This window comes from Saccoglossus kowalevskii, chromosome 22, assembly GCF_978046115.1.
Source record: "Saccoglossus kowalevskii chromosome 22, keSacKowa6.1, whole genome shotgun sequence".
In the NCBI taxonomy this organism is placed as follows: Eukaryota; Metazoa; Hemichordata; class Enteropneusta; family Harrimaniidae; genus Saccoglossus; species Saccoglossus kowalevskii.
The window spans coordinates 24,405,198-24,466,899 of record NC_140662.1 but is presented as its reverse complement, the minus strand read 5'-3'; the positions used below and the strand labels follow the sequence as shown (position 1 = coordinate 24,466,899).

At 37.2% G+C, this 61,702-nt stretch overlaps 2 protein-coding genes and 2 pseudogenes across 3 annotated transcripts; 1 reads left to right on the top strand and 3 right to left on the bottom strand.

The window, feature by feature from the left end:
- Positions 1–16,258: 16,258 nt before the first annotated feature.
- On the top strand, positions 16,259–18,485 carry LOC144351286 (uncharacterized; annotated as a pseudogene).
- Positions 18,486–18,771: 286 nt separating this feature from the next.
- LOC144351285 (uncharacterized) lies at positions 18,772–22,693 on the bottom strand (annotated as a pseudogene).
- Positions 22,694–27,829: 5,136 nt separating this feature from the next.
- On the bottom strand, positions 27,830–37,010 carry LOC146729204 (uncharacterized). The gene is made up of 2 exons (XM_085495962.1): positions 36,702–37,010; positions 27,830–29,146 (listed from the first exon to the last, which is right to left on the bottom strand). The coding sequence occupies exons 1-2, from the start codon at positions 36,918–36,920 to the stop codon at positions 28,541–28,543; spliced, it is 825 nt and encodes a 274-aa protein (XP_085352088.1). The 5' UTR covers positions 36,921–37,010; the 3' UTR covers positions 27,830–28,540.
- Positions 37,011–46,549: 9,539 nt separating this feature from the next.
- On the bottom strand, positions 46,550–59,820 carry LOC102800814 (uncharacterized). Of its 2 annotated transcripts, XM_085495642.1 has the most exons (12): positions 59,296–59,820; positions 57,478–57,597; positions 56,319–56,478; positions 55,863–56,076; positions 55,705–55,777; positions 54,756–54,803; positions 54,029–54,192; positions 53,596–53,707; positions 52,469–53,415; positions 52,125–52,226; positions 51,699–51,844; positions 46,550–48,386 (listed from the first exon to the last, which is right to left on the bottom strand). In XM_085495642.1, the coding sequence occupies exons 1-9, from the start codon at positions 59,755–59,757 to the stop codon at positions 53,254–53,256; spliced, it is 1,515 nt and encodes a 504-aa protein (XP_085351768.1). In that variant the 5' UTR covers positions 59,758–59,820; the 3' UTR covers positions 46,550–48,386; positions 51,699–51,844; positions 52,125–52,226; positions 52,469–53,253. The 2 variants fall into 2 exon arrangements, with proteins under 2 accessions (XP_085351768.1, XP_085351769.1); XM_085495643.1 differs by lacking the exon at positions 54,756–54,803.
- Positions 59,821–61,702: the final 1,882 nt, after the last annotated feature.

Here is a 61,702-nt window from a genome sequence, read left to right as displayed (position 1 = left end):
TATTCAGGTCACATGACAATAGTTCATGCCACTTGTGTGCATGCATTCAGGTCACATTACAACAGTTCATGTCACTTGAGTGCATGCATTCAGGTCACATTACAACAGTTCATGTCACTTGAGTGCATGCATTCAGGTCACATTACAACAGTTCATGTCACTTGAGTTCATGTATTCAGGTCACATTACAACAGTTCATGTCACTTGAGTTCTTGTATTCAGGTCACATTACAACAGTTCATGTCACTTGAGTTCATGTATTCAGGTCACATTACAACAGTTCATGTCACTTGAGTTCATGTATTCAGGTCACATTACAATAGTTCATGTCACTTGAGTGCATGCATTCGGGTCACATTACAACAGTTCATGTCACTTGAGTTCATGTATTTAGGTCACATTACAATAGTTCATGTCACTTGAGTTCATGCATTCAGGTCAAATTACAACAGTTCATGTCACTTGAGTGCATGCATTCAGGTCAAATTACAACAGTTCATGTCACTTGAGTTCTTGTATTCAGGTCACATTACAACAGTTCATGTCACTTGAGTGCATGCATTCAGGTAACATTACAACAGTTCATGTCACTTGAGTTCATGTATTTAGGTCACATTACAATAGTTCATGTCACTTGTGTGCATGCATTCAGGTCACATTACAATAGTTCATGTCACTTGTGTGCATGCATTCAGGTCACATTACAACAGTTCATGTCACTTGAGTTCATGTATTCAGGTCACATTACAACAGTTCATGTCACTTGAGTTCATTTATTCAGGTCACATGACAATAGTTCATGCCACTTGTGTGCATGCATTCAGGTCACATTACAACAGTTCATGTCACTTGAGTGCATGCATTCAGGTCACATTACAACAGTTCATGTCACTTGAGTGCATGCATTCAGGTCACATTACAACAGTTCATGTCACTTGAGTTCATGTATTCAGGTCACATTACAACAGTTCATGTCACTTGAGTTCTTGTATTCAGGTCACATTACAACAGTTCATGTCACTTGAGTTCTTGTATTCAGGTCACATTACAACAGTTCATGTCACTTGAGTTCATGTATTCAGGTCACATTACAACAGTTCATGTCACTTGAGTTCATGTATTCAGGTCACATTACAATAGTTCATGTCACTTGTGTGCATGCATTCAGATCACATTACAACAGTTCATGTCACTTGAGTGCATGCATTCAGGTCACATTACAACAGTTCATGTCACTTGAGTTCATGCATTCAGGTCACATTACAACAGTTCATGTCACTTGAGTTCATGCATTCAGGTCACATTACAACAGTTCATGTCACTTGAGTTCATGCATTCAGGTCACATTACAACAGTTCATGTCACTTGAGTGCATGCATTCAGGTCACATTACAACAGTTCATGTCACTTGAGTTCATGTATTCAGGTCACATTACAACAGTTCATGTCACTTGAGTGCATGCATTCAGGTCAAATTACAACAGTTCATGTCACTTGAGTGCATGCATTCGGGTCACATTACAACAGTTCATGTCACTTGAGTTCTTGTATTCAGATCACATTACAACAGTTCATGTCACTTGAGTGCATGCATTCAGGTAACATTACAACAGTTCATGTCACTTGAGTTCATGTATTTAGGTCACATTACAATAGTTCATGTCACTTGTGTGCATGCATTCAGGTCACATTACAATAGTTCATGTCACTTGTGTGCATGCATTCAGGTCACATTACAACAGTTCATGTCACTTGAGTTCATTTATTCAGGTCACATTACAACAGTTCATGTCACTTGAGTTCATTTATTCAGGTCACATGACAACAGTTCATGTCACTTGAGTTCATGTATTCAGGTCACATTACAACAGTTCATGTCACTTGAGTGCATGCATTCAGGTCAAATTACAACAGTTCATGTCACTTGAGTGCATGCATTCGGGTCACATTACAACAGTTCATGTCACTTGAGTTCTTGTATTTAGGTCACATTACAACAGTTCATGTCACTTGAGTTCATGTATTCAGGTCACATTACAACAGTTCATGTCACTTGAGTTCATTTATTCAGGTCACATGACAATAGTTCATGCCACTTGTGTGCATGCATTCAGGTCACATTACAACAGTTCATGTCACTTGAGTGCATGCATTCTGGTCACATTACAACAGTTCATGTCACTTGAGTGCATGCATTCAGGTCACATTACAACAGTTCATGTCACTTGAGTTCATGTATTCAGGTCACATTACAACAGTTCATGTCACTTGAGTTCTTGTATTCAGGTCACATTACAACAGTTCATGTCACTTGAGTTCATGTATTCAGGTCACATTACAACAGTTCATGTCACTTGAGTTCATGTATTCAGGTCACATTACAATAGTTCATGTCACTTGTGTGCATGCATTCAGATCACATTACAACAGTTCATGTCACTTGAGTGCATGCATTCAGGTCACATTACAACAGTTCATGTCACTTGAGTTCATGCATTCAGGTCACATTACAACAGTTCATGTCACTTGAGTTCATGCATTCAGGTCACATTACAACAGTTCATGTCACTTGAGTTCATGCATTCAGGTCACATTACAACAGTTCATGTCACTTGAGTGCATGCATTCAGGTCACATTACAACAGTTCATGTCACTTGAGTTCATGTATTCAGGTCACATTACAACAGTTCATGTCACTTGAGTGCATGCATTCAGGTCAAATTACAACAATTCATGTCACTTGAGTGCATGCATTCGGGTCACATTACAACAGTTCATGTCACTTGAGTTCTTGTATTCAGGTCACATTACAACAGTTCATGTCACTTGAGTGCATGCATTCAGGTAACATTACAACAGTTCATGTCACTTGAGTTCATGTATTTAGGTCACATTACAATAGTTCATGTCACTTGTGTGCATGCATTCAGGTCACATTACAATAGTTCATGTCACTTGTGTGCATGCATTCAGGTCACATTACAACAGTTCATGTCACTTGAGTTCATGTATTCAGGTCACATTACAACAGTTCATGTCACTTGAGTTCATTTATTCAGGTCACATGACAATAGTTCATGCCACTTGTGTGCATGCATTCAGGTCACATTACAACAGTTCATGTCACTTGAGTGCATGCATTCAGGTCACATTACAACAGTTCATGTCACTTGAGTGCATGCATTCAGGTCACATTACAACAGTTCATGTCACTTGAGTTCATGTATTCAGGTCACATTACAACAGTTCATGTCACTTGAGTTCTTGTATTCAGGTCACATTACAACAGTTCATGTCACTTGAGTTCTTGTATTCAGGTCACATTACAACAGTTCATGTCACTTGAGTTCATGTATTCAGGTCACATTACAACAGTTCATGTCACTTGAGTTCATGTATTCAGGTCACATTACAATAGTTCATGTCACTTGTGTGCATGCATTCAGATCACATTACAACAGTTCATGTCACTTGAGTGCATGCATTCAGGTCACATTACAACAGTTCATGTCACTTGAGTTCATGTATTCAGGTCACATTACAACAGTTCATGTCACTTGAGTTCTTGTATTCAGGTCACATTACAACAGTTCATGTCACTTGAGTTCATGTATTCAGGTCACATTACAACGGTTCATGTCACTTGAGTTCATGTATTCAGGTCACATTACAACAGTTCATGTCACTTGAGTGCATGTATTCAGGTCACATTACAACAGTTCATGTCACTTGAGTTCATGTATTCAGGTCACATTACAACAGTTCATGTCACTTGAGTTCATGTATTCAGGTCACATTACAATAGTTCATGTCACTTGTGTGCATGCATTCAGGTCACATTACAACAGTTCATGTCACTTGAGTTCATGTATTCAGGTCACATTACAACAGTTCATGTCACTTGTGTGCATGCATTCAGGTCACATTACAACAGTTCATGTCACTTGTGTGCATGCATTCAGGTCACATTACAACAGTTCGTGTCACTTGAGTTCATGTATTCAGGTCACATTACAACAGTTCATGTCACTTGAGTTCATGTATTCAGGTCACATTACAACAGTTCATGTCACTTGAGTGCAAGCATTCAGGTCACATTACAACAGTTCATGTCACTTGTGTGCATGCATTCAGGTCACATTACAACAGTTCGTGTCACTTGAGTTCATGTATTCAGGTCACATTACAACAGTTCATGTCACTTGAGTTCATGTATTCAGGTCACATTACAACAGTTCATGTCACTTGAGTGCAAGCATTCAGGTCACATTACAACAGTTCATGTCACTTGAGTGCATGCATTCAGGTCACATTACAACAGTTCATGTCACTTGAGTTCATGTATTCAGGTCACATTACAACAGTTCATGTCACTTGAGTTCATGCATTCAGGTCACATTACAACAGTTCATGTCACTTGAGTTCATGTATTCAGGTCACATTACAATAGTTCATGTCACTTGTGTGCATGCATTCAGGTCACATTACAACAGTTCATGTCACTTGAGTTCATGTATTCAGGTCACATTACAACAGTTCATGTCACTTGTGTGCATGCATTCAGGTCACATTACAACAGTTCATGTCACTTGTGTGCATGCATTCAGGTCACATTACAACAGTTCGTGTCACTTGAGTTCATGTATTCAGGTCACATTACACATGAGTGCATGCATTCGGGTCACATTACAACAGTTCATGTCACTTGAGTTCTTGTATTCAGGTCACATTACAACAGTTCATGTCACTTGAGTGCATGCATTCAGGTAACATTACAACAGTTCATGTCACTTGAGTTCATGTATTTAGGTCACATTACAATAGTTCATGTCACTTGTGTGCATGCATTCAGGTCACATTACAATAGTTCATGTCACTTGTGTGCATGCATTCAGGTCACATTACAACAGTTCATGTCACTTGAGTTCATGTATTCAGGTCACATTACAACAGTTCATGTCACTTGAGTTCATTTATTCAGGTCACATGACAATAGTTCATGCCACTTGTGTGCATGCATTCAGGTCACATTACAACAGTTCATGTCACTTGAGTGCATGCATTCAGGTCACATTACAACAGTTCATGTCACTTGAGTGCATGCATTCAGGTCACATTACAACAGTTCATGTCACTTGAGTTCATGTATTCAGGTCACATTACAACAGTTCATGTCACTTGAGTTCTTGTATTCAGGTCACATTACAACAGTTCATGTCACTTGAGTTCTTGTATTCAGGTCACATTACAACAGTTCATGTCACTTGAGTTCATGTATTCAGGTCACATTACAACAGTTCATGTCACTTGAGTTCATGTATTCAGGTCACATTACAATAGTTCATGTCACTTGTGTGCATGCATTCAGATCACATTACAACAGTTCATGTCACTTGAGTGCATGCATTCAGGTCACATTACAACAGTTCATGTCACTTGAGTTCATGTATTCAGGTCACATTACAACAGTTCATGTCACTTGAGTTCTTGTATTCAGGTCACATTACAACAGTTCATGTCACTTGAGTTCATGTATTCAGGTCACATTACAACGGTTCATGTCACTTGAGTTCATGTATTCAGGTCACATTACAACAGTTCATGTCACTTGAGTGCATGTATTCAGGTCACATTACAACAGTTCATGTCACTTGAGTTCATGTATTCAGGTCACATTACAACAGTTCATGTCACTTGAGTTCATGTATTCAGGTCACATTACAATAGTTCATGTCACTTGTGTGCATGCATTCAGGTCACATTACAACAGTTCATGTCACTTGAGTTCATGTATTCAGGTCACATTACAACAGTTCATGTCACTTGTGTGCATGCATTCAGGTCACATTACAACAGTTCATGTCACTTGTGTGCATGCATTCAGGTCACATTACAACAGTTCGTGTCACTTGAGTTCATGTATTCAGGTCACATTACAACAGTTCATGTCACTTGAGTTCATGTATTCAGGTCACATTACAACAGTTCATGTCACTTGAGTGCAAGCATTCAGGTCACATTACAACAGTTCATGTCACTTGTGTGCATGCATTCAGGTCACATTACAACAGTTCGTGTCACTTGAGTTCATGTATTCAGGTCACATTACAACAGTTCATGTCACTTGAGTTCATGTATTCAGGTCACATTACAACAGTTCATGTCACTTGAGTGCAAGCATTCAGGTCACATTACAACAGTTCATGTCACTTGAGTGCATGCATTCAGGTCACATTACAACAGTTCATGTCACTTGAGTTCATGTATTCAGGTCACATTACAACAGTTCATGTCACTTGAGTTCATGCATTCAGGTCACATTACAACAGTTCATGTCACTTGAGTTCATGTATTCAGGTCACATTACAATAGTTCATGTCACTTGTGTGCATGCATTCAGGTCACATTACAACAGTTCATGTCACTTGAGTTCATGTATTCAGGTCACATTACAACAGTTCATGTCACTTGTGTGCATGCATTCAGGTCACATTACAACAGTTCATGTCACTTGTGTGCATGCATTCAGGTCACATTACAACAGTTCGTGTCACTTGAGTTCATGTATTCAGGTCACATTACAACAGTTCATGTCACTTCAATAGCAGATTGAAGAGAGCTGGAGCAGCACACATAGACACCAAGCTATACAAATGATGACACTTTGGAGCAATTTCTGGATCACATTATGAAGATTGTCATTTTTACTCTTAGAACACATCAGCAGAGTAGACAATTGTTTGAAATACTGAAACCAATGTGGGAGAGTTGATTATTTAAAGTGAATTTATTTCCACGAAATGTCATTGACTATGCATAGTGCTGATTGTCTGTCATTGGTAAATTTAAACTTATTTTTTAAACCTGCCACACCTGATGGTCTGTCATACATGACATTTCTATAGTACAAAATGATGTTCATGTACATCCAAATTTTTTGTGTGAAGAATTAGTCCACCATCCATTGGTCACCTTTGAATATCACCATATCAACTTTGTTGCAAACTGAACACTTGTATTTATATTCACATTACTATACAGTCCAGGTGATATTGTGGCATATTTACACAAGTCAAAATAAATCTTGATGTGCTGCAAGGGCAAAAGTGAGAGTATAAGTATGAATAAGAATGTTCAATGTATGATAAATATATAAATTGTAATTGCACTTATTTGTAAGATGTAACAAATTTGTTGTCAGCTTGTAATTCATACTGAGAGATTCCAAAAGACAAATCATGTGATGTTACATTACTGAAAATGTTGATTTTATTCATTAATGATCAAATATATATATCTGTATGTTAAATAAAATAAACTTCTACAAGAACTTTGACTACTTGAAGAAATTTGACCACAATATCTGAAATACTATGTGATGTCTCATTATTTTGAAACACAAGTATTCACTGGGTTCTAATTTTTGCTGTTTCTTTGAGGGAACAATATATTCCATTGTTTACACATTTAATGTGTTAATGCATAATTTAGCAGTTGTTGTATCTAAATCAGATACATAAGCAAAAAAAATGGTTTTATCAAAAATAGTTGTGCAATGAAGTATTATTTTGAATAATATACTGCTGATTGCTGCATGATAATAGGAGACTCCCTGCTTGTGATGAGGTATATCATATATTTCTAACTTTTCTGACATGAACAGAGATGAGAAACATAGGTGAATTTATAGCTGGAATAATATGACTAATTTATTTCCACTATCTATAGTACTAATCATTAATTTACAATAAAATTTGGTACATACATTGTAGATGTCATCGGACAATGCGCCTGATAAGTTTGGGGTTAGTAACCATGCAAATTAATTATGTAATTTGCATAGTTATTGATATTTTGGCTTTTTCACTGACATTTCAAGTACTAATCATTACATTTCAATGACACTTGGTACATAGATGCCCTATGTTTTCAGTTTATATACATCCATAATAATTACCTAATTTGCATAATAATTAGCCAAATTTAAGCATTTTCACTTGTTTCTCATGTACTATTCAATAGATTTCAATGCAACTTGGTACATACATAGATGTCCTGAGATATTTCGCAGACCTGATTAGTTTTTGGTTGAAATGTTGTGCGTGTTAATGACCTAATCTACATATTAATTAGCCAATATTAAGCATTTTTACAGATACTAATGAAACATGGTACAAGTTTTTTGGGATAATGCACTTCCCTGATTATTTTTAGTTGAGATCAATGTGATATGACTAATGTTTCAGATGACTGTATATGGTCATGTGACCGCAATAATATGCATAACTGTAATATCTTAAGTACTGTTTCAGATAGAGACATGCAATTAGGATAATTTTTTTGTCTGACAATATATATGACAAAAATATTAAGTCATAATATATGGTCATTATTTCATTAAATATTGATAATTGTTAAACCAGAGTTACTTGGAACCGGACCATTGCTTACAGTTATATTTTTAAATAGCGTATTTGCTCATGTGCAAACTGTAATTATATAGTGAATACAGTATTCCTTATTTGTACTTCATGCCTATAATATCTTCAGCACACAGGAGTTCTAAGTTTTCTTTGGTCAAAATTATTGCCAAAGCAGAGCCAGTTATTTGCTGACATTTCAACTATTTTCTAAAGCGCCGATGCTGAAAAGCAGGGTATTAAACTACGAAAACTTGATAGTGCAGGCTCAATTGGTAATTTTGAATAAAAGTACAAAACACATGCAAACAATATGCTAATTATTTGTGATGTTTGTAAATAAATGTCTAAAAAAACCTTCATACATGAGAAAATGTTGATAACATTTTAAAGAATGTTTTTTTTCTGAATTGAGGTTACTGGATGCTGCATTTGAATACCCCTATCTAAATTATATAAACAAAATTATATAAACTGCTATGAATTTGATTTAGTAATAACTTTTGAATTAATGTGAGCATACCATATAAGTTTAATGCATCCCCTGCTTGTATATCTAGAGGCTTACAACAGGCGATGGGGGGCACACGTAAGCCAACAGTGGATTTATTAAAATATGTATTTTGACCATAGAAACACCTCTGTCACTTACTAAGAGCATATTATTAACACAATGTTCAGGTTATTTATACCAAATCGGGGAAATATTACCGATATTTATACCTATCTTGACCAGACATAAGTCCAATACTTATACCTAAAATTAAAAAAAAACGAGACCCATTTCAGGGGCATGTCCCCAATGCAAGTTCTATGTATTGTCTCCCCCCCCCCCGGGGGGGGGGGGTATGTTACCACTTTCTCACTAATCACTCGATTAATATAATTACTTGGCTAATCGAATGAAAACTTGGTTTGATTCCTGCATATTGCCAGTAACAATCTTTTAAAATTTAGAAGAAATACCTTGAACGAATATCATGTGTTCTTGACTTACCTGAAGAGTTTAATATTACCCCCACATATTGGCCGCACAATACATTAGTAGGATGTCACAAGTTTAATAAGAATTATATATGCACAACTCCCGGCTGTGCCTCATTTTTGTTATCAGTAAAATCAGACATGTGCAAAATTTCTTTGACAACTTATCTGTATTTCAAATTTGTATTCTACGCTTCTAAACAAAGAGAAAATATACTTAACCAGTTGTGGCTGATGATTATTTGAATGATTCTCTATAGGCCTGAGGGCATCGTACTGAATAAATTCGTATATCATATATGCCCAACATGACGTAATGTAGAACAATGATGACAATATTGTGATGTTTACAAGACCATGTCTGTGAGTGCTATTTTACACTAAACGTCACAACTGTGGATATTATGAACAATGGTCAAGTGATAAATAATACGATTTGATTGAAAACAAGAATAAACAATTACGGACAATAGTGTATCTCTTATTTCCAGCCATAATCACCAATATGAGATATATATTTGGTTTCACCTTGACTGTTGTACAAGGTTTCTAAAATTAAAAAAAACATGCCCTGGTATCCTCCCCGTATACAAGATATAAGTACATTCTTCATAGTCACTTATTAATAACTTATTTAACAGCCATTTACATTGTTGCTGAGTCGGCGCGAAAGTTGCTTACATATCGCGGAAGTTGCTAAGTCTGCGCGGAAAGTTGCTGAGTCGGCGCGGAAATTGCTGAGTCGGCGCGAAAGTTGCTTACATATCGCGGAAGTTGCTGAGTCGGCGCGGAAGTTGGTTACATATCGACGATTGTCGCCATGGGCCACCGTAACTAAGGCTACTTTGCCATCATGAGCAATGTTTTATCGGAGGCGGCCCGGGACTATGGATTGAATATTACATGTATAGCGGGGTCAGCTAATGTAGGTCAGGTAATCGAATGTTGAGGTAATCGCAATTCAAGCGAACCGAATGTTGAGGTAATCGCAAGTCAAGCGAACCGAATGTCAATACCTTTGGACGTGAAAATAACCGAATCTTATGACAATTGAATGTCAAGATAATGGTTAAATAACGACACAATTGTAATAGAATGAAACAATGACAAAATAATATTGTAACAATTACACAATAATGAAATAATTAAGAAATAAAGTTGGAATAATGAAACAATGGCAATACGATGCTGCAGCAATAACACACTAATGGAATAAGCACAAAATAATGTTTAAATAAAGACCAAATAACCGAATAATGACCAAATAATAACCAAACAAGTTTCCAAATAAAGATCAAACAACTAAACAATGTTCAAATAATGACACCAAGCTAATTTTGGCGGTATTCTCACCCCATATAGTACATGTATAAACCACGGATGTTGTTTATGGAATGTTTGGTCTCTAGTTACAACAGATTTAGGAGTGCCTTTCAAACTTTTATTTAGTGATAGAGGTACATTTGACTAGTGTCATCAAATATACAGCCATTGTAACTGGGAAGATGGTTTCCAACGTGAACTATTATTTCGATAGTTAGAACACTTGGTGCATCTTTTTTTCTCTGTGACAATAAAAGATCAATCAACAGAACGAATGGTAGATGTGTAGACTGTACCATCTATTGATCTTGCATTAAAAGCATCCTCAATAAATGCAGAAATTTGTTTTTCCCCAGAAAAGTAAATCGATTTTACAATCTCTCCTCCTCTACTCTGTAGGAGCTCCAAAAACGACTTATCTGTATTTCCCATGCACACATTACATTGACTTATCAGATAATTATCAAGTTGTTCAGATTACTCATATCTGTTAATATTGGTGGAATGCCTGCAAACATACTGTTACTGTTGATAATATTCTTCCCATGAATTTTCACACGCCAGCATAGGATATAAATAATTCAATTGAAAGCAATGAACGGAAAATATTACCCCCCCCCCCTAATTTAACATTGAGTCCTTTTTTGTTGCCACTAAAACAAATTGAATATAACACAATTTCTGCAAAAGGAAACTATTCCCCGATAGAAGGAACTATAAATAAAAGATAAATACTAAAGGAGGGCAGCATTCAACACGATACACCATGTATAAAAAGGTTACAAACGTAATTGGTCAAACCGAAACACAGTCCTGAAATCAAATTTTATGTTTTCAATCCCTGACGAAAAACATTCCTAAAAATAGCCGAATTTATGATAGATATTGAAAGTAAAACACCAACATATAAACTAATTGTTACAAGAATTTTATTTTTGTACTATTTATGAAAATCCTTTTGTTTTGGAAACGATAAACTTTCATTTTGCAGGCAATAAGTAAATGGCGCCATTTTTATTATCTTCACGAGAAACAAGTCGGCTGCAAATTAAAACAAATACATGTAAATGATTTATGGTAACAGTACGGATTAAATACAAAGCCTGAATCATCGATAATTAAACTTCAATATTTGTTTCTATATATAAATGAACAGATTATCAACATTAGGCACTCTTAGATAAAACGCAATTTTCTAATGAAAAAAATACAAAAACATAAACAGTTCCAGATACACTCACCTTGTTTTGGTTTCTGCTAGTACTCTTTTAGTTTAGATGCTTTTAACAAAGTATATATCATTGATAATGTTTGTTTTGTCATGTAATGAAACCGCTACTACGGCTACTAGAAAGTGGACGAGATGCCAGCGACGTCACTGACACTTGGGGAAAGCGAAACCTGCATCGTCAGCTGACATGACGTCACCAATTCGTCAGCAGCCAATGAGACGAGCCCATCAAATCAGATAATTATGACAATTACAGTGATCGCGTTGCGTTTCCCAGGCGTTCGTTATGGGACTGTGCCTCAAAATACAAAAACCAATCAATATCACGTGGTAAGATCGAGGAAAATATAACGAAAACAATTGATCATTAATAGAAAATTATGTTTTCACATAATTAAATACAACGTAATTAGGTTGTACACAAATTAACACTAGATTAAATTGTGACATGTGCCAAGAAAGTAGCGACCGGTTAAAACAAATAACCCCGTATAAACTCCCCTGCACCGTATAGATAATGAAAAAAATAGCCAATAACGAAGCTCAATTACAGGATAATCCTACCACCTCCGGCAAATTAACGGTTACTATAAGTATCCCGGGAAAAAGAGATAGAAATCGATGTGTACTGTTCTCCAATTTGTACGCCTCAACGTGTTTTGTTTCAATACGAATTTATTAACTAAAAGTTGTAGGACTATTCTATGACGAAGAACACGTCAGCTTACACCAAGGGCGTTAGGCAAAAGTGTTGGGTCAGTGATACATTCTGCTTTGAAAGATTTAAAAAATAATAAATATACACACAAACCAGACACTGCGCCATTATATCTATATTTAATTTCCTTACCGATTTGATACGTATTAGATAAATTGAGAAAGTCGTACGTTATCAATAGCGGCGTACATGATATTTGTAAACAATATTTAACAGCGCGTCTATCGATGAATTGCGCGCGCTTCCACTTCACGATTGCGTGCGCGTCTGCGTTCCGACGTTTTCTAAAGCGCGCGGCCATGTCTTGTACGCGCTAGACGTACGTTTTCTAAATCTCAGAATCTGAGAAAGGCGCAAAACCACTACATCGGACTACATGTACGAGTTCGATCAAAACACGTCACCACGGTAATGATCATAGTACTGTTTCATGAAGTTGTGAAAAAAAGACGTCTGATAGCCTGCACTTTGGCACATGGAGTGACCGACAACGCTTACATTCGCATCTGAGTTTAAGAACAACATATGAAGTATAGTAATAACAACTTCTATTCTGTTTCTATCGTATAAGTGTTATATATCTAACCTTGCTGTCGTCCCATCTTCCCGAATCGATCGCAGCAATTTCCATCGTATATCCGACATTGGTGACGTCGTATCCACAAGCACCTTTGCCTGCAGCAGCCACGTCGGCCCAGCTATAAAACGTGGCGTCACCGTGTACAATTTCTTCTGAAGTGTTACAGGCAGCTTGCGCGAAAGCAAATACCAATACAAATACCAGAAAACGCAGAAAAACATCCATGGCTATATCGATGTTCAATTGTCTGTACCTAAAAGTAGATGAAAAGTTGTGATGAGTTACGTAGCAGAGTTGTGTCGAATGACGTCACTCCCGATTTGCTAGATAAACCAAACCCCGACCCATGCTCGTCGTTCCGTGAATACTTTCATTTGTTCCTGTAGTACACACTCTAGTAAACAACAATAACACAGTACTTTGTTTGAAATTTGTCGGCTCTCCTTTGGTTATCAACGTAAATTCTGCAATACGGAACGTCGTCTGCTGCTATTCTCGAGACGGAGCTAAGTCACAGAACGTTCTAGGTTGCTAAGACGCGCGCTATGAGGGCTTCGCGAGCTGCTGTGGAACGCCGGTCGAAGCTAGGGCGGTAGGCAAAAGTGCCTGGGTAATACAATACTAGAAATACTACATGAATATTTTTCTTCTTGGATAAAATAAGTTTAGTAACAATCTAGAAATGAATAAACAGTACTACGAGCATTGCGTGGTGACATGTTTTGACTCTAACTCAAGTATTGATTCTGCGTCTTACACACACGTACATACGTCTAGCGCTTTTTGAAAACGTTCGAATGTAGGACGCTTTCACCCCAGCTTTTCGTATCCATTGACGCTGCACACTTGCTTCTATGCTATCGATAAAGAGCCATTGCTCGAAACGTCTAGCTATTTTTAATAGTTATTTAGGACTACGATTACCAAATATTATCTTCAATATATCACGCTGCAGTTCGGCGTCTTCTACACCGATCTGACGCATATCGCGCAAGGTGTGCTGGGAGTTTGTTCGAAATTTCGAACGTTTCGAAGTCAATCGTCGATTGCCACGTATTTTACGGATATATTAAATCGTTTCAGATACCTGTTTACTAAATAATGATAAATCAAACTTAGAAAACTTGTAAGAACAAACTGGGCCCAAATTGCAATAAGTTTACGCTACTAGAGTCTGGTTCGAATGGAGTTCTACGCGTGATTTTATTGCGCTCAAGTACGTTCTATTTTCGAACTAGTTGAAACCGGAAATAACGCAACTACTTTCGAACTTCAAACACAAATTTGATTATCGTTATTATGTGTTAGTTTCTGTTGTTTCAAAGATTGAATTATGTATGACAATAATATTTCACTCTATAAACAATGTTTCACTAAAATATGTGATTCAAAGGCAACCCAAATTGTAAAAAGCAATATCAAGTTCCGCGTATAAACACTGTTGTAAAGAGGCGGCGGAGCGGAATTTTAGCCAAAATCGGCTAGTAAGGCGTCATATGACACAGGTTTGTGCTGGGACAGCGCTTCCGGTGACGACACAACGTTTCGTATCCTCGGGACAGAGCTACGTCAGCAGACGTTCCACGTTGCTAAGACGCGCACCACACTATCCTCGGGGGGGGGGGCGGACATCCAGGCATTTTCACCGCCTGGCAACTGGAGGCGGTGAAAACAATGGCCCAAAACTCGCAGAAAACGGTATTTTGGGATGATTGTTGAGACTCCTCTGAACAGTGTAACAAGATTAGCCCTACGTGTGTAACATATATAAATTTGATTGTTCGGGATTAATTCAAAGTTGAGTTTGTGTTGTTTTCTCGAATTTTCACCGGCTCGACTGGCGTTCCACAGCAGCGCGCACAAAGCCCATAGAAATGCATGTACAGTGGTGCGCGTCGTAGCAACGTGGAACGTCTTGTGACGTAGCTCCGCCCCCGAGGATACCACGTATTCTAAGGGCTCTGTGCGCGCTGCTGAGGAACGCCGAGCGAAGAGCCGGTGAAATTTGAGAAAACAACAGGAACACAACTTTGAAGTCCCTGGTTTGAAGTAATCCTGAACAACCAAGTTTATATGCGTTACACACGCAGGGGTAATCTTGTTACACTGTTCAGGGGAGTCTCAACAACCATCCCAAAGTACCGTTTACTGAGAGTTTTCGGGCTTTGTTTTCACCCTGCCATGCGTTGAAAATGCCCGGATGTACCCCCCCCCCGAGAATAGGCATTCTACTTCCCAGAGTTCCTTGCGGTTAGATCACCAAAAGAGATATATTTGTAGAAATGGAACTCTGCCTGGGAGATTGGGTCCGATGTGACTGAAAATTTGAACGAGGGCCGTATCGATACAGTGTGGCTCTTTTCCACCACGAATTCACTTAGATCACGGCTGAAAAAACGCAAGAATTTTCATTGCAAAAATGTATTTATAACACCAAGATCAGATATAAAGTATCTATTGAGTTACAGAAAACATCTTGTTCACTGAAAATGACAATATTTCGTCGCCATTTTCTTTTTCACAATGATACAAGAAATGCTATCTGGAATAATAAGTGTCATTGGAGACATTAAAGTTGCATTCCTACTTTGTAAATATTTAAAATAATATATGTGGATTACTATGAGAGATATTTGAAGTTACAAAAGTGCGCGAATAACAAGAAAACGACCCTGAAACTTTATTTTAGGCGGCCCACCTAAATTATTAGCCGAAGACCAACGAAAATACATCGGCACGCTTTCCGCGCGGTCCATTCTAAATCTGACCAATGGGGTGAAGGCAGTTCATCTCAAAACCCCGACTGCCGCTAATAAATATTCAGACAATTTGCGTTCACCACTTTAATAAGTGCACTATCAGGTGAATAATACTGCACAAAATATATTGGTAAATGTTTTATACCGTCTGGCAAATCAAATACGCTGTGTGAATAGTATTTAGAGTAGAAAACGGCGTACAATGTCGAACTAGAAATAGTGTTCTAACTTTCGATTGTGGAATGGTGGTCACCGAAAATGATCGGAACGGTTCGGCAGTGACCGAGAAAGTTCGATTATTCGCATTTTTGGTCAGATTTCTCGTTATAAGTGCACTTTCGTTCCTTCAAATATCACTTATAGGAATTCATATATAGCATTTAACATTTTTTGCAAAGTGGGAATGCAACTTTAAGATGCGCATGCGACAACGGATACGTCATTACTTTGTGCATGACCTCCGCGTAAACCAATGATGTCATCCGTTGCCAGGTCGTACGGCGGTCGTTTTGAACGTGGTAAAAGTGAGTGACTCGTAGTTGATTTCCGAGAGCTCTTCTCGTTGTCAGTTTGATTCATTTTTAATGACATTGATATAACCAGAGGTACATTACTTGGGGTTTGCAACGCGCATAGCACTGTATGGTGAACTCATGTCAAGATCCCATTCAAATCTCATCTCGTAGATAGCGAGACTGACGCTACGACCTTCTGACATGACAAGGGCGGCTTGTAATAAAACAATAAAATATGTATTACCACATTCATAGTAAAAAAATGTAATACATCAAAAATGTACAGAAAATATAGTTATCGTAATCCGTCATATCGTAAGCAGCTATTTTGATTTGAAGTGTACACAAATGGCCAGCTCGTTGTTATGTAAACAAAGCAGACGAAGCCGGGCATTTATGACCACTTTCTCGAAAGGCGACGTGTACTAACCAGTTAGTTTAAATGAAACTAAATAAATTGTGCTTGAACATTTCAGAATGGCCACTCCCATGAAGCGACACGTGTTCTGAAAGAGGTTGCGGCGAACAGGCCTGAGACCACTGCAGTATGGATGGGGATCACGTGAGCTCTTTCAAATGCTTGGGAGCTGAGTACCGGAGTGACTGCTAGAGCTTTCCGTGAACATTGTGAGCTCTTGATTGCCAAATTCAAGACTGAGTATAGGGCATTATGTGTGGGGGTGCGTGTGTGTGTGTTGGTGTAGACGTAGAAGTAGAGCCAGTAGTCCAGACATACACAAACGAAGTGGAGCCCTTTGTACAAGTGGAGGGGCTCCACAATGTTTCATAATTTATATTAATATTTAATCGAATTTAAGTCAGGTTTCCGAAGCTTAGGTTTAGTATCGGGGAAGGTATGGTTCATTTTATATTAATATTAATATAATTGTACCATACCTTACCCCGATACTAAACCTAAGCTTCGCAAATATTTCTATGTTCAGTCACGGGATATTCAACTCTAGTTTAATTAAACTTAATTAAAGTGCAATTCTCCATTGTATTGCATTGTAATTGAGTTTAATTAAACTCCAATTAAAACGCAACCCTATATAGGAACGCGTTTTAATCGAGTTCATATCGCAACTATATTAAAAGTTAATTCAACTATATTAAAAGTTAATCCAATGGTGGCTAAACAATTCATGGGACACCTGTATGGGTGTGTGTGTGTGTGTGTTTTAATCTTATATAGCCAAATAATAAAGAAACACGCACAATCAATCTGATTCTCAACTCTCAACCATATAACAATGATTTTTTTTCAAAGAAAACAACTAAACAAAATCACACCTGCACCCAAGAGTTTTTATAGCTTTAAAAATAATCTGACTTAAGCCAGATTTGTTTTATATGTTGAAAAAGGACATTAGTTATTGAGTTTTTTTCCATTTTTTGTTTGTTTTGCCTTTCCATTACATTGTATTAATTACTTCAGATCTGGCACAGAAGAACAGTATGACGTGATATACCAGCTGCTGGAAGAAATCAGCAGCTATAATGAGTCAGTGAATGCAGCAGTTGAAAAATTGAAAAAATCAAAAACTGAAGAGGAGCAGAGGCAAAATTCTTTATTTGTATTGTTTGAATTATTATTATCGTATTTTGAATACTTCAGTTAAATTCAGAAAATAAATTAACTAAGATAAAGTAAATAATATTTAAAAATGAATAAATTAACTTAAATATAGTTAATATTTTGTAAACAGGTATTACTGTTTTTACTTGTTTTTTATATATTATTATCATTATTTTTACAGGAATTGAAGTAGTCCCTAAATGATCAATGGCATCAAGAAATGAAATGGTAAATTATATAACTGAGAAACATAAAGCAGAGTTAGAATTCAAAAGAGAAGCATTAGAGGTGGAGCAACGAAAAGTAGCATTGCAGGAAAGACAAATGGAGCTACAAATGAGAATGTTTGAACAGTTAATTTCGAAAAAAATATGACATAACAAATGATTTAACATATTCATTGTTTAATGATAAATAAATAAATATTAAATATAATTACAGTATACAAAACAAATGAATGATGTTCTGTCTATTACATTTTCTATACCATCAATATAGCTACTCTAAACACAAAATATGTACAGAAAATATAGATTGTTATATAAAATATACATAAATATGAAAAAAAAATCAATGTTTGTGTATAGGAGGAAATATTATAAGTTAATTTCAAATAACCACATGCAATTCAATACAATGTGTCTCTACCTACTTAATCTACTCACTGCATATTAGACAGATAAGTCTCCAAACTGGGTGGGTCAACATCAAAGTATGACGTAGTCTGACTTCCATACAAACATGTATGACACCAACAAGAAAATATTTTCCAACTGGCTGCAATGAAATCTTTTGTTTTGTTTTTTAAATCAAGAAAAGCAAATAAAGAAATAGTTTTACCAAAACTCCGCTCAACACAAGTACGAACATTAAATGAGCTCCCCTGAATGGTGCCATCATTTGATGTCTTAGTGGGTAGGCAGGGTCACCATAAACACACATGACCTCTCTGTCTGCTGCCTGAATTTGCTGCAGTCTTGGCAATAGCTGACTTTCTGCAGTGGCGGATCCAGAGGGGGGCCAAGGGGGCCATGGCCCCCTCCAAACGCATGAAAATGCATCTGGATTACGCATAGCATCGTCCGAATCGCACGGTCCCGTGTATTCGACCTATAGGCCTGGACCCCCCCCCCCCCAATACATTTTGCTGGATCCGCCCCTGACTTTCTGTCAACATGAATGCATCATGCCTACATCCCTCTATGGGTCCAAACATGTGTGTAACCAAACCATTTGGGGTGACAAGAGACTGGAATGAAAACATCAATAATTTTGTTAATAACTTGAATATATAGATCAACACAGAACAACATTTGCATTGCAATTTGGCTTGCAACTATTGTTATTCACCCAAATGATAAGCTTCACAGACACTCCTCACCTGAAATTTCAAACAATGGGTTCTTTTGTGTCCAGAGTGTACAAGTCTTTGATTTTCACCTGGTCTTGTTATTGGTCTAGCAATGCTATCAATCATTCCCCAGCAGTTATGGAGGCTGCACCCTTTCTAGCTATTGCTTCTGAAAACACGACTGGTTGCAACCACACGAGGTCTAACAATTCAAGAAAGTGATGAAAGTTCTCAAACAAAATCTCAACAATCTATAAAAAAATTAAAATATGCATATGTAGTAGCTATCTAGATACTTAAGATCGGTATTATATGAGCCACCCATCTGTGAATATACTATGGTTAGGGAATACCCCTTTCCGTTCCCGTCCGCCGAGGGACTCGAAATCATTGTGTGACACACCCTCCCATTGAGACACGGTCATTAAGAAACAAAGAAATTGGTAACACTTCCTCCTCAACATGAGCAAAAATTTGGTGCATGGTAATACACTGATACCGTGTGTAAGCAAATGTAAATATATTTACCTTGTTAAAAATTATACTACGTTCTGGCTCATCCCTTTTAAACATTTCGACAAGGTCGCACAAATGGTTTAGATACGACATCCTTCTGAGAAGGATCAACAACCCTTCCATTGCACTAGCTTTGGTACCGTTGTACCCATATATCATGCGTGGCATCCTCAGCCCGCGAACCCGCCGAATGAACAAGAGCCGAAAATGAAATAAAAATAAAATATTATTTCAGCGTAATTCCTCACGCCCGCCGACTTGTAAGTGCAAAAACTTGCTAAAAAAATAGTTTTATCTTCATTTTTTTTCCGCCCGCCGCATAACAACCCCAAGTTGCATTTTCGTGGGAGTATCATGATCAAAGTACCGAAGTCTCGCACTGATGAGAAACAAGCAAGGTTATACATGGAATAACATTTTATTTCATTTCTTCTCTATGATCAATGATCTCACTTACAATTCTTTGAGAATCACACAAATCTAATGGAAAAAAAGAATTAATTTTATATTTTTTCCGCCCTCCTCAAAAAAAAATTGCCTTATAAAAACTCGAGAAACAAGAAATAAAAAAGTCTGGCCTTAAACATAACAAAAATACATAAATATACATATGTATTTAAAATCTACCTAAAAATACATACTTACCTAAACAATTCAATACACTGCATATCAGTAAAATCATTCAGTGTGACGGCAACATTATCGAGGCCCGCCCTACATTAAACGTGCCCAATAAAATTAACTCTAGGTCTGCCATATAGTCCTCGTCATCTACAAGTGCAAGTGCATCCATTACGTCGTCAAATTCTTGTCTGAAAAACATAAACGTACGTTTCTAACTGCCCTAAAGGTGACAAGCAATAAATGAACATATCAAAAACTAGTACATGCATTGTCGAACGTCCTGTTTTCGTGACAAATAAATCACGAAATGTTACCGTCGCCTGTCAGCCATGTTTACTGTTGATAAAGTCCAGGGGAAAACAGATTCCGGACGTGAAATGACATAATAAATTTTATTGGATAGTTAAATTATGATTGCCCAATGAGAGACGCGTTTACATGGTTCTGTTTCAGTTACGTTCCCGTTGTGGGCGGTTTTTTTTACACCCGAGAACGTAACGCAAACGAAATTAGAACATCATGTTACGTTCCCGTCACGTACGCAAATCTTAAACTCTCTAGTATTAAAGTGTGAAAATAGGAATCTCGTGAATCCATGTTGCCTAAATTTGGAAATAGTATGATTTTAGTATGTATATAGGGTATCTATTTTAAGTTTCTGCACTTGAAAGGGGGTATAATTTCACAAAAATAAGTACGTGTTTAGAGGCTTTTTTGAAAAGCTATACTTCAGCGTGGGTACCAGCAGGTTGGACTTTAAGTACCCCCTCCCGGGGGATAGCTTTGTGGAAAACGTTGTGGGAAGGGAGGAAAAATCATTGTCGGTTCTTTTTGATCGTGGCTAGGTCTGAGAATTGAACTTACTCATCGGCTCCCCCCAGTTTACAGACATTTTTTAAATTTATGGTACAGGATTGTGTATTATTGCACGAGAAATTTGTTCGTTTTATGAAGTCCGACAAGCGTCGTTTTTATTGCTGCCCGGGAGTTAAACAATATGTTGCTATGTACGTTTGTTTCTGTAACTTGATATGTGCAAGTACACGTATATCAATTCTATGGTGTTTCTTGATGTTTGATACACGGAGCCAAGGAACTATGATCTCTATGCGGGGGGTATCGGCTGGTATCTAGTGTAAGAAATGGACAAGGGATGAAAGGCTCCAGCCAGCTTACATTTTTAAAAACTCGAAAAAACAGCCAAACAGAATAAAAAATAAAATCTAAAAAAAATACCAACTTGAAGAATATTGGTTGCTCTTTCAAATTTCGCATGGAAAGCACCAACTGGTACAGTCTCCCCATCATAGTTAACTATCACATCGGTTGGTTTATTTAATTGGCCTTCCTCATTCCCCTTTTGTCCAATTGTTTTAATTAAACCTTGAATTACAGGAAACTTCATTGGCGATTCGGTTATATTATGTTCGTTTATTACTATACTCATTGCATAAATACCAGCCATGTGCGCAGTAATAGTAACAGTGTGAGTCCCATTTTTATTGTTCTTAGATGTGATAAGTTCAGTTGATCTATCGGGTTTTTTCACCAGGACTTTTACCTCCTTATTAGAAATGATTTGTTTCCATTTGAAGTCCCTCGTTACAACTCGTATGTTTGTTGACTCGCCTTTGACAAGTTCTGTTGGTAAATTCTCCAATGAACACAAAGAAGGGCAAGCTGTAGATGTTATAAAACCAACTAAATCAGTTCCTACAAACTCCTGTGGACAAAATTCAAAACAGTCGTCTTGTAATGACATGGTGTTGGTCATGTTAATCATATTACAAAATCTGTGTCTTGTGTCTTCTATATTCGCCACCATACTTGTTGCATTGTTAGACTCTATTATGTTTTCTATGTTACCGAGAGTTGAATGAATAGATTCTTTTTCAATTTTTATTTTCTCAATTTGCAGTTCACTTCTCTTCTGGTACAAACTGTATTCTGTTTCCAATTCTCTCATTAATTGAGTCTCTCTTTCTTTCACAGAAGCTCTTTCTGACTTAAGTGTTAGACTATTATGTGTTGCCATAGCAACAGATTCTGTCTGTTTGTCCGACTTTTTTTTCTCTTTTAGTTGTTCAGTCATTTGCATTAGCTCCTGTCGATATTCCTCTGCGACATCGCTCAGGTACCTGTAAGATAAACTATATAGCGCCCAACAGTGTTAAAATTTGACTATGCATGTATCCTCTTGCGGGAGGGATTACTAGCAATGACTAGTTTTGGAAATGTGAGTTTTGTTTTACGAATAGTGATAACGAAGTTATTTCAGTGATTATAATGCCCGGGGGGCTACTTCCACATTAAGTGGGTAGGGGTGTGCAGTCCACCTCTCATAAACCATGCTCACTTCTAAACCATTTTTTTTTTCTATTTATATACCCACTTCTAAACACAAGTGTTTTCAGCAAAAAAAAACACACCCAGATCACAACTTTCGCAACCAGTGAGTGCATCCGGCCGATGCATTTTAATCAGCCTTTTCCGGTATTTGGCTTTGAATATAAAAACCTGTGAAAAAGTAAATAAATGCTACACACTTCTAAACCAACACATTGATAAATGACTACCCACGTGCACTTCTAAACAAAATAACGTGAAATGACACCCCAGTCGGGCGGCACATACCCGTATTGCACTTCTATGCAAGTAACCCCCCCCCCCCCGGTTTATAATGTAACGAGTTTAATTTAGATTAGAATTCTTGTTGCATCCCATTTCCCCCCAAAACCTCCCAGTTTTAAATAAATACAAAATAACAGCCCTGTGTACTTCATCAAGGATGAGACGGATTTAGTAAATAATATCAACGACATTTAAAATAAACGGAAATAATTTATCTCTTTATGATCTGTAAAACGACTCTCTATTTACTGATCCACGGAACGGAAATCAAGTGAAAATTTAAATCGCATGCCTACCCAAGTGAACCACTTGGCCCCAAGAGTGTCGTCTCTGGCACAACAGACCATTAATATAAATAAGGGTTTCCACTACCAATAATATATTGAGGTTCCCGACACAAGGTGGCGCTGTAATCAACAAAGAATCATAGAATGTCTGAAACCAACAAATGGGTATAATTTCATTGAGTGTCACACACGCAGATCAGTTGTGATAATCCTTACATTTCATTTCTGAGCATCGTGAACTGTCAATGTATAATAGTTCAGCTTACTGTTTCCACGTGTTGAAACCTGAACAGATGCGTAACTCTGTTAACAAACAATGAATCTAAAAGCCCGTCTGAAACTTTCTGGCCCGGCTGCTGTCAAATAACCAGCCTTAACAAATTCTTCCCGCAAAAATAGCTGCGTTGAATAGAGTTTACATTAACCATAGGGTATACGGATTGGTTGAGCCAATGGAATTTCGTGTTAGTCCCATAAACGGCAGGAACTTGTGCGGTGGGTGAAGTGTTGTGAGTGCGCCATCAACGTACCTTATTACACAGACATGTGTGGGCGCGAACACCTAATGTCAAATAATGTATTTTCTTTGAAGCAATGGTTCAGTGAAGATAGCCTTCAGCAAATGTGCATTTTTCCTATATTTTACATTAAACAAATCAAAAGTTAGTGAAAATAAACTCCATACACAACACCCGAACAGTTCAGCTAAAATAAAGTATTGTGTAGTAATTGGAACATAACGGCAGGGCACAATGCGCCACCCCACTTGTCTGGATCTATTATCTGTCGTTTTTATTTTCGAACTTATATAACTATACAAAGCACACATAAAAATAATGTCTGAACGATTTGTGTATTGAAGGTCAAGCCAACCCCCAGCTTTCCACACACGCTATTGGTCAGTCGGTGCAATAACCAAATGGCGTGTTTTTTTCATTGCATGTGCTTGTCTTTAAATCAAACCGGCAGTAAAAACAACAACACATAAACGTACTAATTTTGATTGTAAGTGCATTTATTGTGTATAAACAGTCAAATAAAATGGAATATTACACATACATGTGACCGAGTTTTAAACTTGTCACGTTGGCTTTCACAGTCCCATTGACGTCGCTTGCGCATGCGCAGATATAACGATTAGAGCAACTACCGCATCACAAGGACGGCGCCGATTCAGGATGACCGCGTTTCAACTACAATAACACGCAATTTGTAAGAATTCAAACACAATAAAATCGAGTAATTAGGCAAACTTAAACATGTGTGTGAATCGAACCAGACACGCACGGCGCTTACATACAGACTGAATGGTAATAGACAACCACACCTATGTAATGTATTATTTATGGGATATTAAGTTGTTATTCTTTCCATAGTCGTAAAGTAGAGCGTTGATGGTTGTGTACGTTTAGCTTGCGGGCATTGCCGAAACAAAGAACACCGACAAACACTATATAGACGCCGATGCTATCCCTGTTACATTTAGTTAAGAACCGTGACGTCATCAGTTGTATGTGGTTATTCGGCAGCAATTTATTATCAAAATATTTTTTATTGTATCTTCGGAATACGTGTCTTTTAGCTCTGGACAGAGCCATTCTTGTGTAATGAGTTACTAATAGGAAAATGGGTCGAAATTACAGTTGGCTAACACTGGTTTTCTAGCAAAACCCCTATTTAGATACCTGAAATAACATTGCCAAAAGAATGTGCAAATAATAGTCGGAATCAGCAGAGGAAACCACCTGTTCAGTTTGGTGTAGTGTGACCAATTTCGGTATATGGTGGGAAGAACTGACCGTGCATAATCCTGTTACATATTCATTATCTCATGATAAATATCCCAACCTACGGGGATGTAAGGTGGCTTGGGTGGGGTGGGAGCTTGCTTTATGATAAGTTATGTTTCTGTAACGATGAATTTGTTCCTTTTATTGTCGTTAACTAGGTTACTCGGGTCTCGAGAACTATTTCCCGGATTGTAAGCTCGTTCACTCCGATAATTACACAAAACACGATAGGCCAGTCTAATATTCGTTGTAGCTATAAATTATGATTTTGTTGTTAGCAACTATAAAAATATGTTTCTGCAATTTAAACTACAAGGTAAAGACAGACACGAGTGAAGCAAATAAATTGTTTAATGTAAGTAATTAACAATCGCATTAATGAATAAACATAATTATATAACATGCCTATAATAAATACAGTAATGTAATGTAATGTAATGTAATGTAGTAACACAACACAAGGAACACCAACTATCCAAACTAAAACACCAGTAAAGCAATTTGAAATGTTATTCGAATCAGTACAATCACGTGATAATCACGAGAGATGACGCGGTCCAAGTTGAAAAAAGTTGCGACATAGACCAGGAATTGAGAACCAGCCCGATTCACTAGTTATCCGCAATGTGTGACGGAAGTGTCGAGATTTGGGAACATATGAATACCTCGTTACGTTCTTAGGACGTACATTTATTGAATTGGACACGTGATTGCTGCAACACGTGGTTACAATCTCACCACGTGACTGACCGAATTCTGACGGGAACAATATCAAGAATGCAATTCAAACATGACGAAACGTTTGTAGTTTAAAAAAAACTAAAGTTTATATAACATAATATTCTTTTTCATGAAACAAAAACTGGACGAATTATTTTAATACAGAACATTCAAATTAAACAATTGAATATGGTTTATAAAATCATAAAATAATTGTAAGTATTAACATATGTACCAGTCGTTTGTTTATGATTGTGGTAATAACGCTATAATTTATTATTGGTTCGATGAAATTTGATGTTAACTACAATCATATGAGATTTTTAGTTACATTTTTAAATGCTATAGTTGAATTCATTGAATAGTTCAAATATTGACACATGCTGCATTTTCATTGAGTGTTTTACGTCACGGTCGCCCACTCCATAATTGTATTATGATTTATCAATAACTAACAACAACAATGTACTTGTAGAGCACCTTCTAATTGTTCGTTCAATAAAACAATGATATTTTTAATACGTGTCAGTTTTCCGTTGTTTTTTCCACCAACGAACTTCTGTGCTGCAAAAGATACACGTTTAGTTAAATAAATCGTAATAAAATTTGATCGCAGTATCAAATAATAATATCAAAAAAATACATGTTTTTGTTCATTTTGTGTCTTTTATAACTACAATATACGAAGTTAATATTAAAGTTGCACCCTGTTGATTCATTAAAATAAAAAAAATAAGCGATAAAATTGTAATAAGCGAAGATGAACATTCTGAAAGCTAAAATAGTCCGGTCTCAACTGTTATTATATTGAAAAGGTGTGGTCGTCGCGCCACGCATGCGCGAGATATGCGTCTCATATATGAACAAAGATGGCGACTTTGACTGTTGCGCGGACAAACGAGTAAAAACTGATACGTTATCAAGTTTTGACTATAATGTAATTTCTTTGGTGATTGGAAGATATCGAAGACTCGTCGACGGCGTTCAGACCAAAACTCGTATTTGCGGTGTTCACTGGAAGAGCGCATTGGATTGTGGGAAAACCAATGTTTATCAACACAAATGCAGCACATGCGCGGCACGACAACTACCACCCTTTAACATACACAATATTTTATTTCTCATTTATAAAATGTGTATTTACATACCGATATTTACACGTTAATAACATAATAGTCAATAGCGATAACTAATATGACCTCATTATAACTCGTCAACTATTACGTCATTGTATATAGAAAATGTCACACAACTGAAATAAAAAATATGCACAACGTTTCAAACATTCAACATAATTAAATTTATAATTACGAGAATTATGACAATTTGTGCACCCAGACGAGGCGAAAAACTATTTGGAATAAAATCAACTGCAACAAAAAGGCACACTTTCAAGCAGAATTTCAATATTTACAAAATACAAAATGTAACTATAAAAAAAACAAGTAGATTGTTATATATACAAAAATTGAAAAAGGAACGAATTTTAATGTATAGCATTGATTGTTGTTGATACTTGTGAGCAATCTCTGTAACCATGTGTCAAATTATTATTGTATAAATATGCAGCTGTATGTGTGCTCAATAAGTGCACCACCACCACCACCACCACCACGAACACCACCATACAACCACGACGATCATCATTATCATACAAAAATAAAACATGAAACAAAACCAACGCCAGGTTAAAATTAAATGAAAATTAAAGTAAAGTAAAAATTATATTCGAGTTATATTCGATATTACAAATGGCTATTATTTATTGTAAAGTGAAAACGTTGATTCTGCAACACATTAGACTGTACATACGTTTTGAATTTACAAAACGTGCTAGTAATTCAAACAACATTCTTACTTTACAAATGTATATATTAAACAGAAATACTAAATATTGTTCAATATTTATAAATGACATAGTTCACGTCTGTATCTGGATGCATTCGATTTGAAGACACCGAAAGAAGATTGTAAGAAAGTGTAATTGAAACAAAAAGGTCTCGCATTCGTGCCACATTTATACAAAACTGGTGTGTCGATAAAACGGAGTGAACAATTGAAAAATGAAACAAAATGTTAGTTACATTTCATCAACTCAACCAAAAGAAATGGGCGAAGAGTATAAATAAAATGCTAACGAAACTTCAATTCAACATGGAATAGTGTAAGAAAATGTATTTGAAACAAAAATGCCTTGCCTTCGTGCCACAGTCAATCATTTAACAGATTTGAACACAAATCTACGTACATATGTCATCTATTGTGACCGATCGCTGTACCAAATTTGAACCAAATCGGTTGAAATGACATCGGGCATACGCAAGAACGGACGACGCGCGGTTTGGCGGATGGACGGAACCCACGACATAAGTTCACAATGTCCAATGAGAAGTAGCGAATATTGTGAAAAGGGTGCATGGTACCTCAGGTATGGACAGTTTGTCTCATTTATAATTAGTATTATTATATGAAAGCTAGATATCCTACAATGCTTGTATATTCAGAGAAACTCTAGAAAAATGTCATAGTAGTGGTATACATCAATAAAGAAAAAATCAATAAAAATGCCCAAGACGGTTTGACAGACGCTCCTGAGCCCGGACAGAGCGAGGTGAACCCCATACTACCATCTATCAGATCACGAACACCGTTTTTAGGACTTTCGTTGACTTCTTCGGTTATGACTTCTCCAGTTACATCGCTAATGATTCGCATCTGGTATGGTTTTTTAAGAGTTCGGTACCCCTTTGGAACGCCGAAGTTACCGTTGTTACCTCGAGGTAATTCAAACCAAGTTGCCGACTCCCCTTCGAAATCGTGGTAACGTTCAACTGTTCTTATCTTATGGCGATGATTAAAGATTCTCATCTGGAATGAAGTCTTTGCATATTCATTGGCATACACGAAACTGTAAATAAACCCAACGTTTTTTAAAACTGGGCATTCGATTTCCTTCCACGTGATTTCCACCATGCCTATTTTTCCACCACTGATGGCGGTAAACCCCTTTTCACTCAGGTCAAGACTGCCGTCTGTACAGGTCATGCACTGGTCCACGACGATCACTTCCAATGTATCTCCTGTAGGCCCAGTAATCTCAATACACATGCCACAGCTCTGTTTGAATATAACATAGATAACAGAAAGGAATTAGTATAAGATCGAATGTAATAGACAGTTGTATGATTGACTATAAATTACCAGTATATTGTCATCTGTTGCTCCCCGGATAAACATAGAATTTTGCTGGTCCATCTTTTAACGCATATATAAAAGACAACCAACGTTATACTAAATAAAAACAAAACTTTTTTTTTTATTTACGATAAATCATACTCCGTTAAGTTGGTCTGACAGGAAAAAATTATGTTAAAAAATACTCATGAGTTATTCATATTGCCTGTTTAAAAAATCTGTTCCCACTTTCTAATATAGACAATTTTTTTGGGCTAGGTGTGAAGTTGTCCAATACTTTTGATGATGTTTTTTGTATCGTCAAATTGCTTGTTTAACTAACGTTGTCTGGCTAGTTGTTAATGGAGTTACCATATATGTGCATGTGCGATGTATTTCTTCTTTGCTGGTCGAGGCAATAATCAGGTTCGTCGTGCATAATTTTATTTACTCAAGAAAACCAAAGTTTCTCGTTTGATTAGCTTTCGAATTGTATGGCTAATTCATTGTTTTGAACGGCTCGGACGTTTAATAACTTTGCAAAACTTCAACTTGAAGATATCTCCCCGTATAAACTATCATATCGGTAATTGTATGTCTAGCTTTCTTGACCAACATCTACAAAGAATATCGAATGGTGTGAACAACAAACGACACCACACATCTCTTCCACCCTGTCAAATATTGTGCTTGGCATTCCAGCCAATGGGTTACTCAATGACTTGGATATATAATAAAGCAGACGCTACAAAACTTGGATTGTCGCTTTTGTTGTCTCAGGCAATAGCAATGGACGATTTTCTTTTGCCACAACTCTAAACACAGATTGGGAAACAAAGACACCTATCGCCTAATTCGCTTCATATTTTCTGTTACTATATGTTTATTTTCCCTGCCACATTTCTAATGTGATTCAAGTACCGATATACACAATTGACTAAGCATACATTTGTGTAGAATTCCTATGTGTTTGTATGACATGTTCATCTTTACCTTAAAGACCACTTTTAAAACTTAATGTGGCCAAGGTTATCTAAACATCGCTATGTTCGACTAAATGTCACACAATGTCTATTAACATTGCAATGTCTGACATCAATATAACGTGAGGATCTTTTCAGGTTTATCTTAAACGCCGGTGATCGCAATAAAGCGCACGTTCGATTTCATGTAAACAAACAATGTATTTAGCCTTTTCCCACCAAACTCACAAAATAGTTCCATTCATAAAAGGTTGGGAAAAAATAGCCAATTTTTTAGTAAATACTCAAATTGTGTCTGTTGGGTCCAAAATTACGGTTCATTTCCAAAAATATTAAAGAATATAGGGGATAAGTGAAGAAAGATTTGGGCAAGAAAATCTGGCGGTGAAAAGGTTAAAGGCGTCGAAAGGAACGCCTAGCGAACACAGCGCAGTTTGACGACTGTGAGGCTTTAACTTCAGGTAGACAACGTTACTGGGCATGCGTACATACATAGGCCTATGCGATATATATATTTCAATGTGTTTCTAATTACTCTCACCGATTCTCCACAACAACGCTCATCAGGGAGCAAACTAAATGAATGTTTACTTTGGTGCCTGGGTGACGGTCTTCATCATAATTTATATCAACCATAGCGTGGTCATCGAGTGTAATTTAATTACCTTGCGACAACTTTCATGGTTAAATGAATTTAACATAAGGTAAAATTTGTCAGAAAATATAGTAGACTCAAGTTCCTCGATACACGGCGGTAAAAATAGAGCTCTAAACTCGATATAAGCGAGAGCTGCCATATAGGCAAACTAAAATTCCGCGATTCAAACAAGTCCCTCAATACACGGAGGTAAAAATGGACCTCCTTGCACGACATAGACAAGATCCGTGATATAAGCGATAATTCTTTCTCGGTGTTTAAGTTGTTCAATTCAAAAATAGACCTCAAATGATCGATATGAGCAAGATATGTGATAGAAACACATTGAATTGTTGCGACATAGCAAGTTTCTCGATATCAGCAAAATTCGCGAATTAAGCAAAATGAATTTCCGCGATAAACATCATATCCTGATGACTACACGCGTTTACATAGCGTTTGTATTGATCTTGGCAATTATGAGGAACAACAATGACAGACGTAACACATGAACAAGTGGGTCGACATTTGTTCACGGTTGAGCAAATATTGGTTTGCTGCACAACGTATGCACAATTTTCGTTATCGTGTTGAGTGTGTCTACACACTTTGTGGTGTGATCCCAGGGTGTGATCACGGGACGGCAATGACGCAAACGCTCCAGGTCTGACGCTACATTAAACGTGGTCCTACCTATTTCAATTTGCTTAGTGCCATGGTAGTGACACAGTCATTGGAATTGAACCTGTGTGTTAATCTGTTTTGTCAAATAACTCGATAATCTTTGCCTCTCTCAGACACAAGTATTGAACTCCACGTTCTTTTGTGCAATATTGAACTACTTGTTGGCTTTTGTTAGATACTTTTCTGCTGACTGGTGGGCGTTTCTCGAAGTCATACCGTGTTTCTCGTGTCCATTACTGTATTGTGATGTTATGTATAAGCGCTCCCCTCTCCCCAATTAACTAAAGACTATTGACAAGGGTGCTATACTGGTAGCTTGTATCCGTACCATTGCGTGCATGGGTGCATTGTTTCTTCCCGTGAGAAAATAAAATCTTTGGTTCGTCGCAAAAATGTGAATATCACAGTATTGAACACTGGAATAAAAGATTTTGAACGAGAGCCGTAAACTGGCAAACAATACACAGCCACACCTAAATTGAATCACTCTAATTAGATGTTTTAGTTATACCAACATCGTGTCTTCAGTGTTATAAAGGATACTCGGCTTTACTGCAAAGAATTCTCTTTCAGGTTTCACAAAATAGTTTGCATGTTACAAAAGCAGATTTATCTTCAATACCGAGTAGTACTAGCGTTTTATGGTATGTAAAGGGGTTCTTGTTCACGTTATTCGATCACGTCATTTATTTGTAGACTGGTTCGACTTTAGTTCATGGCGTTCACGGTGACCCGGCTAGTGCAGACAAACATTTGTACCAATCGGCTTTATACTTTTTAAAAGTATCACAGTGGTTCCACCGTGTTCAATATATGTCCCATGTGACTATTCAAAACGTGTAAAATACATTGAAAATATTTATAATAGGTTCGCACCCATTTTTTCATTAATACAATAATAGTTCCTGACACGTTGTTTCATTATCAAATACACCACGTGACATGAGACTTTTATTGATATTGACAATGTCATTGCCCCGATGTACGGCACACGAACTTGTGACCTGCTGTTTTATTATATTAATTGAAGTTCTGCTAAGCCATATATTCTGTTGAATCGGACTGGCTTCAAAGAACCCCATATGCCGACATTGTCTCATGTACCGACGATTGATACAAGAACCTGGTGCTTTACCACGCACGACTACTCAACCGTTCAGTTATCAAATCCACAATAGTTTTATTTACATGTTCCTGTCACGAACAGTTCATAAGTTCATATATTTTGTTGTTATTATGACAACTACTAAGGACCATTAAAGAGAACTGGAGAACATCGGCGCGCATACCTTTTAGTGCTTCGGGATGCCAGTCCGATTCTAATTGTGATTAATGCAAATTTCGAATTACATATTTATTCAGATTTAATATATAGAATTATGTCTATAATATGTATAAACACTGAATCAAACACGTATTCGTCCCTCGTTACTCACAGTGTCAAACACAAGTCACTATCCAACTAGCTTATCATATGGTTTCAATGCACTCCACACTTCTACTACAACAATTTCTCTGGTACCTCTGGTACTTTTGATTTCAGAGTTTCTAATTCTCTTACAATTTCATAGAGGAATGGTTGCCACATTAATAAATTGTGATCCTAGTGCTCTACCATGATGAAATACAACTTTCTCAGTGAAAAAAATATGATTTCTCATGAAAACTGAATTGATCACTTGTAGCTTTTTGGTGCGAGTAATATTCTGTTCAACTGCGTCTAGGGTTTTGTAGAACATCAAATAGAACATGTACGTGATATGACATGATTGTATTACGACTAGTTGCGAATTAATACGACCAATATCGAGAATTTGATATCGTAGTCGGATGATGTGTCACGTGACAGAGGGAGAGTGTTGATGAATCATACTGTTCACATTCTTATGTGAACTAACTCGGAATGTTGCTTTCAGCTAACCCATGCTCCCCTCAGAGGTGTGATGAAGGACTTTTATTCGGTAAAGTGGCACGGTGACGGTACGTCTTGAAACTGGTCATGTAACCTTACATGACCTCAAAACACTAAAACCGACCAATATCATGTAGTATGATCGAGGAAAATATAAAAAATTGATCATTCTTAGAAAATACTTTTTTGTATGTTTTCACATAATTAAATAGAATGTAATTAGGCTTTACACAAATTTACACTGGATTACATTGTGACATGTGCCAAGAAAGTAGCGACCGGTTAAAACAAATAACCCCGTATAAACTCCCCTGCACCGTATAGATTATGAAAAAAATAGCCAATAACGAAGTTCAATTACAGGGTAATCCTACCACCTCCGGCAAATTAACGGTTAATATAAGTATCCCGGGATAAAGAGATAGAAATCGATTTGTACTGTTCTCCAATTTGTACGCCTCAACGTGTTTTGTTTCCAACACGAGTTTATTAACTAAAAGTTGTAGGACTATTCACGTTCTACACACCTCACCGATTAGATCAGTGTCCTACACGTTATTAACTTGACTGAATTCAATGTTAATACAAGTATATTGTTCATTTCATGAGGGTGATTGACACAACTCTTTAATAAGTGGAAGCGAACTCCTCAAGCGTAGCTTAACGAAACTGGGTATTGTTAATACTATTCTTTGAAGAACGGACTTTCTTCCACACCACTTCACCACCATTATCACAATAGAATAAAGTTCGGGTTCAACTGAACATGAGTTGCAACTCAATACATCGACATGGGAGCTTTTCGATTTCAACGAGCAACGTATAAACAGTGGGATTACATCGTATGTAACGCATATCCCTCGTGTATGTAACAGGCGGACATCACATGGTTGCCTAGCAATTTTGTTATGCACAGATGCGTACGTATGCCTCCACCATCCATGTGACAAAACACTGGGCCGCAATTTCCATCTCATTGAGGGACTACGATTGTCTTTATAGTAGTTTGTTTTTTGTTATGTGATATGTCCGACATTGTGTGGAATTATTTGGCACGAATTGGTATGAGGACGCCTAAGCTGTGCTCTGGGGAAGGAGGTTTAGGGTAGTAGTGGAGTGCTATAATGCGAAGTAGCAAAATAGAGGTCGCGATGAGCAATCTTCTCTGAACAAAATTAGAACGCTACAACCCATAATCAATTATGATTTCCATAATATTCGAACAGACTATGAAAGTATTCTATCGTGATATATATAAAGTGTACTCGTTACACCAAAAACACGTAATTTCAGTTCGTCCACATCACCATGCTGAATAATGTGCGAACACGGATTGATTTTAGAATCAAGAGTAAGCTGAACTTTGAAAAGATCAAGTTTGTAGTGCATAGTTCATGCTTTGTGCTGTACTTAGTCGGTTTCAGTGGACACTGGGATTATGGTATGCTAAGCTCTACGCCTTTTTGGCAATCAGTAAAAGCGAAAGAAAAATACTTTGAAGAAACTAATGGAAATAAAATAAATCCCTAAAAAAACGTTTGTTTAAATAAGGTCACTATAGCAATGAAAAACATTGGTGCCAATCAGTGCCACGTAACACCGTTGATCCTTACAAAACGCACCTGAACGAATGCATTCACCGTGATTGTAGCGGCAGAAACGGAACCCAAATATACAATAATGTGCGGTTGTAATGAACATTCTTAGTGCTAAGCAACATGGAAAATACAGCGATCCATGATAAATACATATACAAACATAGGCCGCCCTCTAAAACACGAAGCGCTAATGTAACTGATATTTTTAATGCTATTGTAAAGTTCTCGTTGTATTTTGTGAACACCCACGGTCTTCATCGATCGGGTATCGAGTCACCGTTATGTGGTCCTCGTTGCAGGCGCAACACCACATGTAAATATGGTTAATTGACCCATTTGAAGCGCCACAGTCGCCGTACAGCGCAGCCGAATCACAAGTAACAGACCATGTATTTTTTGGTATATTTTCAAGCTTTTTATATTGTCGCGTGAAACCATGTTGAACAAAACGCGGTGCAACGACTATAAAGTTTTTAAAACTAAGAATGTTTACTGAATCACATCACATCGGTCAGGGCTTGAAGATTACAGTTTAGATTTTGAATTTAAGAACCTCAGATGTGTGCGAGTACTGATTTGGATAGTTTGGTTTTAGGTGTATAACAAATGTAATGCCGAATACACTTTTGGAAAAACATATTTATACTGCCTCGATCATTTTATTTTTATTTTTAAGAAACGAATATGCAAATACTAGTGAGCTAAGAAACCACATACTTGTCAGTATCGTCAGTTTATACTTAAAACATCGAAAATGTCTATAGTGTCATACTGGCATAGTTTGTCCAATGTGACCACATCCATGACATTTAAAAGATTAACTCGTCTGTCATATGGGCCATAGAAGAGTCAACAGTACGGGGTCTTTATGTCAGTTACTCAGATAGGAATATCGATTGTCCCCTCTCATAATTGAGCACAGATAATACCAGTACGCCACAGTAAGGTGTAAGACTGTCTGAATGAATTGAATGAAATGCCAGACGTCACGTACTATCTAAACTACCAAAGATTATATAACATAATACCCGAGACGATGATCGACTTTAATGTGTACACAGCATGACTATTTTTTATTGGGTGTTTCTCGTATACGAGCGGCGGAAGTCGTAACTACCGGGTCGTTATCCCCTCACTCTGGTTCTATACGTTTGTCAGAAAACAGACGATTAATGTCAATTCAACAGAAACACATCGTATTGCCAATCCATAATGATAATGCTTAATTTGTCTTGTCTATCACATGAATTCAATTGCGATTGTGGCCAACGTTTGAATGCATCCAACGAGCGTCCAGGGATATTGTATGTCACATTGGAGCACGTAGATGGTGCTCCAATTATTGTCGTCTGTATTGACAGACAAGAATTCCCAAAACTGTAAGTTAATCGATTAAAACGACGATATAACCGTATGCGACGTGTATCCCAATATAGTCCATTTGTTATAGAATGAGCTAGGTAAAGTATTATTCCGGAAGGATCATATTTAACTTTTATTCTGTCAGGAAAAGAAAAAGTGTTTCATGAAGTTATAAAAAAAAGATGCGACGTCATGCACTTTGGCACATGGAGTGACCCACAACGCTTACATCGCATCTGAGTTTAAGAACAACATATGGTTAATAAAGTATAGTAATAACAACTTATATTTTGTTTTATCGTATGAGTGTTATTTATCTCACCTTGCTTCCATCCCATCTTCCTGAGTCGATCGCAGCAATTTCCATCTTATAGCCGGAATTGGTGACATCGTATCCACAAGCTCCTCCGCCAGCAGCAGCCTCGTCGGCCCAGCTATAAAACGTGGCGTCACCGTGTACAATTTCTTCTGAAGTGTTACAGGCAGCTTGCGCGAAAGCAAAGACCAATACAAATACCAGAAAACTCAGAAAAACAGCCATGTCTATATATATATGTTTGATTGTCGGTACCTGAAAGTAGATGAAAAGTTGTGATGAGTTACGTTGAATACAACTTTGCACGTCTAGCCTCAGCAGAGTTGTGTTAAACGACGTCACCGATTTGCTACTTAAACCAAACCCAAACTTCCGACGCATGCTCGTCGTTCCGTGAAGTGAATACTTTCATTTGTACACACTACAGTAAACAACAATAACACAGTACTTTGTTTGAAATTTGTCGGCTCTTCTTTGTTATCAACGTAAAATCTACAATATGGAACGTCTGCAGCTTGTACTGCTATTCTCGGGGCGGAGCTATGATGCTAAGACCGATCTACCATGTATTTCTATGAGGGCTGCGCGAGCTGCTGTTGAACGCCGGTCGAAGAGCCGGTGAAAACAGCTAAGATCGTCAACTTTGAAGTAATCCTAAGCAACCAATTTTATATATGCTACACATGTAAGGGTAATCTTTCACATTATTCGTGGGAGTCACAACAAATATCTCAAAATACTATTTTTTGAGAGTTTTCAACCTTTGTTTTCACCGTGATGGTTGCCAGGCGGTGAAAATGCCCGGGAATTGTTACGCAGTATCGTTATCCTCCTTCACGTATGTGAGCATGGACATATGTGCCATTACCGAGCACCGACGTGATGGGTTCTATCCCCCTTCTCCTCGGTTGCCATGACAGCTTACTTTTTCGTCCCATAGTAGAATCAATCACGTACTCTTATTTTGATTCTTTTTGTTGCACCTGTGTTCACTGTCATGACGACAAGGCTAGGTTATTATATTAATCCACGCGTCTTTCACGTGACAACCACGCGCCTTACTCGACGTATTTTACTGTTCTCAGCTATCGATCAATAATTTAGCCACATTGTCGTATTTGGCGCTGTTCATCGAAATCACGTTTGCCCGCTGCGCACTGTCTCCAATTTGCATCCGATTAATAGAGATATCGCAAAGGCGGCCATACGAAATTTTGCATGGAGCGAGATCTGAAATCTAGACCCGCTATTTTTTTGAATTTTGAGGGGCAAATTTTGCTGACACAAAGGGTTTCTGCTTGATTGGGGGGCGACGTCATTTTCATTTATTCACTGGCATCCCCTCGGAGAACATAAATGCTACGTGAAAATAAAGTATTTTACAGCAGCTGTGAAAGAATGGTAGATTTGTGAAACAAAATTCCTACAGAGTAAGTTTATTTTGAGAAAATATTCATGGAAAATTACAGGAAAACAAATATATATCCCTTACACTTTAACGGACGGAATTCAAGCAAATAATAGTGGTTTGAAAAGAGATGGCCATGGTCGCCACGCAACGCGTATTTGACACGCGTTGAATATGTCTGTGTACGTCGTTATTAGTCTCATGACGAACATGACGCTTTGCGAAGACCGCCGCCCTTTAAGTGTACAGCTACAGGGCTATACATAGACTGTCAACAGTCCTCGGGCCTTATGTAATTGTGTTTCCTAGACATTCGAACGCCGAGGGCGTTTGATGGGAAATGCGAACCATTGCACGCAAGGGACTTTAGTCCCGAGAGACTGTCCCCATCTACAGGTTTCTAGTTGATATGAATAATTCATAGTGATGCTGACGTCACGAAATAAAATATATTAACAATTTATTCTAAATGACCCCCCGAATGCGTTGGTTGAACACAATGCGTGGTTTAACCACAGGGAGTTGGTCAAACTTATATATTTTAATAAATTATTAAATATTAAAATGTTATATAACTTTTCTTTTACCCCCCTTCCCAGTATCGATTTCAAGTAATCACTGATCTTTGTTTATACCACTCTTTCCTTCATCACAACTTTGTTACGCGCTAATGTTATATGCAAATTTTAACGCGCGATGTAGACACGCCCTATTATAGAAAATATCCCAAGGGTTGAAACGCGCCAGGACTGTAGCATAAAATCACGCATTCGAACCTTTCAAAGTTCGTTTTCTTTACATATATGGCATCTGTAATGACATGGACGGCATTAGAAAGTGACACAATTGCATTTGCACTTGAATATTTGTCAAATTAAAACTCATTGCGATCGAGCGACATGGCAGGAGCACAGCCGTAAAGCCGGAAACCGGATGTTGCAAACTTTGACCTCTATCGCAAAAAATGACTCGTATTGTTGTGTCACATGATCAGTAGTAAATAATTTTCCCATGAATTGTGCTGCTGCTATTTTGATTATTTTCATTAGAAACATCTCGAAGAGCATCGCGAACGACATTTGAAGTAGAAACCATTTTACAGAAGAGTCACCGTGACTGATTCATTGAAGTTGCGTCGCGTCATAGATTACACTTTTAAATTTCGCGCGCAGCATTTCTTGTTTATTAATGCATCTCATGAATAAATTAAATGCCCACCGGCTTTACGGTTGTGCTCATGCCACAGTCCTGGCGCGTTTCAACCCTTGGGATATTTTTATACTATAATAAGGTGTGTCTACATCGCGCGTTAAAATTTGCATATAACATTAGCGCGTAACAAAGTTGGGATAAAGGAAAGAGTGGTATAAACAAGGGGGTAAAAGACCAGGAGGGGGGATGGTAAAAGAAAAGTTATATAACATTTTATTATTTAATAATTTATTACAATACATAAGTTTGTTCAACTCCCTGTGGTTTAACACAATGCAGTGGCGGATCTAGGGAGGTTCTTGGGGAATGGACCCCCCCCGTTGAAAAAATTATTGAATTTGTTTTTGTAAAATATGTAAAAAATCATTAACTTAGTCTGGCGATTTTAAAGTTTGGACCCCTCTCATAAATAATCCTGTATCCGCCCCTGCAATGAATACAGTCACTCCAACCAAAATAGCAAAGAAAACTATTAAATCGCCTAGAACCAAGGAAACAAAGTGCATTGTTTGTGGCAGTCAAATAGAAAATATAGAAAACCGGAGAAGACTGTTTCGCGGGATCAACAGAACTACGACATGCGAATTTGTTGTGGCAGAAACGATCGATCTACGTCTTGTCAGTTCGTATGTGTGCAGAAAATGTGAACTGAGAGCGTTGACTCTGCGTAAAAACATGAATCATGATGAGTTCAGAAAAAAATGTCAACAAACTAAGCGAGAGTTATTGGAAAGGTCGTAGGCATGTCTCGCTGGTATTCATTACAAGAAATATCATGGTAGTCTAAACGTTCCAGCACTTTTATAATGCATTCGTCAAGATTAGTTTGTGTTGTGATATCAAAAACTGCTGTGGAAATTGTCGCGATCGCGTACAGTGCAGTCAAAACAAACTTCGCGTAAGTCATGGGCGATCCAAGTAGCCAGCGACCCCTGACCCTTTTCACGATTGGCCACGATAAAATGATAGACATCTGCGCGACTATTCATTTGCATATGGAAGTACCCGGATCTGGTAAGAAATCTTACCAGTGAGTACAGTCAGTCGTGCCTAACGGCACTCCATACTTCCTGTCCCGGCGTTCGCAATTTATTCACGCATATTACGTTTATACACAATATTTATTAATAATAACAGATTAATATTAGGTACGACCGGCTGTCGACAATCTAGGCCATATACACAGTGTGATCGTTTAAATGAAGTTTGTTTATGGTAGTAGCACTGCTAATATTGACTGAACAAGATCATTTGAAATGGTGTAGTACGTGTGGCTGCAAACGGTATACTTCACATCTTTTGAAGATTTAAGCCCGACAGCGTCGATATTCTCGGGGTGGACATCCGGGCATTTTCACCGACTGGCAACTATCGCGGAGAAAACAGGCTCAAAAAAATCTCAGAAAATGGTGCTTTGGGATAGTTGTTCAGACAGACAGCGTAAAAAGATTACCCCTGTATGTGCAACATATTTAAATCTGGTTATTCAGGATTACTAGAATTTAGCTATTTTCACCGGCTTTTCGACCGGCGGTCCACAGCAGCTCGCGCAGAGCCCATAGAAATACATGGAACAGTCGTGCGCGTCTTAGCAACGTGGAACGTCTTGTAACGTAGCTCCGCCCCGGGGATAGAAAAATACTTAGCTGTTGTGATAGTAGTATATCGTCACGCCCGCTAGTAACAGGTCAGATGAGTGAAAATGCATGACGACGTTAGAGGGCGCAGTTAGAAAAAACATAACCATACTGTAAAATGACTAATTTTCACTGGGTTTAAATTTCACTGATTTACCATTTCAGGCATATTCAGTGGGTTTTAAATTCACGGTTTTATCATTTAGATAATGTGTTCTATGCTAAATTTTACATATTCACTGGGTTTTAATTTAGCGCATTTTTCAGTCAGCGAAATAAGCAAAATTAACACCCAGTGAATAATAAATCCTTTTACAGTACTTTTCACCTTATTGCCATGTACTGCTGCCACTGCATTTTTGGGGAACAATCTTTAAAATCGTTCACTTTTAATCAGTTTTATTCATTTATTATCCTGTAACGTAAAAATCTATTCATAAAAGAAAATTACGTTTAACAATGAGCCAATGTAAAGATTTTCGGAGAGAAAAGTTACGAGTCACCATTTTTTCAATTTTAGAAACTTTTCATCCGATATGACGTTGGGTTCTCATCAACATACAGTGAAATGTGTCGACAAAGTATGTCTTAATGTTAATTTCACAACTGTTTATGGTCATTTATTGACAACTGTATATTTCCGCGGTTGACTCAAAGAACGAGTAATCAAACAGTATTCTCGGCAGTTTGCTGAAGTTGAAAATTGAACAGCGCAAACTACCGCATCCAGTTTGGAACGTTATTACTTTTACCCACTTTTATTCACTTTTCAGACCAATTTAAAACTTTCCAAAATTGTTGCTAATTGTTAAATGTCATACGGTTATGATAAATTAATTGCATTGCTAGTTTAGCAGTATCACCTTTTTCCCATAAACTATGAAGAATGCCACGAACTTTGACCTGGGTTGGGCGTGTCACAGTACGCATGGCAGGCAACATTAACCTGTATTATGTATTGTTGTGTTTATTAAGCGAGTAATAAATATGAAAGTATCAACTACGATGATGATAAAATACATAGCCATAGAGTGAACACGAGCCTGGCAAGGTCACATGAGTTGCGCCCTCCGTGATGCTTCAAAGTGGAGTCTGATGCCGTTCGGCCGGCGAGGGCGCTACTCAAGACTACATGCCAGACTCGGTAAACACTAAATGCGACTGTAATATAAACTAATACACTTCAACTGGCCATACGTAGCAAAGTTAATTTCGTATTTACAATGACTCGCATATTCTTTTATTTGTGCATGTGTACTAAAATCATCGTCCGCCTGCACGGTGTTGTTCCGTTCGGACATTCCTCCGTGCGGTAATTCTATTCATAACCGTATATGTCACGTGGTTGCGCGATAGAAAGTTTACCGACCAATAGAAAGCTTTGTTACAATGACTGCCAAAAAGCGCTTGAAGCTTTGCATTTCTGATGTCTTCGGCTTCATTACTGCCGACATATGTTGCAGTGGCATCATGAGCTTTGAGGTATAACACCTACTCTTCAGACAACACTATTATCACGCTCGACGGTCGCAAGGCCGGTAAAGCATAATAACATAAGGATTTACTACTAGTATTTCCAGTGCGACTAAAAAGGAACACATCAGACTCGGCACTAAGTATAGCTTGAATAGCTTTGGTCTGAATATCAGTGAGTTGCATGATGTATGGATATCGTCGCTGTATTGCCTCGACATCCAAGTCAACACAGCTTCCACTGTGCACAGCGACATTTACTCTCGGATCGAGCATTTTCACCGCCTGGCAACCATCATGGTGAAAACAAAGGCCAATAAATTCTCAGAAAACGGTATTTTGGGATGGTTAACACCCCCCCCCCCCTGAACAGTGTAACAAGATTACCCCTACATATGCAACATACTAGTATTTAAATTTGGTTGTTTAGGATTACTTCAAAGTTAAGTTTGTGCTGTTTTCTCGATTTTAGCTATTTTCACCGGCTTTTCGACTGGTGTTTCGCAGCAGCTCGCCAGAGCCCATAGAAATACATGGGAGAGTGGTGCGCGTCTTAAATAACGTGGAACATCTTGTGGCTAGCTCCGCCTCGAAGATTTTGATATAAATAGCTTGGCCAAGCGCGCTGAAGAAAGAAACATTGTGATTAGCTGTTGGTAAACTGATTCTAAACTGTGAGGGCATTGTCACATACACATAGTCCTAATGAAATACTTCAAGGTGATAGTGGAGTGCTTCGCAGGAACATTCACCTTGAAAATTCAAGATGACTAAAATAGGCATTGTATATATTTTTTTTCAGAATCCGTAGCTCTGTAATTATTCTTTCACAGTTTCAGATCACTGTCGTATCATATAAAATGGAACTTGTCAACTCAAGTTTTGTGAGTTAATTAAGGTAGCGACTCACGTTCGTGGCTAATATTGTTTTTTATTTATTTAGACTACTACTACTAGTCTGAGATTCTACTTAGCGGTTCGCAAGTTACAGCAGACTACGATAAGCAATATTTTGGAGACGCTGCGTTTGGTTCGGCGCATGCGCAAACCACTCTATATGAAAGGGATCACGAGATTTTGAGTGTTACCTTCAGTCGCATTTCCGTATTTGAAAGTGAAACATTGCTAGTTACAATGCCTGGAAAATTTCAAAAACGCAAACGTGGTCGATCAAACAGGAAGATACCCATGTCAAAATAGGCAGCCCTAAAACTGTCAGACAAGGGCCCACATTATGACCAGTTCGCATTTGATGAAGATGCGGTGGAAGGTGTGAAGAAGTAAGGCGACTTGAAATTTAAAATAGCGGAAGGTCTTCGAATGTTTCGATAATTATCTTGAAAATTTATGATAACATTGGACGTAATGGCGGCTGACATATCTCCACTACAGTCCTGAAATTACTCAATCACGTGACAGACAGAAGACTACGATGTTTTTCTGCGAATTACTAAAACTTTAACAACTGCATAATGATTTATTTTTTTGCCAGACGACAGGGTTCAAAGGAAGTTGATAATATGTTACCGTCGCGTCGGGCAGAAGTCGAAGTTCGAACACGTTCACATTTAATAGCAAACATGTTATGAAAAAGGATGGATTATTACACATATAGTATACATGAAAGAATGAAATGTTTATATTTATATGTTTCCAAATCTACTTTGTTTAATAAACATGACCACTTCTTTTTTCAATTAAAATGATCATTTGACTTGATATCTAAAACTGGTTCAATTAACTACGAGCTGTGGATCATGTCATGTTTTTCTACAGTACGATTTGTATGATCTGTAAGTGTTTATTTCCTAAATACTGGAGTAGCATTGAGACATGTTAAAACAAAAAGTAGCACATGGTCATGGTGGTTAGAAAGGATTGGATAGAAATGTCCCCAGTAGTTTTCTGCATTCAAATTTCTCGAGTCGGGGTTTAATTCATGTAAATCGACACATCTGTAATGATCACATGACTACACTGATTACACCTGTGTTTGATTTGTTTTGACTTAAGATATGAAAAAGTGTTCGTCGGCATAGCAACGTAGCAATGAATCACATCGAGAAGGTCTACAACTTTTTAAAAATATTTAGTCTTTGGAAATCCAATAGGAAAAACTTGTGCCTCATTCCTGACTAGCCAATTCTTCATTAACACTAAAATATCTAAAGCCGAAACCTGCAATTAAAAAAATACATACATTGATATAAACAATTTCCGTGACAGTGGCGGAATCTATATACTTGTTGTTGTTTTTTTTATATACTTTTTATATAGTTGCATTATACTGGTTATTCACCTCGCCGGTTTGTTGGGTTATATGATTTTAAATAAAGTTCCCAAACACACATAAAAAGGCATAAAAGTAAGACAAACGATACTTTATGGCCCCACTTAATCAGAAAAGTTTCCCTTTCAACAAAATGCCATTACTAATCGCATTCACATATTTAACACGCTGGACATTCCACGGCAGACGCTGGCACAGCTTCTCACGCCGCTGTACTTAAGACTACTGTTTTGCATTTGGCAAAGTTTCGTGGCTATTTATCAAATTTGCTGAATTATTACTTCTTTATAATTTTTTATATAAAAATATATAAATGATTGCTAAATTATGAATAATACAATGTACTTCAAAAAAAGTAACGCGCAATCCCTCGAATTAAGGTGTAAAATGTCGCCTGTGACAGACTGGTTTCATGACACTCAAGCACGCCAACAACGGTGGTAATCAGTCGAGGATTGGAGAATGACAGAACACTCTTACATGTCAAGCTTAGAACGACAGCGACATAGTAATCATGCGACGAGACTGTCTTGTCACCCATTATTGCGAAATTTTTAGTTTTAAGCCAAGGCTGATTTCTTTATTTAGTGATATGCTAACATTTTTCTCTCAGATTTTCATCCTTGGAATACAGTTAAAAATAATCTTTACTCTATGTTTTTTGTATACCTAAAACCCTGCAAATAGAAGTGTGGAATGTTCCTGCTCAATGATTTCTAGAGATTGGTGTTCAATCACACCGACCAGCCATATGAATAGGCACATCCATTTCATTTGCACTATGTGTGTATAGCAGTCTTCCTAATGTGAGGACAAGAAAAGCCAATTTTCTAAAATGATAAAGGCAGTTGTGTAAAATATACGAAGCTCCACACGTCTCTGACTTCAAGCAATGGTTTATTTTATAACGTTTCGGGGAGATGTAAAACCTCCTTTATCAAACAACAAACTGCTGCTGGTGTGTACAAAGAATGCCAGAGGCGTTTTGAGCTTCGTATATTATACACAACTTCGTTTATCTCTCATATTTGACGAGCCCATAGTATCAGTGAATTTCACGGATCTGTCAACCCGACTTTTGATGGCACAGTTCAAGTTCAACTATTCTATCCTGTTTACTTTTTTCTAAAATGGTTTAGACAACTCTCATCGAACGGACAGTGTCATTTTAGTACTACACAGTCTTATGCAAAGTCAGTGTTATTTCCGCCATGTTTGAAATGATGCACATTTCCATAATGTGGCAACAATATTTAGTTATCATAGTGACTGTAAAATTTTATTTTAATACGTATAATACGAAAATGAATAAGTCATACCAAGTATGCGATTGTTAAATAATATTCTTGTCAATGAATATGATCATACATAGAATTGAATACCATAGCAACCACCATACCCACACATTTATGTCTGATTTGAAACTAGCAAATTCACACCGTCCACCCGATTCACCCGGTTTCGCTAACGCAGATATTTTTTGTCTTACGAGCCCGTGCGTGATCATGTTAGGAACATACATTGCATGTAGTTGTTGGGATACCACAAGTATATACACTTGTGCAGAAAGGGGATAATATGATTACTTGGGATAATGTGAATAAAATATTAGAATGAGTTGTCCACCACACTTAATATCGTAACCACAATTATCTAATAGTATATTTAAATCTCGCAATTTAATCTATATTTTCTACTAAAAATAAAATAAAATAAACCGAGTAGACCGGTGGCGTGGTCAGTATACTAGTAATACAATTTAAAAACGGTACTATTTACATCAGGTAACAGTAGTATATGTATATGTAATAAAATAACAAAAGGAGACAGTTAGTGCTGGCAAACCAGTTCTTTACTTGTGTAACGCAATCAAAAAAACATCCCTTATATCCATATTCCACAACAGATACTGAATATGCATGGCGGCAAAAATATTGCACGGAACTACACTATTTAGTAGTTACATTACAGAGACATTAAAAATATTACCAGTAGGAAAGTTCTACATTTGATGGCGTAGTGGTCTACTGTTTATTTCACCATTTAATGTCGATTTTATAATTTTACAAAAAGCTCGAGACCAATCGAATCTCTCTGTCACCCTAATAACATAGTTATGTTTATTTATGTATGTATGTATGTATGTATGTATGTATGTATGTAATTAGCATACACACGTCGTTGTTCTGAGCTCCCGAAAAATCTACGATTTTCACCTTTCAGAAAGCTAAGTAGTTATTTTTGTTGGTTCTATTGGTTTTGTGAATACTTTGTGCACTCAGTCGCTACCTTTATTTTCTTATTCAGCATAAATCTGCTGTATTTTTTGGTTGTTTTCCTTTTTGTGTTCTGGGGACTTGCCGGTGAGCCTGCCAAGATGGCCGCTTCCACGGCAAGCCCACGTGTCAGTGAATTCGCGGGGTTGACCCGCAAACATGGTGTGAAGTGCGAGTCTGTTGATGGAGTCTCAATTGAAACTTATGTGAAGGCGATTTCGGGCATTGTTGAGCCTAAAAATGTTCTGGCTGCTTCTAGAGCAAACCGCAGCGTTTTAGTTTTTCTTAATTCAGTTTCATGCGTTGACCAGGTGTGTGCTACAGGTATTAGTACAATCGGTGACGCATTTATTTATGTTGAGCCATTGGTGAAACCGGCGACCAAGGTCATTCTCTCTGGGGTTCCGCCCTTTATAAAAAACGATGTGCTCGAGCGTGAACTTTCTCTCTATGGTAAAGTGGTTTCACGCATACGCCTGATTCCCCTTGGCTGCAAAAGTCCAGAATTGAGACATGTCAAGTCTTTCCGTCGTCAGGTGTACATGTTGTGCGATGAAAAATCAATCAACGGCGTTATAACCATCATCCACGAACAGCGTAACTATCGTGTATACCTGTCGACGGATGAGGTGACATGTCATAAATGTAAACAGAAAGGCCATATTCAAAGAAATTGTCCCGGAAATATCCCTGTACAGGATACTGTTAATGGCGACAATGACAACATTACTGATATGGAAATATCTCCATCTACATCCGCTTCTACAACTGGTAATATTGAAAATGATAAAACTGACACAACTTCTAAACATGATAATAATACAAATGATATAAATGACATAATTGCAAATGATACTGATGAACACACTGATACAATTATAACTGCCGATAATACACACGATGATACTGATGATATAAATACAAATAATGCTCCATTTGAAAAAAACGATATCGACGCTATAAACACTACAAACTTTGGAAACACTAATAACACTGATGAATTGATCACAACTGCGGTTACTGGTGTTAAAGAACATGCAGCTGTTGTCACGCGTGGCATATCTGAATGTCAATTAGATGGCACGCGTACTGATCATTGTGATGATAATGAACCAGGTTCTGTTGTTTCCAGTGATGAACTTTCAAGATCATCTGCTATAGAAATTGGCGAGGAAAGGGTACGAACCCCTTACTCAGTACCCCCTCCCACGGGAGACACACCATCTTCTTCACACCATTTACATCCACCTGATCCAGGTGAATTACACAGTTCTAAAAGTGTGGATGTGTTTGATTCGAAGTCAATTGTGGCGTCCTATGACGGAGACGATAATGAGTCTGTAATGTCAGATATGTCGGACATGAGTGTCGCTTCTTTGGAAGACGTCGGGATGTCTGAAAATGAAAATAAAAAAATGTTATCTAAAGAATCATTGTTGGTTTTTCTAGAAGAGTCTTTTAACTCGAGGAAATTAATCGAGCAGGCGGTTTCTTTCTGTTCCGACCTCCGACTTTTAGTGAGGTCCTTAAACAGTCTTCGTAAGAGTGCCGATTTCCCGAGCAAAGAAAAGATACGCGTACAGCGAATGACAATGCGTATTTCGAAACATGTTAAACGTTCATTAAAATCCAGTGCTGAAGGAGATGGGAATTTAAGATCAAGCATCTTGAGTAAAAAACGAGGCATTTCCTCGCAATCTGTCATTGTTTCAACTGATTGAATTGTATGTTAATTATGAATCAACACTCCATAGATATGCGTTACTGGTTTGGTTGCTTTTTATGTCTTCTAATTATGGCAAACGTAGCTGGAATTACTTGGAATGTACATGGTTGCAGAGATTCTTTAAAACGATACCAGCTGTTTGAATACATTAAAAGTAATTATTCTAAGGATTTTTGTTTTCTTCAGGAAACACACTCTGTTCCGTCTGATGAGCCGAACTGGCGTGTGGTCTGGAGGGCGCCTATATTTTTTTCTCACGAATCAACGAATTCGGCAGGCGTTGCTATACTTTTTAAATCTAATGCAAATATTAAAATTCTGAATGTCAATGATGTAGTCCCGGGTCGGCTTTTGCATATTCATGTCGAAATCGATGGGTTCCCGCTGCACTTGATAAACGTATATGCCCCAACCAATGGGCCGGAACGGTTGGAGTTTTTTAAGGTGTTGAAACATCATTTAAATAATATAAACAATGACCCAGTCGTCGCTGGCGGCGATTTTAATTGTACAATGGATGCGAGTATTGACCGGGTGGACAGCCCAGAGCCACACCTTTCTTCTTCTAGGTTTCTATCACAAATTTTGTTGCGCTTCAAACTTGTTGATGCGTGGCGCCATCACAATCCTACTGTCAGGCAGTATACCTGGAGTAGAAATGAAAGCAAATCACGAATTGATACGTTTTATATATCTAAATCCATCGTATCCAGAATTAAATTATCGTCTATACTGCCTCGTTATGATTTTTCTGATCATTTTCCTGTCGATATCCGTCTGTCTTTTAACTCCATTAATGCACGTAATCCTGTTTGGTGCTTTAATTTAAGCCTCCTGCAGGATGAAGATTTTTGTGAAATATTCACAGATTATTGGTTGAAGTGGCGCAGTGAGAAATCACGCTTCAGTAAAATTCAAATGTGGTGGGACATTGGCAAGCTGAATATTAAAGTACTCACAAAGCAGTACAGTGCCAAGTTGTCCTGTACATACAGGAATAATCAAGCTGGATTACGCAAGGACATTAAAAATATTGAAGACCGCTTAAAGGACGATCCTTCACTAAAAGGGATACTCGAAGAGAAACGAACTTTATTGGAAAATCTAACAAAAACGGAATGTAAGGGTGCTGCCATAAGATCTCGGCATAAAATTTTAAATGAAAACGATGCCCCTACATCCTTTTTCTTTGACTGTGAGAAACAAAGGGGGTCGCGTAAAGTAATGTCACACTTACAGCATCCCGATGGATCGCTGACTGGGTCACAAGCTGAAATGAGGTCAATGGCTAAAGAGTTTTACAGCGATTTGTTTTCTCCCGGTCCGATTTCCATTGAAGCTCAAAATAAATTGCTTTCCGGGTTGCCTCAACTGGACGACGCTATCAGGGAAGATTGTGATGCGCCAATAACGCATGAAAATCTTACCAACGCAGTCAAGTTAATTTCCACCAATAGATCCCCAGGCATAGATGGTATTCCCGGCGAATTTTATAAACATTTTTGGTCGATTTTAGGCTCTGATCTTCACGACGTCATTACTGCCTCAATCGAAGAGGGCCAGATGCCTTTGTCGTGTAGACGGGCTGTTATCACTCTACTGCCAAAAAAAGGTAACAATGGACTACTGAAGAATTGGAGACCTGTAAGCTTACTATGCGCGGATTACAAGATCTTGACCAAAGCGCTTTCTCTAAGATTAAAATCCGTCCTTGGCAGTATAGTTCATATCGATCAAAGCTACTCTATCCCAGGAAGACAAATTTATGACAACATACACTTGATACGTGATGTCATCACGTACGCAAACAGTAAAAACATAACACTAGGAATTGTCTCTCTCGACCAGGAGAAAGCTTTCGATAGAGTTCACCACGGATATTTATTAAAAACGCTACAGGCCTTTGGGTTCGGTAATCGGTTCTGTGACTATATTAAACTTGTCTATTCTAACACTGAAAGTCTGGTCCGCGTCAATAGCGCCCTCACCAGCCCTGTCCAGTTTAATAGGGGTATTCGTCAAGGATGTTCCCTATCAGGGCAACTGTACACGCTAGCTATCGAGCCCCTTTTGCACAAGATCCGAACCCAGAGTGGTATCCGTGGTGTTCAGGTTGATGACTCTCCTGATCGAGGGGTTAAACTTTCTGCTTATGCTGACGATGTCAGTTTCTTTGTCACCAAGAACTCTGATTTTATTAAACTCAGAGAATGGCTATCTTTTTACGAGAATGCCAGTAATTCTCGCATTAACTATACCAAGTCGCAAGGGCTATGGGTAGGTGCCTGGAAAAATAGACCTGATAAGCCACTAAATATAGGCTGGACCTCTGACGGCCTCAAAGTTCTCGGCGTTTTTGTTGGGAATAACACCGCTTTTACGGATCGTAATTGGTCTAATGTCATCGACGAGGTCGAGGCGAAAATAGGTCACTGGTCAAAATATGCACCTGCTCTGTCCTACAGAGGGCGTTCTCTGATTATTAACAATCTTGTTGTATCCAAACTCTTGCACAAACTAATTTGTCTCTCTCCTCCAGATCGAGTAATTAATGCGATTCAAAAAATGTTTGTTGACTTCTTTTGGTTGGGAAGACATTGGATTCCTGCCGAATTGGTGTATTTGCCTCCCAGTGACGGAGGACAGGGATTAGCACACTTGCCAACCCGTATAGCCTCATACCGCGTACAATATGTACAACGGTATTTTTATTTTAACTCAAGTCATCCGTGCTTCTTTTTCGCTGATTACTTTTTAAGACAATTTCAAAATCTGAATTATAATAAACAGTTGTTTATTATTGATATTCCGAAGTCTGATTTTAATGTTCCCAGTTTTTATTGTAGTTTGTTAAAAATTTGGTCTAGCACTACTTTTGTGCGTAAGGACGTACCATCTACTTACCACAGCGTTTGTCTGGAACCGTTATTTTATAATAAACTCATTTTACATCCTTTAAGACAGACATCTCTCAAACTTACTCATTTTATTGAATCCGGTGTGACTAGGATTGGCGATTTATTGACTGATGGAAAATGGCTGTCAGTTCAATCGTTACATCCACGCATTAGTATATACTCAGCACGCCTGCTAGGTATCGCTCTAGATATTGTTCACAATGCTATCCCTACGAGTATGAAAGATATTGTAAATAATGAAAACACCACAGATTCCACAAATATTACACATCCAAGATATTCGCTTGAATTATTGTATAAAGATGATGATAATGATATTTTGCTCAATTGTCCCTTGTACACACTAAAGAAAGGTAGCATTTACAACTTTCTGGTGTCGGTTAACAAACTCTCCAAGGACGCCACACAGGCAGGCACTGTGTGGTGTGACTTGCTATCGATTGATACTCAGAAACCGAATTTTATGGATTGTTACCTCCATCCACTCACCAAAAAAGATGGCGACCTCCAGTGGCGTCTTCTTCATGGCGCCTACCCCACTGGAGGTTTCTTATTCAAGTCTGGGCTGAGGGAATCGGACACTTGTGTTTTCTGCAAAGAAAAAGATGACTTAATGCACGTATTCATAGAGTGCACCAGGCTGGGTCCGTTGTTTGTAACTTTTAATAAAGTTATTCACAATCTGTTAGACATTGGGTCCATCCCACTGTCCCATTACTTACTTGGACCACCTAGGAAGAAACCATTAGTGCTTCACAAATTGCTGGTGTTCATCATCACATCGGTAAAAGCTTCAATACACATTACCCGGATAAAGAAAATGAAGAACTTACCTGGTACTGATGTCACCCATTGCTTCAAAGCACGACTGAAATCAAGATTACGGGATGAATACAACTACCACAAGCTGACTGGTACTATGGCAGCCTTCATCCAACGGTGGTGCATCAACGACGCAGTAGCATCGGTCATCGGCGAAGACCTCGTCCATCCAGATTATATTATGTAAATAATAAATTGAACTATTTTTATAATAAAATGAACACTTTGATTTTATTCTCAAGATTATTTTACTGTTTCTGTTTGTACATATTCGACTATAATTTGTACTGTATCCGATATTGTTTTATACCTACCTGTACAATTACTTTATATTTCGTTGCATTATCATGTGTAATTAATTTTCATCGTTTTATATTCAAACATATTATATTGTGTACTTTTCTGTACTGTATCACTTGTATTCGCCTTTGATTTATACTTACCGCTATATGTCCAATTCTTGTATTTAAACAGTGATTGTTAACTGATTTTTTTTATTACTCGAGAATAAAAGATTCAAATGTATGTATGTATGTATGTATGTATGTATGTATGTATGTATGTATGTATGTATGACAGCACAAAATATATACTAATTAACACATATTTTGAAAAATATGAAATTCCTATATAACATCCTATATACAACCTCATACATCTTTATTTACATCTCGCAATCTAATATTTCTAGCCAAAATTACCACTAAATTATATAGTAGAGTAGTTCTATATTGTCTAGAATAATTAGAACAGATTGTTATTCCCATCTATCTAAAAAAAGTTCAGCCTTCAATGTCTATATTTCATTGTGCTGTATTAAATGTTTAAACCACAGGCGGTGGTTTGCAGGTTCATTGGGTCTTGCATTCCGAAACTTAGTAATAGCTTTTTCAAGTTTCTCATTGACCATTTCCATGGTAACCAATTCGTCCTCATGGGCACCTAACCCTGCTAGAATCTGTTAATGAGATTTATGTTTGATATATATATCAATGGCTCATAAATGTATATATATAACACAATTATAAAATATGTATTTCCGCCTGGTTTGACAAGTGAGCAGTTTGACAGCTTTCCGATGCACCTATTTCGTATAAACTTAACTATAAAAATCGTATCACACAATTAAATAACTAACCTCTTGTGCCTTCTCACGGGTACCTCCTAGTTGTTGCACATAAGCATCAATCAATTCATTAGCATGAAATCCGGGATCAGGTCCAACTGTGGCCAAGTATGTAACTACATTGCTGAAGTGAAAGTGAGACGTAAATGAATAATTAGCAAAATACCAGTTACGGGTTCTGGTGCTCGTTTGAGGTTTCTTGGCGTGATAAATTATTATTTTATTAATTATTGTAAGACTATCTACGAACGAGACGGAACATAAACTGTGGGTGTGATGGCACATTATATGTCGAAAATATCATGTTAAAATGAAACCCGCACATTTCATACAAATTAACTAAATAAATCTAATGGGATAAAAAGTCATTCCGATCTACATAAGATTCGGGATATACAATTGTATGCAAGTTATGCGAAACCCGGGTTATTCACATACAACTTACGTAATCACTTCTGCATTTATGATACTATATTCAAGGTCTACTGTGTTTAATACGTCGGTGGGGTCAAATTTCAACAGCAGTTTCTTCAATGTATCTATAGATAACGCCTTGACTTCTTTAACCGTTACATACCCTCTACCTGTAGGGTCAAGTATGTCACAAAACTGGAACCGAACGTGTTTATATTATTAATCATATTAATCAATTAATCATATTCTTATAAGTATTCTTATAAGTACAATTAACATAATAGTTCATTATGTAAATATAAACTAACAAAATATTTACATGTAGTATAGTAACTACTAACGTTTTAATTGTAATGTAAAAGAATATTCGGATCCTCACTCTGTCCATAAACATGATTAATGATATTATTAATAATTATTTGTATTCTTTATTTTCGAAACTTATTCGTGAATCGAGACACAAATAGAAAAACTTAACAGGTCTTATTATTTTCTGGCAGACTCATTGCTGTATATCTCACATGTGTTTTGTATATTGTGTGGATTGCTGTCCCATTGACTCATGGAAATGTATAACAGGAAACAACGCCTAACATGTGCATTTCACGTGGACAATGTTGGCGTTTTTAAACTACTAACAAACGCTCGGTGCTACCACATTCCCTACTAAGCCAGCATAGTCTAAACATATATTTGTTTGGGTATTTATAGTCTGTTTTTAGTATTTTAGACCGTAACCAAAATAATAATATTTGTACCTGACGTCGAATATCATCTTCTTCATTTTTCTGCTTCACAGTGTCACTCTAAAAAACAAAGTAAACATACCACGGAAATAGGTTTACACATATTAAGTTGTGCGGTAATTTCACGTATTTTAAAATACGTACTGAACAAAACCATATTGTTGGGGTGAGGCACGCATGTATTCAATGTTCAAACCAGTGAATATAACGACAATCAGTAAGTCTCAATTTACGAAAATGCCATTTTAATATCATATTTTCCTGACTACTCGAGGTTTTAGCTTTCTAAGTATATTTCATATCTCTTAAGTATAAGAATATTGGAATAAATACTTTAAATTAGAATTTATTCCCACATTAGCGCAACTGATGTTGACCAGAACAATAAATCATATATACGACCTTTTGTAAAATGTAAATAGCCAGTATACCTACCAAAGTTGATCATCAGCACATATGACTCACTTAGCTGACACGTGACACTGTCTACATGTGACATTTTAAGTATTATACCTGGGTATTAAGGTGCTAGAAGTGACATTTTTTGAAGCATGGTTTTATAAAGTATATTATTATATTTTATTATGTCGTGTTATTTAAGACACTGCCTATTGTTAAGGTAATCATGGGAATTTGAATATTTTTATTCGCGGACATTTTGGGACACAACAAGCTAATTGTTACTAATTAAAATAAGCACAGTAAAACCAGCAAAATTAAAACAAAAACACAAAACATCAGGAAAAAGTTTGCATAATTTAAGGAATAGACGCAGATCAAATATATTTGACTAAAAATGCTATTGTAGTTTTCTGATATTTGTGTTGTATCACCCACAGAAGCCGCCAATTCTAACAATGTGAGAACAAGACTATCTCGATATATGTAAAAAGACACAGAGTATCATTGAACTGGCTTCTATACCCTAAGAAAACAGCAGAACAATCAAAATTATACTAACATTAAAGAAATGATTTGTGAATTTGTCCAAAAAGATGAGACCATTTCCGTCGCCTGATGTCAGTAAAACCGTTCTAAGAAGAAACATATACATTAATTAGATGTGCATGTATTGCGTAATTGCATAATTATTCTATGATTACAATACAGACCACTCACCTGAGTACGTGTATATCCATATGTTCCATTTGTAAATCTCCATCTGCACTGCCGTCAAACGTCCACAAAACATCAACGTCACTCACAGCTTTCATTTGGAGTTCTTTGTCACAGTGGGAACCTTCAAAGGGGCGACTCTTAGTAAAAAATGAGAACCATATAGAGTATGCTAGCGTCAGTTCGGCATCATTAATCACGAATTGATGAGAATAGCCTGCAATGTAATAACAATCATTAGTGTTATGTGTTATACATAACTACGGGGTTGACTGATTTTTTTTTCCAAATAAGGCATTCTTTTTAAATACCATCAACCATCATATGGATATTCGTAATTCTTTTCTATGACATTCATCTCAAATGCACCAAAAATGTATTCAGCTATGTAAAACATGTACAAAAACCTTTCACGCATTCTATACGATGATTTGTATGTATACACAAACGGGAGCATACCATGTGGCAAATAAAAGCAATCCCCTTCGTTCACTGCTACACTCGAGTATTTAACTTGTTGAATTTTCGGATATTTTAATAAATCGACTGCATCAACATCGATTACAGATTCTCCACGAAATTCTTTTAAAGATTCACCCGATAAATACAATAAGTGTGTCTGTAACATAGAAAACAACAATAATATTATTTTAATTAACTTCCAATTAACATGTTATTTGTACACGAAGGGTAGTGTACATGTCCGTGTATTGGACCATAAGTGATACTACTATTATTTCTAAATAAGATAAAGTGAGATAATAATTTCTTACGCCGTGAGTGAATACTGCACGAGATTCGTAAACGTTTTGAAATTGACGTATTATATTGAAATTGTGGCAGTTGGATGCCAAACGCAGGTGTTTATTAATGATCAACTCATGAATATTTATATTCTACATTTAGTACAAAGGAATATGAGTGACATTGAGCTCATTTGGGGTACGTTTGTACCACAGTACTGCATTCTAACCCAAATTTGGTGGTTTCGCTTGAGTATTGCTAATCATTGTCAAGGTCAAGTCAATTATAAAAAAGTCAATTATATGAGATGGATACAAAGTAATTGTATCCTAGTTGCTCCGAGTAAGGACATTTGCGATTCCGATGAAAAAAATCTTGACAAATATATATAAATTGCGTAAACGAGGGGTGAACGCGAAAGTCATGTGACCGCGAAATCCCAACAGACTTGCCTTCACATTACCGGCCAGATTCGGGCTTGTAATGATTCATTGTTACGATACGTGGCTCGGCTGCTCCACCCACTGTATGACATATATGCACATTTACGAGCCCGGATCTGGCCAGAAATGTGAGGGCGCTTACACTGATGGCAAGTCTGTTGGGATTTCGCGGTCACATGACTATCGCGTTCATCCCTCGTTTACGCAATTTCTATTTTTCAAGAATTTTTCATCGGAATCGCAACAGACTACAAGCAAGTCTATGCACTACGTAGCTTTCAAGTGTATATGGGCCATGAAGTGGTGGTATAAATTATCGTGATACAAAGAACAATCAACATGTAAAAATAATGTTGAGTAAATAAATGAAGAGTGTTTTTAGTGTACTTGCCAAGGATATCATTATATAGTAAAGTTATTAATATGGATACCTGATTAGGCTGTATAAAAACCATACGCACTGTTCCTTTTATAACACATTGTAATTCTTCATAGCTATGTTGATGGACAATAGATCTAGCATTAGCACCACTCCACAGTAGTTCAACATTCTGAAATTCCAATGTAAATGTCGCAATAGGATTATATAGATGTATAATAATAGGATTTATAAAGCAACCCAATTATAGTTATGTCTTACTTAAATTTTCAATTATTTAAACTTCAATTGGAAATATATATTGAGAACCAATTCGCGCATTTTTGCTAATTGTTAATGGGCGTATTACACTGGAAATTGACGGTCAACAAATTTGCAAATAAAATTATGTTTGTGTATTCATTTCCCCGCTGGATTGCATTAACATTAACAATGTATAAGGACATAAACACGTATATCAATCGTTTATGGTAATTAGGAAAACAATCTTAGCTAGTACTACTGCCATTGTTCTGTGGGGTTATAATTCGTGACTGGGTTATATCCAAAATAAGTAAGAAATGCCAGGTTATGCAAACAAATCAATCACAGGAAACGAATACGTAAGTAATAAACACGTAAGAGTAGTTTATTACGTCAATGCAGTATATCCACTGATATAAAGGAGAATTTACCATAAAGTAACATGTAAGCAAACGTTAAACACAACAACACGGTAAAGACTGGCGCTAAAATAGTTGCGCGTCCTATTTATAGGCTCGGTAGGATACTGAACTCTAGACGGGAATGTCTCTAATTGGCCGAAAGTTAACATTATAGAAATGCGTAACAAAGTGGTGTTTTCTATCACGTTCGCACTTGTGTCAACAACATGTCTATTTATAGAAGTGTTCTAAAGCAAAAAATGTTACATGTATCAAATATATCAAAGTACTCAAACAGTATTTAAGAAAACTTCGATAATACAATAATAAGTGTTTTAGAATGATAACGATCAAATTGCTTAACAGGACATGTTCCACTTCATATGTTGCGCGTTTAGAGTAAATGAACATGTACTGTGAAATGACTATGAAGGTTTAAACCGTCTAACCCATGATTTTTACAACTGAGTTAGGGAGTTAGGAAACTGAGTCAGGGAGTTAAATCTTCACAATAATAATAAAATATATTTTTTCACCATACATCAGCCTGTTTTGCAACTTGTTTGAATTTGCATAAGCAGTCTGTAGATAAGACTATAGCTCAGAATTCGATAATAGTTTTTATATAGTAGGGGAATTCTGTACTCATCGTAAGATGCAAATACCACTATTTTGTGTGAAATTGTTGCACATGTAATTAACGCCTACTTTTGTAGAATAACATAACGGAGAGGGCGACTCCAACTATTAATTAACTCGATTGAAAATTATAAAGTAAGTTGATTGGCTGATGAATTTATCCAATCATTTGCGCGATAATTATACAAAAACTAAATAAAAATGTTATGCTTTAATTTATTTCTTTTGCAACATTTGTTTATCAAAAACATGTATATATTTTTTTGATTTTCTATATTTTAATTCTGAATTTAGATGATAAAACAAATTGCTTTCCCGAAAATAATTTTTTTGTTTACATTTTTAGAGTGAGTGCTTTATTTAATATCAGTGGAAAAAACATGGCGGTAGGATGAAACCTGTACGTTCATGTGGGTGTGTTGTTTTTCAGGCTTCACTGTACTGTCCAGTATTTCTTATCCAAGAACAGAGAATATTATACAATCTTTTAACACAGATATTTGTAGCGGATAGGTCGTGGATTCATTTATTATGATACGCATGCATATTTGGGACTCGGGACAAATAAATATTACATTGTACATTACCTGTATTCCTTCTGTAAATGTACCACATAACAAACATGGCGGAATTGGTAAATCTTTCTCCATGGGTTTTGGCACAGTTGACATAACCGAACCATCAGCATCCTGGTAATGATCAATATATTTGTTAACTGTAGTTCTTCCAGCCAGCCCATCTGATTGAATAAGCACTGGTAAATTACCATAATGTTCCTTTAAATATTCGTTCGTCCAAATTCGAAGTACTCGCGATTGGTTCAAAGCTCCTCTGAATATTACTGGCGTTTGTGTTTTTACATATTTTTCGTAAAATTGTAATGAATGTGGAACGTAGTTTAATTCTTCAGTGGTATCTGACGAGTCGGTGTGAGAACCGAATGGCTGCATGTGTCCTCTCGGTGGGTCAGGCAGCTGGTCAGTGTCCTTTGAACATTGGCTCATCTCAGTCAGACAGACAATTATAAAAATAAAATTCACCCAATTCATGACGATGTCATATGATGGTGAATCGTTTCCAGCAAGACTATCGGGGCTGTGTTGTATTTATTACGCCTGTTATTAAAGCTTGCACGTAATAACAAGTAAGCTAAGGCGCCAGAACAGAAATAGCATTGTAATATACTAGTATGCATGTATGTATTGAAGGAGGCGGTAATTCATTACTCCAGTGCACTGTTATCTTATGATAATGCAATTCCGTTCTCTGCTCAAAATGTGCCAACTATCTCCTGAATGATGATTCATTAACGTTTACAGCGAATCTCATGTCAGATGTATATATTCACATCCAGCAATGGATTTATTTATTTATTTATACATTTATACATTTATAAATAAATAAAACGACCATAAATAATTTCACTAAAAATGCAGCGTCAGATACGTACCTGACATACCAATAACGCGCAACAATGAAGTGTACATATTACTGACATATTTTTTAATGCCAGATGTACGAAGGAATTGACATCATATATGATGTCTATGATGAGTCAATTAATAAAACTAGTGAGATTGTACCAGTTCATGCAGGGTGTGACGGGGCATTAGTTTGAAAGTGGAACACACGATAAGACCTATGCACTGTTAAAGTATGGTACTGTGTATGCCTTTGAATATAAGTATTTACATTTTGCGAATATGAATATATCCATGGTGAGAAATAGGGTACATCAAGGGGGAATTACAATTTTATTGTATGTACGTGATTTCACTACACGTTACGTCGTTGTGATGCATTTACCTTGGTTTTCCCAATGCCGTGCTCAAAAAAGTGGATCCATTAATGTTTGCCAATACAATGTAAAGGGTAATTGAAAGATAGACCAACGAGAGGCGACCATGTGTTAAATATCGGGGAATTCATTTTGTCCACCCCATTGTAGGCAGATACAGTAAGATAGACAAGAACCGTTTACTTATATATGCACTTCACCGATAGCCGTGTTTTCTCACTAGCAATTAGTACATAGCAACTCGTAGTAAATCTCCTAATTTATGGAGTAGCAGATTTTTCAGTTTTACATCCATGTGAATTATTAGTTTATCGCATTCGCATATGAACAGTGCATCGCATTACTGCCAATGTGAAAATACGGGTTATCAGAATCTTTATCAAGGTACCATCACATAATTGACCACATTGTGACGTTAAAAAGTATATACCTTGCCCTTGACTGGTAAAAGCATGATAATGTATGTGTACTTGTTTTTTGTTCAATCTGTTGGGGTGTCATACAATTAATGTAGTAATGAGTAAACATGTCAGTGTATAATATGTCCTATTATAGGTTTGATGTTATGTTAAAAAGCTTTAAAAGCATTGTTGATGTCATGTATCTATATATACCGTATTTGAGTTTATTTTTAGTCCCCGTTCAGACTTATAATTCGGTCTCCTTCCGTCTGTGCGTCCGTCCGCCCGGAGTCATATCTCAGGATCTTTTGGACCGATTCCGTTTATGTTTTGCATGTGCCTAGCACTTTATGTGGGATATACACATGCAGTGGTTTAGCGACTCGATTCAAAATGGCCGACTGGCAGCCATCTTGTCAGTTTTCATTCAAATTTGGTACATAGATTATACATGTTAGGATAACATGTCCTCCGACCATCCGTCCGTTCCTGAGTTCGTCCGTTCGCCGTCCGTGTGTCAGTCTGTCCAGAGTAATATTTCAGAATCCTTTGGACTGATTCAGTTTATTCTTTGCATGTGCCTAATACCTTATGTGGAACATATGCACATGCAGTGGTTTAGCGATTCGATTCAAAATGGCTGACTGGAAGCCATCTTGTTTTTGAAAATGTTGTATTTTGAACATGCTTTGTCAGTTTTCACTCAAACTTGGTACATAGATTATACATGTTAGGATACATGTCCATGGCGATTTATTTCGCAATTGGATCAAAAATGGCGGACTGGCAAGCATC

Bases quoted from the DNA above. Each gene is read 5' to 3' on its own strand.
- LOC146729204 (XM_085495962.1), bottom strand. From the start codon at position 36,920: ATGGCTGTTTTTCTGAGTTTTCTGGTATTTGTATTGGTCTTTGCTTTC. The intron at 29,147-36,701 runs GTGAGATAAATA...ATATTCAAACAG, and splicing joins GAAGATGGGATGGAAGCAAG to AGCTGTGGCATGTGTATTGA.
- LOC102800814 (XM_085495642.1), bottom strand. From the start codon at position 59,757: ATGAATTGGGTGAATTTTATTTTTATAATTGTCTGTCTGACTGAGATG. The intron at 54,804-55,704 runs GTTAGTATAATT...TTTGTTTTTTAG, and splicing joins TCACAAATCATTTCTTTAAT to AGTGACACTGTGAAGCAGAA. The intron at 53,708-54,028 runs GTAAGTTGTATG...CTTTCACTTCAG, and splicing joins ATAAATGCAGAAGTGATTAC to CAATGTAGTTACATACTTGG.